At 38.9% G+C, this 72,089-nt stretch overlaps 3 protein-coding genes across 11 annotated transcripts; 1 reads left to right on the plus strand and 2 right to left on the minus strand.

Annotated features, from left to right (window-relative positions):
- Positions 1-3,390: 3,390 nt before the first annotated feature.
- On the minus strand, positions 3,391-12,049 carry LOC114271913 (pyruvate kinase 2, cytosolic-like). Of its 8 annotated transcripts, none has more exons than XM_082879867.1 (14): positions 11,761-12,046; positions 11,519-11,572; positions 11,344-11,427; positions 11,122-11,218; positions 10,883-10,980; positions 9,933-10,088; positions 8,244-9,178; positions 7,052-7,618; positions 6,798-6,951; positions 6,628-6,674; positions 5,376-6,257; positions 4,420-4,660; positions 3,535-3,656; positions 3,391-3,406 (listed from the first exon to the last, which is right to left on the minus strand). In XM_082879867.1, exons 3-7 carry the CDS (start codon positions 11,410-11,412, stop codon positions 9,137-9,139), a joined length of 462 nt encoding a protein of 153 aa, XP_082735993.1. In that variant the 5' UTR covers positions 11,413-11,427; positions 11,519-11,572; positions 11,761-12,046; the 3' UTR covers positions 3,391-3,406; positions 3,535-3,656; positions 4,420-4,660; positions 5,376-6,257; positions 6,628-6,674; positions 6,798-6,951; positions 7,052-7,618; positions 8,244-9,136. The 8 variants fall into 8 exon arrangements, with proteins under 8 accessions (XP_082735993.1, XP_082735975.1, XP_082735967.1 ...); XM_082879849.1 differs by having other exon boundaries at positions 5,376-5,510; positions 6,101-6,257; positions 11,519-12,044; XM_082879841.1 differs by having other exon boundaries at positions 5,376-5,510; positions 5,892-6,257; positions 11,519-12,044.
- A 7,892-nt stretch (positions 12,050-19,941) lies between these two features.
- Positions 19,942-26,344, plus strand: LOC114317739 (putative trehalose-phosphate phosphatase F). Of its 2 annotated transcripts, XM_028264494.2 has the most exons (13): positions 19,942-20,070; positions 20,183-20,269; positions 22,627-23,106; positions 23,200-23,340; positions 23,887-23,958; positions 24,071-24,193; positions 24,334-24,390; positions 24,503-24,604; positions 24,710-24,787; positions 24,905-24,974; positions 25,080-25,150; positions 25,261-25,353; positions 25,933-26,344. In XM_028264494.2, the coding sequence occupies exons 3-13, from the start codon at positions 22,648-22,650 to the stop codon at positions 25,984-25,986; spliced, it is 1,320 nt and encodes a 439-aa protein (XP_028120295.2). In that variant the 5' UTR covers positions 19,942-20,070; positions 20,183-20,269; positions 22,627-22,647; the 3' UTR covers positions 25,987-26,344. The 2 variants fall into 2 exon arrangements, with proteins under 2 accessions (XP_028120295.2, XP_028120294.2); XM_028264493.2 differs by having other exon boundaries at positions 19,944-20,269.
- Positions 26,345-47,962: 21,618 nt separating this feature from the next.
- LOC145802331 (uncharacterized) lies at positions 47,963-48,526 on the minus strand. Its single transcript, XM_082895046.1, has one exon. The coding sequence runs from the start codon at positions 48,524-48,526 to the stop codon at positions 47,963-47,965; it is 564 nt and encodes a 187-aa protein (XP_082751172.1).
- Between the last annotated feature and the right edge of the window lie 23,563 nt (positions 48,527-72,089).

Raw genomic sequence — 72,089 nt, forward strand, 5'->3', positions numbered from 1 at the left:
GTGCCTGGCCAACCTAGTCAAAGTCTGCAAAGTGGAAATAAGAAGTGTTATGCCCAGTTGACTGGACCGGACTAAGTAGAAAGTCAATTTGTAGAAGAAATTGCGAAAGCTTAGCTCGGTTCGTTTGAGTGACTGTTCAATTTGGTGGTGCAGAAGGCTTAACGCAAGGCCTCTAGTTCAGTTAGAAGTTGGTTTGCAGGGTTATGTCTACTTTCTCAGTTCAGTCATAAATAAGGACTAGTTTAAGGCCCCTAGCCCGGTTGACAATGGGTTAACGTCTTGGTTACTACTTTCAGTTCGGTTGGGTTTAAGCCTAAAATTGCCCAAATAGATATATAGCCCGGTTGTAACACGATTCTGGATTTAGCCTCATGTTTTCTGAATCCAGATGGTGTGCTCTTAAGCTCAAGCCTAAGGTTTGGGGTTTGTTTCATTTTGCTCAGAACTATGGTGCATGTCTAGTATATGTAGATATATATGTGAAGATTGAATATCAAAAATGAAGAAATAGTTAAAAAGAACAAGCATAAAGAGGTATTAGTAAACTTACGAATGCAAAGTCGTGAAGAAACAATGGCCAACGAAGATGAAGGAGTAAGTATGGAGCTTCGAATGCACAGGTTCTCAGAGGACGAAGGAAGGAAGATCAACAGTGGTAGTGTTTTGGTTCGAAATATGGGGTCTTTTGTATAAAGCACATAAAAATGGGCGGGACTGTTCAAAATACGCAAAGTACGAAGACGGCTGTGACAGTTGTGCTTGACCAATGAGAGTCAGCCACGTGTCTAATAGAATATAAAACGGTTCAGACGTACAGAGCAATTGAAAAGATGTTTATGGATCAAACTCATCGGTAGTTCGGTGGAAAGTGAGCTCTGTTGGCTTGAATATTTTTAGCTCGGCTAAAGAAAAGTAATCCCAATCATGCGTTGCAGATGGTATTAAGGGGCAATTGAGAGGGTAAAAAACGTAAATCTGGGCCGAGCTAGGACCGGGTGAAGATGAGCCGAGTTGTGGGCTAAGTGGAGTTGGCTTCGCCGTTGGGCCTAGTTAGCTCGGTCTTAAATAACTCAGATAGCCCAGTTGGAGTATGCCGAACCGAGGTACTGGAAGCTAAAGGGACGAATCGAGGTACGAGAAGCAAAATGGAGGAACTGAGGTACAGGAAGCTAAAGGGAGGAACCGAGGTACAGGAAGCTGAAGGGAAGATCCGAGCTAGGTGAAGCTCGGTAGAATCTACCGCTTAAGCATGGCAATATTAGCTTGGTCGTTTTGTTATACTACCGAGGTAAAACCATTTCACTTGGTTAAAGCAGTGATAAGGGTGTTAAGGGATAAGTATTATGTTTTACAAATGTGATTCCTTGGAGGACTCTACATTGAGGAGTAAGAGTCCTACTAGGATTGTGCCACGTGGAATCTATAAAAGCTCATAACAGAACCTATATACAGGTATCACAACTTTGATTCTCGAATACACAGAGTTTTTGTCTACTTGTCTATTTTGCTGACTTAGACATCGAAGAGGTATCCGGCAGTGCACACACCCACCGGCTAGCTCACGTTTGTGTTTTCAGGGAGTAAAGCGACGTCGTTTGGAGGAAGCGCAAACTTGATCAACAGAATTATACGAGAAGATTATTTTGTACTCGTACAATATATATATCTATATATATATATATATGAGATTATTATTATGGTTTGTATGTTAGTTGTTATGAACTTTACTAATATGGTTATTAAATTTATCTATGATTGGTATTGTATCAATATGGTTATTTTGGATGCTTGTTATAAAGTGTATGTTCCCATTGTCATAAATAATAAAAAATAAATATAAATATTTTAGGTATAAACAAACATGTTTTTTAGTTTATATTTTTAAAAAAATTTAAACATTTTGTCCAAATCAAACACGTTTATAGTTTACGTTTTTCTAAAAATGAACAAAAACCAATTTATAAAATTTTTGTAAATATAAACAAAAAACGTAAATATTATCAAATGCTAGCTTCATATTTGTTGTTAATTTGTTTAGTAACATGTCACGTATGACCCAAATTCCTCACGGGTCCATATAAATAAATTTAGGAGCTATATTTTTGAATTGTCTAACATATTACTCTTTGGTCATATTTACTTGCACTATAAGAATTAACACTTTTGCCGACCAAAAAATTGGTCTCTAAAAGCCCATTTTTGGTCGGCAAAACTTATCCGCGACCAATTTTTTTGGTCGCTACTTTGGTCGCCAATTGAGTGTCGGCAAAAGTAATTCGCGACCAAAATTTTGGTTGGTCGGCAAAAGTTGGATTTGCCGACTAAATTTTTGGTCGCTAAATATTTAATTACCGCGACTAATTCATTTTGTCGCTAAAACACTTTGGTCGCGAAAAGAGATATTTTCCCGACCAAATATCTTAGTCGCCAATTGACACATTTCGCGACCAAAAAGTTTGGTCACCAATTATCACATTCAATGACCAAAAAGTTTGGTCGCCAATTGTGACATTCCACGACCAAAAAATTTGGTCGCCATTTGTTACTTTTCGCGACCAAAACTTTTGGTCGGCAAAAGTGAGATTCCACGACCAAGAGCTATTTTGATCGGCAATTGATGTATTTTTGCGACCAAAACTCTTGGTCGGCAATTGTCATTTTTTGCAAAAAAAAAAAATTATTTTTTTGTCCCGACTAATAAATTGGTCGCCAAAAGCAGGAAAACAATACACCTGTAATTCCTAATAATTCATTCAATCCATAATAAATCTATAATTTTAAAGCATCATCCATGATGTGAATGACACAATGATTCGTCACATCCCTGTAATCTTTGAAATATTTGATAGAAAACAATGCACAATTATCTATTAATAACATTTCTATTCACATTCATCACAGATCAGCTGCATGCCTGCATCACCATCTTCTTTGCCATCTTTAAAACACAAACTAGAAGTACTTAAGTGCTAAATATTGATACAATATAAAATAAACTTTCTATATATACATATGAGAAGGTACCATAGAAACATTGCAAATTCCAAATTCAAGATGTTATGCAAACACCTTGACTAAAATACAAATAGCCCAAAAAATTATTAGGCTGTGAATAAGCTAGATATGTTTCTAAGCAACCGCAACTTCCTCCTGATAAGAGTCCGTTTGTGCTTTACTACAAGATTCCAGAGTATCCCATGCTGATTCGATGACAACCTGCCCATTGACATAGTGCTGGCGGCAGACAGGCATATAGACATCAGAACCACCAATCAGCTCAGTCTTTGTCTCATTAGTCTTCCTTAAGGTAAAAAAAACCCGCTTGCCACAGAGCTCGCACCGAGCTGTTAGTTTGGTTATGGAATCAGCAAGGGGTATTATGTCAAGCACTGAGCCAAAGGTCCTTCTGCAATAAACATTTTGATTTCACATTAAAAAAAAATATATATATTAACATGGCAAAAAAAAACAAAAATTAATGCAGCATCAAAATTGAGTAGCAGGCAATGAACTCTGCAATAGATGTAAGGTTACCTCAAGTAATCCCCATCCAGGCCAGCAACCATAACAATTTTCCCATCACAATCAGCAGCCTTGCAGCAGAAATCATAAAGGTCATCAAAGAATTGAGCTTCATCAATGCCAATCACATCCACCTGTCAGCACATACCACAAATTAGAAGATGAAAAAATCACTGCAAATACCGAACTTAGAACATAATTCATTCAATCCATAATAAACCTATAATTTTAAAGCATCATTCAAATCAACTGAATCATTAACATCAAAGTTCTAATGGCAACAAATCGACCAGACACTCTAAACCCTTCTGTTACTAGTGGATCCGTGGTTGGTGCTATTTGATTATATAGTCCATCAAATTTATCATCATGACAGTTTGAGATTTGCAATAGTTTTGTTGTGCTAAAAAAAAAAAATTTAGCTGGTGTATTTTAAAAGATAATTACCTGGTGTATTTTAAAAGATATCTCAGTTAAAACCACCATATCTGAAGCTAAGAAAGCAACTAATATCATAAATTTAAGTCTTAGGATTGGGGGATTAGCCTCGATACATCTCTGCCAAGACTGAAAGTTTGAATCTTAATCTAACCAACTTAATCACATGCAACTGGAATCAGATAGAGGAACTGAAAGATCAAGCTATTTTAATCATCATCTGATGGAGATGCAAGAATTTTGGTGGAATAACTGTGCCACATCCTTTACTTAGCTTTTACACAAGCATCTGTGTGCAGTTTTTCAAACAGGTAATTTAGCAATTTTTATTTTTAAAAGATTAAACTATCCCAATTATACTCAACAAAGATACAGGTTTGCATTTAACATATTTCTGATAGAACACAATCAAATGCATCATCCAAACATCTAAGCGACCAGTGAACAACTCGATCTTACCTATGTATTATGCATGTTGTTGCACTTGTCGGTGTATTTGCATAATCCAGTCCACATAGCCATTCATACCACCAACTTGGTCCTCAACTAGGTTTGTAAGGAGAAAGAAACCTTCTCTTGGTTGTTCACTGTGTCTTACAAGGTGACACAGCTGATAATATGCAGGATCTTCCTCCCTTAATTTCTTCAGTATCCTCATCAGCTTTCTTGGCAATTCAGTATCACACTCACACAGATTAACCTGATTTTCAAGATTTAACCCAAAAAAAAAAGAGGAAGAATGAATACAGCATCAGGGGAGGTCAGTTACAGCATATAAGAAAAGCAGCAGGAAAAAAAAAAGGCCTTCTAAGTATCGCTAGATGTACTTCACAAATTTAGAAGAGTCCATGTAGCATACAAAGCAACTACAGTCTATGTGGCATAAAATAACCTGAAGAAGAAGGGAATAAAACAAAGGAGAAAAAGGGAACACAATTCGAACCACTATAGTTGTATCCTAATTCATTACACCAAAGCCACATATACAGGCAAACCAAACTAATCCTATAAAGAAACAAAATCCTAAACAAATTCAACTTCATATATAAATTAAACTCCTAAATCAACTAATTTTCTTAATCTTCAATCATCTCTTTTATAATTCCTTTACGTTCCCCATCACCTAGTACATGACAAGGACACCCTATTTTTTCTTTTTTTCTTCATGTTAAAAGCACAAATATGTTGCATGTTTGACAACCAATCTTAACTCAAGTCATAAAGCTTTTAATTTTGGCGTCACCACATCAGAGGCTCTGATAAATGCAAGAAAATGAGATCCAGAATAATATCCTTTTAAATAAATCACAACTAATGAAGACATGCAGATTATAATATAAAAAATGTGCATGAAGTATATAATATTTTGAAATATTAGATATATGATGTAGATTTTGGGAATGAAAAAAAAATACCGTCGAAAAAAAATACAAAACAAAGAAGTGATGGCGCCAGTATCAGCTTGCCGATACATCTCTCCTAGATCTGCAACCACTGGTGCTGCTGCAGTATGCACTCTAATACGCCTCTCTCCAGAAGATGAAGTGTATCTGTTGATGGTTAAGGAAAGTCATTTGTAATCTAGCCCACCCATAAAAGATGCCATACAATTCAACATGGTCAGGCAAATGCACATTCTGAACAAAACAGAACTCATGGAACTCCTTCCACAATCTCGAAAGCAGAGTAACTAAGAAAAGTTACATAATAAGAGATGATATCCAACTGAAAATCAAGTAGACATAAAATTATATATGGACATAACAGTGGTCCAAGATAGGAATTCACTTCACGCTCAGTTAAAATGTTTGGCCTGAAGCATCCTGGAGCACGTCAGAGAGGTCTCTCTAAAAGACATTTGTCATGATTGTCAAAATAACCCAAACGGCAGAAAAAAGATGTCCTGTACAGATATCAAGGTTAAAAAGGACCTTATGCATTGGGTGGTCATGACCATCCTACATGAGCAAATGGCTTAGCAATAAGAAAAATTATAACCAAGTATTTCTTTAGCTTTGTGAAGGCATGAAAAATTGAAAATGAAACCAAGAAGTTTCTATAATAAGCAAATTTCCAAAAGGCATCTGCCACACGCCAAGAGAAGCATGCTTGAATTTCTTATGCATCAGCTAAAGGATACAACAAAGCAACTTGGAAATATACAGTCTGAGTGGTCAATAATGTTTCTTCAAGACCTATTTGCATTGCGTAAGCTTTATCACAGTCTACAGCTAGAAGCGTTAATAAATCAGTGGACCTAAGCATAAAATTCCCATGATAAGATGTGAACCTCACACCTAACAATAACAACAAAATAGAATTTAGCTTCCAATATCCAAATAGTATTCAAGAAAACATAATTAGAAAGTTGAAATGAGAGAGAGAGAGAGAGAGAGAGAAAGAGAGAGAGAGAGAGAGAGAGAGAGAGAGAGAGAGAATAAGAACACCATGACATCAAACATGAAAAAGATGAACCCATTTGAGGTAGATAACACCTGCCTTAACCCCTTATTTTACCACAGATTGAAAGCAAAATTTTTGACATAATTAAATTTCAGATTCCTACCCAAAAAATGCCCCACTAAACAAGCCTCCCACCTTTCTACACTTTCCCTCCTAGGGAGGTCAACCACAATGGTAGAATCAGAAGAAGAAGGGGGGAAATACCTAAGTTTGACAGATGACCTCTGATTCGTGGAAGAATTCTTCAAGAACTACAAATCAAAAGAATTAAATTGTAAATAACCTGAAAATTTGATACATGATTAGAGGTTAATCTGAACTGGTGTATAGTACAATCATACTCTGTTCAGGGGTTTCATATTTCTTAATCACACCTTTTGGGTCGAACAGATGCATGTTGCTTGTGCTGATAGTTGTGGTGAGTTTAAATTTCTTTAGCAAGCCCTCTTGCTTTGCCATGATCAAGTTCTCCTCAGACATAATAATTTCAAAGTGTACGGTGGTGTCATCGTTGTGCTCTCTGTAATCCTGCAACCATTAAAATCTATCGTGAGACTCCGAACACCTCACATACTACAACTTAATAATATACTAAGAAATCAGTTCAAGAAATCAAACTTAATTATACCTTGATAAATGGGTCCTTGATTTTATCATTTCCTGTCATAATTGATTCAAGAAATTCTTTATAATCTTGAGTCCATTGTCGTATAGGCAGCTTATGTGTATCAAAACATAAATCACTAACGAATTAGCATTTTCTGGTATATCAAAAACATTTCATAACCAGACAGACATCCCTACTCTTTCCAAATCCTTTTGTTGCTCATCAAACTTGATATATATGAAGAAATCAGAATGATAATAGGACACATTCTCATGTGTAACACATCACTTCTAAGCAGAGAAAAGAATGAATTACTACCATCATTTTCCTCCTTAAATAACAAAGGCCGAATTCGAGTGACTGCATATTTGTTGAAGGATTATGAAAAGCAATGGCAGGAAACTAACTAGACACTGTTACCTTATGCTCATACTTGAAGAAGGTAAAAAAATTTGAATGGGAACAAACCCAGAAAGATAAACAAAACCTAAAGGCTCCTTTTGGTACCTCTTTAAAATTGATTAGCTCAAAAGTTCCCACATTGGTGGCAGCTTCTGCTTCATCATTTCTTTTCCAATACAGTGTTTTCTGTTTAACAAGGATAGATGTTTGTATCAGACAATCCTAGAATAGACATTTAGATTTTTTAAACTGAAATAATGAAATTTGAGTGTTGAACCAAGAGAATAAAGTTCATATTCTTGTCCCACTTTACTTGAGACCAAATTTCAGAATCCAATATATAATATGGCAATATTTTGGGGACACTCTACATTTCTTTTGAAGAATAATCCAATCCGATATACTGTCACTCCAAAGAGCAACTAAACTAGCAGGCAGAAAAATACTCTACATATACTTTAATGGTCCAAACAGCAAAAGGCTATGCTATAGTTTGTACCCTATTGCAAATAATATTTGGGACAGATGTAAACCAAAAGCACCAGCCAGTAGATTATGCAGCTGAAGTGCATAAACAGCATAATATCTACACCCAGTCATAGTTCAAAAGAAAAAGAAAGATGAGAAAATTTACTCATACTTAAGCATTTATATCTGTGATCTAGCAAATTGTACCATGGTAATCTTAAGTATGGTAACATTTCAAAAAAGAAAATACCAAGAGAAAAAATTTAATGCGAAAATAATTTCCTAATGTAAATCACAATTAATGTATACAAACATATACAAAGTGAATGAAACAAAAGGTTACCTCCAAAGGATCTTTGGTCACAGGAATTTGTTCAGTAACCTTTTCTACATAATGGATGCCACGTTGCTAGGGTAATCGTGAGGAGTCAGGTTATGGGTCCTCCTCTCATTAGTGCCAAAAATATCACTATGACTTTCCCAGAAAATCTAGTCACACGAGAGAATTTCTCCAATACTTGAATTGAAAGATCTCGAGCAGGATCCTGAACCTTTTGCCTCCGTCTCCTATTGTTTTGTATATGATTGGCACTTCCATCAAAGGCACCTCCATCAGTCCTCTCTAAATTATCAATTGAGGGGCACTCATCAACTGAGACTGATGAGGATAGCCAGTTAGCAACAACAGCCCTAGGCAACTTCAAAGAGGACAGAGTTCTCTGTCCAAGAAAATAAAACAAAAACAAAAGGGAAAGAAGAAGAAGAAGAAAAAAACACATATTTCAAATAGAAATGGGGCAGACATGAAATATCAGGGTAAATGTATTTATTGTGAAGTGTTGCAGCAGTTAAATAAAAAAGATTAGATAATTGTTGGTGTAAACTTCACCTGGCCTCCTATTTCCATCAACCAAAAATCAATGTAGAATACATGCCAAAAAGAAAAGAAATACTCTATTTTTTGTAACTTTTAACAGAAGCAAGAAATGTTGGAAGGAACATAAAAGCTCTGACCATGTGACAGGAATGACCATATGGTAATTACAAATCTGATTTAGTGTTTGGTTAGTCAAACCATTTATAAACATGCTACAGCAAGCCAAAATTTTATAACAGAAAGTAAGGCCAGTCTCTTACAGAAAATCAAATGTAAGAACTAAAATTTAAGGCGTGCTCCCATTAGAGACAGGGATGGTTCTAGAAAGGTTATTGCCAGTCAGATCCAACCAATAAAGATTAAAGAGATTTCCCATTGAAAGTGGAATTGGTCCACTGAATCTGTTGAAAGACAGATAGAAGATTTCTATATTAGCACCATATCAGAACATTTTAGCATGGAGATTGAACTGAGACGATCATAAGAATTCTACAAGAATGTACTACATTATTATTTTGTAATCAAGCATGCTTCCAACGAAGTTGACATAATATTAAAAAGAGACCTACATGCATGGTATCAAATATTCTGAAAAGAATAAAAGTTGACTTCCATACTTGCATTTTTTGAAATCAAAGTAACTACCATTCAACAGAAAGTATTAATTACAAGTCATATTTTTTATAACTAGACAAAAAAATTAATGTTAGTATTAAAAAAAAAAAAGCTATTGATTATAAACCCAAATTGCACTCCCAAACTTCAACAAAATGCACGTGTAAGAATCTTAACAGATATGAGGCAACAATAGAATATTTATATTTGAATGAGAAAGTTTCAAGAAGCATCCTAATGCATTGCAAACTTCAAACACATACATGCATATGCACAAGATGAAACTATTTGTTAAACAGCCAAGAAATACAAATTCTTAGTGGGTTTTTTTGTAAGACATAATTGAGTGGAAAATAACTACCAAAAGTTGAAACCAAAAAAAAAAAAAAGAAGTCAAAATAAACCTTTTTCAAACATTTTGACAACCCAACAACATGCATTTTCTGATTTATTCATGTAATTTCATCAATCTATTACGCTTCAAAATCTAGGCAAGAAAATTTATTAGCATTAATGACAGGGAGATGCAAATGTTGATACCTTTGCCAGTCTAGAAAAGTTGATAGGCAACACTTCAGGAGAGGCTTCCTGACCATTATGAGGTGTTAGAACAACTTTACCATCCTCCTCAAGTGAAATAGTTTTCTCAATGGTGTTGACAACCTGCAACTCATGACCCACTATATCTAGCATAACCTGAAAAACAAAAAATATCCTCAAACTCAAATCTTATTTTGCATACTGCTGTTCCATTTGCTTCTTTTGAAAATAAATGAAACTACACAAACTTTATTCGAAACAATTATCATTTAGAACAATCCAACTAAAAACTGAAGCCAAGAACCATCAGTTAAGTTGTGTTGCCCAATGCCTAAAGGCCAAAAACAGCATTGTACAACATATTCCAATTCAATTTTCTTTTCAGCAATCAACAAGATTAGTTTCCTCTCTTCTTTTTTCCCCCTCGGTTTTCTCTGCAACCAAATGGGAATCTACACAAAACTAACCATCATAAAAATTGACAAAAAAATATGATGCAAGTGAAATCAGTAAGCAAACAAAAATACAAAAAACAAAATAGAAGCAAAACACAAAGCCACCAGCAAGATGAATCTGAACGCTCATTAAAGCTCCGTTTATTTGGGCAAAAAACTGTTTCCAAAACTATTTTCTGATGTTTGGTATAATAAATACGAAAGTCAACAAAAAAATATTCATGGTCAATAAAAAACAAACATGAAAATATTTTTCTATTTTAAAATGCGATAAAAGTTTCTCCGCACTACCACCGCCGCCGCCACACCAACATCACTACGGTCACCGCCAACCATCACCGCAGCCGCCACCTTCATCCCACCACCACCAACAAACATAGGAAAAAGTTTTTCGTACAAAACATTTTCCATGCAAACAAACTGAGCATAAATGATTGTAGATCAAGAATGTAACAAACTTCAATTAATAAAAACCCCATATATATAAACACATACAGCACAAAGCTTATTAGTGGTCTTCACAGCAGCCCTCAAGTTTTCCAAAGTCTCTTGGTGATACTCAGGATCCCCCAACGAAAAGTCGAATCGAGCCACTGCAAACCACACATTCACAAATCATTACTCAAATCCCCCAAACTTCAAAGTAAAATCAAAACCCTGTTCCACACAAGATCAAAGATATGCAACAATTGTAACACATAAATACAAATATTTACAGAGAAAATTTATAATACCAAACATTCCAGCTTTAAGGCAACCAGAGATGACCTCAACAGATCGAGACCTGGGGCCCAAAGTCCCAACGATCTTTGTCATTGCGGGGAAGAAATTCTGTGAAATCAATAAACATCGTACAAGTTCCAAATCAAAGTCACAATCATATATATATATATATACATACACAAAGATGTATAGATCGACATTGAAATTGAGAAGAAGAAAAAAATTGAACTTACGGCTCTAGATGGCTCGAGAATGGAGGCCATCCTGATAGGCTCTTCGAGAAGCAAGTGATTGGCATGCATGTTTGCAGATTGAAACTGTGAAACAACAAAGAAAAATCAAATTATCCCATTTCAATTAGCCATCATCCACATCACTTAAAAAACACAGAACTGAACTCAAACTTACTGAGATTCGAACCGAACAGGGGATTGAACCACGACCCAGATCGCGAAAAACCCTCTTCAAAATCAAAATCATACCGCAAAATCATGACAAACTTCTTCAAAATCATCAATCAGGGCTCAAATCCCTCTCTCCGTACGGATGATCACCGCATTATATATATATATATACAGAGACAGAGAGAGACCGAGGCCAAAGGCTAGAGAGGGAGAGAGCGAGAAACAGAGAGAGAGAGATAGACAGACCGAGAGGATGCGGCGACAGCGGTGGCGCTAGCAGTGGCGTGCGACGTTGGTCTGAGATGAGGTGAGATTGGGTGAGGATCTTCTAGAAATGAGGAGTCCATTAGACAGAGGGCGATGGCGATTTCCGGCGGTGGCAATGTGCGACGGACGTGAGCAATGGTGGTGAGGGACTTCGATGAGCTACATAGAGTGGGCACCGATTGAGAGAGAGAACACAGAGAGAGTGAGAGGGCAGGCCAACATAGACACAGAGAGCGGGCTGGATACAGAAGAGATTAGGGCTTTGTTTTCTTTTTGTTTTTTTTGTTTTTTTTGTTTTTCTATTTTCCTGGGTACAAAACGACGTCGTTTTAAAAATGGCGACCAAATTTTTTTGTCGCCAAAAAAATTCAATTCCCGTCTGGACAGACTTTCAAATTTTCCTCCCAAACTTTTGGCGACCAAAAGACCAGATTAGTCGCAAAAAAGGTACCTTCGCCGACAAACTTCTTTAGTTGCCAAATCTTAATCAACGGCAACTAAAATACTTGTTGCTAAAAATACTCATTTCGCGACTAATTTATTTTTGGTCAGCAAAATGTGACATTCCGCGACCAAATTTGTAGTTGGTCGCCAAAAGCATACCAATTTCTGCAACTAACTCAAGTTTGGTCGCCAAAATGTGACCTTTTGCGACCAACTCATATTTGGTCGCCAAAAATATTGATCATTCGCGACTAATTAATATTTGGTCGCCAAATGTCATTTTTTTGTGACCAAAATTTTTTTGGTCGGCAAAAGTGGTCGGCAAATGTGTGAATTCTTGTAGTGTTGGTTGAATTGGATTACATTGAGATTAGTATTTGTAAGACTGTTAGTTCTTGAATTATCAACCATTATAAATTATGTATCATATTTCATGTTTGAATTGATGTATGATTATAAAGAGAGATTGACAAAATTTTATAAATTTACAATTTAACTAATTACTTTGAATCTCTCTTTTATCCTATTTTGTATCTGACATCTTCTCTTAAGATTCAAAAGTCCCTCGTGCATTCGAATTGATTGTAACACTCCGTTTCTTTGGATAAAAAATATTTTTAATGAAAAATATTTTTTTATGTTTAGTAATGGTGGTAGTAGAACGAAAGTATAGGGGTAGATGTAGGTGGTGGCATAGTGGTAGGGCGGTGGTGGCGGTGATAGTGGGGATGGTAGCAATAGTGGCAATGGTCGTAGCCGTGGTGATGGTGATGTAATGATAGTGTGATAATATTAGTAAGATTTTAATATGAAAAACATTTTTTGTCTTTTAAAAGTAGAAAATATTTTCCACCCATATATATTTATCTTTTGTTAACTATAAAAAAATATTTTACATTGATTTTTATTTTTTATTATACCAAATATGAGAAAATATGAAAATAAATAAACGGAGCGTCCGGATTCCATATTTCTTAGATAAACAACATATTATATATTTTATTAACTTATTAATTTAATTTTAATGTTTACATCTTTCCCACGTGTTCTCACAAGTCAACAACGGTGCACACTTAGGACCACAAGAGTGTCGCAGCCCATAAAAACTACGGACCACTCAACCCCCCTCACTGGACCACTCCTACCTCCTGCAAATCCCGTGGCTGCCATTGACGTTGACCCCATCTTCGCCCCCACATTAAAAGCCCAATGTGGGTAGGGCATGGTATGTGGTGCAAATCCAGCTGCTATTAACGTGGACCCCATGTGCGCCCCCAGATAAAAAAGCCCAAATTGGGTAGGGTGCGGTATGTGGTCGAGTGTTTGGGGTGGGTAGGGTGCGGTATGTGGTCGAGTGTTTTGGGGGGGGGGGGGGGGGATGATTATAATTTATAACTTATTAATTTATAATTTATAATTGTGAATATAAGTTGATTTTTAACTTATAAATTAAGTTTTTTCTCCTCACTCAAAAAATAAGTTAATTTTTGACTTATAAAAAGTTATAGACTGTATTATTAAGCTGAACCAAACACATCAAAATAACTTAAATTAAGTTAAAAACTGAAATAAGTTGGAAATAAACCTTACTAAACAGAGCCGATGTTTGGTAAAGTGATTTTTTTAACCGTTAACTATTTAAAAGTTTTATTGATAAATATTATGGTAGTTTAGGTTATTTTTAAAAAATTTTAAACTAAAACATTCTATTTAGTTTATGTTTGGGAAGTGAGTTTTGTGATTTTTTTGTTTAAAATAGTCACAAAAAATAAAATAAGTTTTTTAACTCAATAAAATAAAACATCACATCTAACCTATGATAATTATATTTTTTCTCCCATAAAAAAATCAAAAAAGCCAAAAGCTCTTCCCAAATCAGGCTTTCTAGTCACAGGCTAAAATAGTCAAAAAAGCTAAAAAGTCAAAAAATCAACCCACTTCCCAAACGAAGCCTTAACTGATTAAAAAAAAAAAAAAAACAAAGTATGAAATTAAACATTTTTGTCCTTTTACTTATTAGTTTGATTTAGCTATTGAATAAAACTAATAATATTATCAGTTTTTTTCAGTTTTAAAATTGAGAAAATTATCAGTTTTTCCTTCTTTTTTTTTCTTCTAATTTTGCATATCAATGTTCCATCATCATACTCCTTTATAGATACAAAATTTAATTCAATTTTTTCAAAAAATAAAAAATAAAAAAACGTTGTTTGATTTCAGTTTTCTGAAAACTAAGTTTTTTGTTTTTCGTATTTTTTTATTTTTAGTGAATATTTTTAAAATTATAAGCATTTTTTCGTATTTTTAGTGATTATAATTTATAACTTATTAATTTATAATTTATAATTGTGAATATAAGTTGATTTTTAACTTATAAATTAAGTTTTTTCTCCTCACTCAAAAAATAAGTTAATTTTTGACTTATAAAAAGTTATAGACTGTATTATTAAGCTGAACCAAACACATCAAAATAACTTAAATTAAGTTAAAAACTGAAATAAGTTGGAAATAAACCTTACTAAACAGAGCCGATGTTTGGTAAAGTGATTTTTTTAACCGTTAACTATTTAAAAGTTTTATTGATAAATATTATGGTAGTTTAGGTTATTTTTAAAAAATTTTAAACTAAAACATTCTATTTAGTTTATGTTTGGGAAGTGGGTTTTGTGATTTTTTTGTTTAAAATAGTCACAAAAAATAAAATAAGTTTTTTAACTCAATAAAATAAAACATCACATCTAACCTATGATAATTATATTTTTTCTCCCATAAAAAAATCAAAAAAGCCAAAAGCTCTTCCCAAATCAGGCTTTCTAGTCCCAGGCTAAAATAGTCAAAAAAGCTAAAAAGTCAAAAAATCAACCCACTTCCCAAACGAAGCCTTAACTGATTAAAAAAAAAAAAAACAAAGTATGAAATTAAACATTTTTGTCCTTTTACTTATTAGTTTGATTTAGCTATTGAATAAAACTAATAATATTATCAGTTTTTTTCAGTTTTAAAATTGAGAAAATTATCAGTTTTTCCTTCTTTTTTTTTTCTTCTAATTTTGCATATCAATGTTCCATCATCATACTCCTTTATAGATACAAAATTTAATTCAATTTTTTCAAAAAATAAAAAATAAAAAAACGTTGTTTGATTTCAGTTTTCTGAAAACTAAGTTTTTTGTTTTTCGTATTTTTTTATTTTTAGTGAATATTTTTAAAATTATAAGCATTTTTTTTTACTTTTTTAGATACATCTTACTTAAATGTATCTAAAAAGTAAAATATTTGTGAAAAAATATTTAAAAAATTAATAAATACACAAAAATATGAAAAATATATTGAATTTTCATATATTTTTTTATTTTTGGTATTTAGTCAATTTTTTAAAGATTTTTTTCACGAAAATTATATTTTTTAAGTATATTTATGTTAGGTGTGTCTAAAAATTACTTAAAATATTAAAAAAAATTCAGTAAAAACAAAACAAAAAATTGGAAAATAAAAAAGTAGAATTTTCTGAAAAGTGTTTTCAAAAAACTAGAAACAAAGATAGTAATTATTTATTTTTATTTGTTTTGCTTATAATTTTTTTTTAGTTTTTTTAATTTGAAAATTGATATTTTAAAGTTTTGAAAATCAAAATAAATGTCAAATTATCATATTCATTTATAAATAATCATAAATGATGAATAATCATTGTTTGAAGGGTATTTCCAATTATTAAAAACTAAATGAGACTTGAAAGTCTAAAAAACTCAGGGGTTATTTGGGATGAACTCTATAAGTGCATTTTTGACTTTTGGATAAAAAAGTAGAGAAAAAATATAGTTATTTAAGATAATTTTTTAAATTTTTATGAAAACATATATATTAAAATATTGTATAAAATAACAAAATTACTTTTTTATCCAGCTGTTAAGCTTTGTGTGCAAGCTCTGTGTAAGCCTTTTTACTTCTTTTTTTTTTTGGGGGAAGGGGGCAGAGGAACGGACAGACAGAAGGGCAAATTTGTCTTTTTCCCTCTGACTAGTGAATCTTTTTTTTCCGCCCAAACTTTTGTGAATAGTGTTAATTTTTTTTTTTTAGTAATTTTTTGAATTTTTGTCTTTTGTAGCGGATTCCAAACAAGTACTTAGGTAGGACTTAATGAAATATAAGTTTATAAATTAGGACTTGAATGTAAATGACTCCCTTTTTTTTTTTATTAAGGAAATTATATTTTAGTGGGGTAATTTTAAGGGCAAATTATACAAATAATCCATATAGTTTACACGATGTGTCAATTTGACCTTTATTGTTTCAATTTGCTCAATTTTGCCCCTTAATTTAACGTATTGTGTCATTTTAATCCAATAAATAACGGTTGTCAAGTTTGGTGGACGAAAAGTACACAATGTGTCAATTTATTCCCTATAGTTTAGTCCAATAAATTGACACATAATGTAAATTACATAGACTAAATTGACACATAGTTTAACTTTTCGTCCACCAAACTTAACAATCGTTATTTATTAGACTAAATGACATAATTTGTTAAATAAAAGACAAAATCGAGCAAATTAAAATAATAAGGACCCAATTGACACATTGTATAAACTGTAAAAATCATTTACATAATTTACCCTAATTTTAATGGAATAGATTTTTTTTTAATTTTTTTTTTACATAAATCACAAAATTACTTGCACTTTATATGTTTTTGTAATTTTTTTTTCTATCCCATTGTACTGTAATTCTTTCTTTTTTATACGGTTGAAATTTTTTTAAGTGATTATCAGGCCTCGTTTGGCAAGAGGCTATTTTAGCCAATTAGCCAAAAAGTTACTAAATTAGCCAAAAAGCTAACAACCCATACAAAAAAGTCAAAGATTCTCTTTTCTCTCTACTTTTTGCACATCTTTTCGTAATTAGCCAAAAAGTCATCCCAAACATACAAGTTTTTTTTACCTACCTTTTTAGTCAAATAGCCAAAAAGTTACTAAATTAGCCTGTTCCCAAACGAGGCCTCAATATCCTCAATTTAAAATTATTGTACCCTCAACTTTTATAAAATTGTATAAACTATTCAAAAAAGAGTAAAAGTAGATATTTTAAAAAACAACAATGTTAGGTGGCCTGAAAAAATGTGGCTCGAATGGCTCGAAACACTCCAAACGATATCATTTTTGATGTAAAACGACGTCGTTTTGACATATTTGAGTCATTCGAGCTGCAGAAATTCGGGTCATCAAACATTTTCCTTTAAAAAATTTAATAAAATTTATATCAAATATTTCATATGAGTGAGACTCACATAAAATTTACATATAGCCATGGGAGACCTTTGTAAGAAATTTTGACAAATGTTTTAGGGTTCGTTTGGGAAGGTTTAATTTGGCTATTTTAGCCACAAAAGACAAAATAAGTTATTTTAGTCATAAAAAATAAAATATCACATCCAACCCATAATCATTATACTATTCTCTCACAAAAAAAATCAAAAAATTAAAAAGTCCTTTCCATACCAAACTTTTTAACTCAAACAAAAATAACTAAAAAAATTAAAAAATAAAAAATTCAAGCCACGTTTCAAACCAACTCTTAAAGTTTTTAACGTTTTTCTTGAGTAGAGCACACTAAGAAAACTTAAAAAATAAATAAACAAATAAAAAAAAATAATAAAAAAATCACTGTATGTCATCACTACTAGAGTGGATCCACGTGGCATGATCACAGAGGTCTGTTACTATCCAACCACCGATGGGGGTGCGTCAGTAGCACCGTCACCGACGACAATCCAGCTTTGAACGAAAGCGACTTTGACCTTACAGGTAGCTCCGAACCTGCGTGGAGGGCCCCACAAGGAGACGTGGCCATGTCAGACGTGACTCAATCATACGTGTCCATTACGCGCATTTTGTGCCATAAATGTCAATTTTAACACGTGTACTGCGTCTGCTTCTTGGATCTCCTACGCGGGACCTAGTCAGTTTGGACCGTTTTTATTATTAAAATATTAAGGTTGCCAAAAATTAATAATTAAATAATAGGTAACTGAAATCTTGGGCGCTTTACTTACGCGCTTCGTTGTCACTGGGATACACTTTCTTTATAAAGGGCGTGGAAAGCTGTACTTTTATTTATTTATTTATTTTATAGCCGGGTTATATACATAATAAAATAATATATTATTATTAAAAATATAATAATCATATTTAATTTTTTTTATATTTATCTCATGTAAATAAAATTTTATATATAAATTTAAGATTTTTTTTTTCAAATATCCCTTTACTATCATATATAGTATAGATAGATTAAAATTATTGTATTGACAATTAATAATTAAAATTATACTTTGTTATAAAAAAAAGGACATAATTCTAATATTTCACTATTTTAGAATAAAAATATATGAATTAAAAAAAAATATCATATTAGTTTTTGAAAGAGAAATAATTAAAGAAATTTTAAAAACTTAATGAGTAAGAAAAAATTATTATAACATGCAAAACCGCTAAAATCACGGTTGAACCAGCAAATCATTTAAACTAAAAATGATTTAGGTTAATCAGTTAAGTCAAAAGACCAACTAACTTACACAAAAATTAATTTAATTAAAATTTTTAAATTTTATTTTATTAAAATTTAAACTCTCACTAAATATGAAAAGTAATCTATTAATTTAAATTTAAAATCGACACAATATAAATTTAAAATTATAATAATTTATCTCATAATTTATACTTTTTAAATACAAATTTCAAATTATCATAATTATCTCATAATTTTTGTATTAAGGAGCAGTAAGAGTGACTTTGAGATCATCGATATATCTATATGTTTTATAAAAGAATTCTTTTAAAGAAAGATATTATGAGAGTTTCAAAATCTCATACAAAAATATTTTTAAAATCAAAACCTCTGTGTGAGATTATAAAATAAAATTTAAATGGAAGCTAGCCAATTGGGATTTTCTTAATTGTTTAAAATTAAGAAAATAAAAAAAATAGTATGAGATATTGATCATAAAGCTTTTGACTAAAAATCTCATTTTGTTTATATAAATAGGAGCATAAGATTCATTTTATGTAAATGAAACAATTCACTTTTTTCTTCTTTTCTCGATATGGAATTAAAAAATAAAAGTTAAACAAAAGTTAGCTAATGGGGATTTTTCTAATTGTTTAAAAGTTAACAATTATATTTGTTTAAAAGTTAAACCCCTTGGATTCCTATTGTACCAAAAAAAAAAAGAGAGAATGTTTTGTTCATACTTATCACTGAAATTGACTATATTTATTACATAATATGATTATATTTATGAATTTTTTTTATAAAATATATAACCATTTCTCAATATAATTTTAACTTCTGTCTAACAAATTAAAACGAAGCTTTCAAAAAGAGTGTGGGCCCACATTGAACATACCTATATAGGCATATAAATAAGAATAATATAAAATTTAAATTATTATTGTTCTTATAGCCTAAAAACATTAGACTTTGGGATTAATAGCCCCAAAAATTTCCAAAATTTTCTTGTCTCCAATTTTTAATTGTTATTGACTTTTAAAATTTTTTTTTCTTCCATGAAGGAAACCAGCGGACCAAACAGTTGGAGGGTTTGTTGTAGACGCGCGAGGACTGGACTGGGGGTTGAGAAACCATTTTTTGAAAATTTATGAGATGACTGTTTCAGGATTCAACACCCGTGTTTTACCGTCTTGAGCACGTCTCGTTCTAACCGCAACTCCTATATATATACTGCCTCATTTTCTTTCTCTTCTCTTCCTCTTCTTCTTCTTCTTCTTCTTCTCTCTCTCTCTCTCTCATTTTCTGCAATTTATAAGTTTTTTGCTTCGGTTCTCCGCACGTAAAATCTTCATATCTCTGTTTCTTGTTCATTGAGTTTTGGCTTTTACAAGGCTTTTGTTGGGGGGTATTGTTGCGCTTTTATTGATGTTTGTGTTTCTGTTATTGAAAAGGTTTTGGATCCGATAAACATACATTTTGAAGATTTTGCTGGCGTTTGGTTGTTTTGAAAAAGGTTTCGCATTTGAGCTCAATAACAGGTACGCACCGTCATTGATATCTTCTTATTAGGAGGAGCTTTTTGCAAAACAATGTTATTGAAATTCATGTTGAAATGTCGTATTCTCTTTATTGGTTCTGGGTTCAATCGCATTTTGAATGACTTTAATGGTTTTGGTTCTCTGGATTTGATTTTGCAACTAATCGTATATCCTGATTTTATTATTTTTTAATGAAATTTGGGGCTTAATACACATTCATAATTGAAATTGAAGCTTTTTATGGGATGGATTGGGATATCCCAACTGTTGATGGTGCTCTTAGCCGAAAGATTTGTATTATGCTGTGTTTGGATCATGGATTTGGACAGGTATTTAGAAAGGAAAATGGAAAGGCCAAGTGAAATGTGAATGAAATATAATTATATTTCAGATTTATTCACCCATCTTTTTCCTTTCCTAAATTTCTATCCAAATCCGTGATCCAAACACAGCCCTAGAGAGTTTTTTTTGTCCCCTTCCCAATTAGTGAACTTCATTTGGGATATTAGATTTCTGGTCTCAGTTCTTACCCTTTTTCCCCAACAGCAAGGCAGATACTGTTGACTTGATTCTGATTTGTCTGCCATTAGAGCTGTGTTTTAAGGAGGTGATGGTGATATGATATGTCATTGTTTTCATCTTTAATTTATCTTGGTCTTATTTTTAAGTGTTTATGATTTGTCATCTACCATTTTTTTGGGTATAATTTTACGAGTAAGGGTCAGTTGTCTATAAAAGTCCTTATCACTCTCAGTGTTATAATCAGAGACATAAATGAAGAGGGAAAGTTAAAAGATGTAATAATCTAGATATTTGTGATAATGGAAAAGGTGTTTCCTTCATCTAGGTATGTCGCTCATAATCTTTTGGTTTTAATCTCGATGCATCTGCACCAATTATTCAAGTGATTATAAATTCTTTTTTAATTTTATTTTTCTTGTTTTTTTGTTTTAATTTTATACTATTTTGGGGGAAGATTTATGATCATTTTTGTGATTGATATGGTTGTGTGATTGCAATAGAAGTATGGCAACATATATGAAATTTACAGCTTTCTATTATTATTGTTACCTTTTTTGTAAATAACATTGTGTTGGCCCATATTTTGTGGTTGCATATGCTGATGTTTGTTCTCCACTGCATGGGCTATGAAAACTTTTAATTAAATACGACTTCCAGTCGCAGAAAATTTCACTACCAAATTTCAGTTGTGCGGGCCGCTTCTTAATGACAACCACTGTTCCTCCCCGTATCCCCTGACCCACCCAACCACACACACACGCGTACACGCACACGTAAAAAGTTTGTATGATAGGAAGCCAAAGTGATCCTCTGTTACTGCAAGTATTCTTTAACCTATCTAGCCTATAATCTACAAGTCTCTGTTAATTTTTTTTCATTAAATCACAATTATGTTGGGCAATCAATTTGGGTATTTCTTTCTGAAAGACACACTAAGTACAATGAATAAGTAGTAGATTTTGAAACCCATGATGCATGTCATAGTGATGTTTGTATATGGCTCATCATAGACCTTATTAGATGAAAATGCAAATGCATAATACAACTATAAGTTATTTGGGTCCTTGATTGAATTTGTTTCTCTCTGCATGCTTGGCTATTGGTTACTATTCATGATTAGCTTCCCATAAGAACTTCGGCAAAATCGTATTTTTGTAGCTCAAGCACATATGTTCTCTATATTCTTTACCCTTGGATTCAAATTTTGGAAATTGTGAGGAGTAACTGGGGAAAAATCTCTTTGTCGACTTCCAGTCAAATATAAGACCACTAGATGAAGCTGTAGATGGTATTTTGATTCAATATTCAGGATTAACTGTTTTTATAATTATTGCTAATAGATGGAAAACCCTCCCTTTTCCATAAATTTAATTGATGCAAAGAGAACTACACGACAAAATGTAAGGAATGTGAGTGATCATGAAATGTGGAAACATTATTGTTTTTTTTTGTTTTGTTTGTTTGTGTGTTTTTGTTTTTGTTTTTGTTTTGTTTTTTATTTTTAAATTTCTCCATATCAGGGAAAAAAAATTTAAATAATTTGGGCCTGTGTAGTCATTAGGAATGGTCCTAATATTACCCACTAGTTGTGACAGTAGGGAAGGTTGATGTTTCCAAGTTTTTGTAGTTGTTTTATTGTGTTAATCTGTACATATTTTTGGTTCCTTCCACTGTCTTGGGTTATTTATCATCTGCTTGGGGTTCTGTTAAATGATTTGCATGTGATAATACCAGTTTATGCTGTAGTTTTTTCTTAGACTGTGGCTCTGTTTGATAGCTATCCTGCTCTTTGAATCTTCATTGACTCTTCGCGTTACACATTCCTATATCATTAGTTTTCAGGAGTTTTCCACTTGATGAACCGCTGTCCACCCAATACTGACAAGAAAGCTTTGAAGCGGTGGTTTTTCATTGACAAGAGGGTCAGACAAATTTTTTTTCTGAAATCAACTTCTTTGCATTTGCTTGGACCAAGTGTCAACCATCATATATTTGAGGTGATATCTTTCTCAACAAGCACGAAATTGATGGACATCAAATCAAATCACAACGCTCCTGTTCTCACTGATACCGCACCAATGAACAAGTCAAGATTAGGCATTCATTCTAGTCTTTACTCACCTCCGGGTGTAGTTTTTTCTCCTGGACGCATCTTAACAATCCCAAGGAGGAAACCTGTTAAACTTGATGATGTGTGGTCCAGCTCTTGGCTGGATGCGATGAAATCTTCATCTCCTACCCACAGGAAGAAAGCTAAAAATTCTGGCAATGAGATGGCATCAACTGATACTGATGTTGCTTATCACAATTGGATGGTAAATTTTTCTCCCTTTATTTGGTTAAAATTCAGGTGTTTGTTTAGATGGAATATTAGATTATTTATTTGAGCTTCTTTAATTTTCCTGCAGCTTAAGTATCCCTCAGCACTTGCGTCTTTTGAGCAAATAATAAATAATGCAAAGGGCAAGAGAATAGCATTGTTTCTGGATTATGATGGGACGCTTTCCCCTATTGTAGACAACCCAGACTGTGCCGTCATGTCTAATGCTGTGAGAATCTACTCTTTTAACTTTGTTTAAATTGTCGAAAAGCATATATATATACATATATAATTGGGGTAATTATATTTTACCTCCTTGTGGTTTAGCTCGGAAACACATTTACCCCCATATGGTTTAGAAATATGCACTTAAAACTTCCATCTGGTTTGGAGTAAGGTGCAAAAAAGTCTTGCATTACCTTCAATTTTTTTCAATTTTCTTCTATATGCCATTGCAACCTAAGAACTGCACTTTTATTTTCCTTTCACTTTCTTTTTCTCTCTCATTTTCTCCTTTCTTCTTCCCTTACCTCATGTCCAGCACCTATTCTATAGCTAATAAAATCAGCCCCCAAAAAAGTGTCGATGTCTGACACACCCATCCACCCACTGCCTCCATGTCGCAGAACCATATATGTATAGACATTCTATAAGGATGTAATGCGTTTTCAGGCTAAATCACAGGGGTAACTTTGTAATTAACCATATATATTTTAGTAAAAGCTCCCTTCTGTTCCTCCGTCAAATCATTATCGTTGCTTTGTAACTTGCTCAGATGCGTGCTGCTGTGAAGAATGTGGCACAATATATCCCAACAGCAATCGTCAGTGGAAGAAGCCGTGACAAGGTACGGTCCTTTGTTTTAATACTATTGTCTTGGTATCATTATGACCACTATCTTCAGATATACTTCTTGATTATCTTGATTTGGATTGAGACTCACTTCCTACTGCATTCAGGTGTATGAGTTTGTAGGACTGAAAGAACTCTACTATGCCGGTAGTCATGGGATGGACATTATGGGCCCTGTCCGGCAAGGGTCTAATGATCATCCAAACTGTATTAGGTCCACTGACAAGCAGGTAATTAACCTAGACACTATCTTTCTTGCCCACATACATCCACCTCCAATTCCCTCTGCATTTTGGAGCAATTAGATTAGAACTTTTTCATGAATTGCTTCTTTGATGTAGTTTCATAATTTTGTTTCTTGTGAATGTAGGGTAAGGAAGTGAACTTGTTCCAACCTGCTAGTGAATTCTTACCTATGATCGATAAGGTGGGCCAATATGTTTTTTTTAGTACTAGTCTATGATACTTTGTGCTGGCTTTGTAAGTTTTAATTTCTTTTTATAATAGAAAAACATGCTGATTTGTTCATGCTTGATCAGATTTATAGGTCCCTTGTTGAGTCTACTAAGTCAATTGAAGGAGCAAAAGTGGAGAACAATAAGTTTTGTGTCTCTGTACATTACCGTAATGTGGATGAGAAGGTAGGGGTTGTTCTAAGCACCATAAGCTGAATTAGCTATTTCAGTAGCACTTTTGTTTCACCAGCTGTAGATCTTTTATTTATGTGGTTTCTTGAATTTTTTCAGCATTGGAAAACAATTGCACAATATGTCCAGGAAACACTAAAGGACTATCCTCGTCTACGATTGACACATGGGCGGAAGGTTCGCGGATCAATCCAATTTAAAAGTTTATTGCTTGTTTCATTTTGTTTCCCCAATCCCTTGTCTCATTTTGTTTCCCCAATCCCGCTAATTTTTACCCTTTTTTCTGTGTTTCAGGTTTTAGAGGTCCGGCCTGTGCTTGATTGGGATAAGGGTAAAGCTGTCGAGTTCTTACTTGAATCCCTGGGTGAGTAAATTTCTGGCCTTTGCTATTAAACAGTTTGTCTTTGTTGGTTGTGAAAATTAATTTTGTTTTCTTGTAACAATTGAATGACGAATTAAATTGATGTAGGCTTAAGTAATTCTGATGATGTGCTCCCAATTTATGTTGGAGATGACCGGACTGATGAAGATGCTTTTAAGGTAATACTTGATTAACCGTAAATAATATAATCAGTTTGGTTGTCTGAAAATATAATTTTTCATTTTCTTTTAGAGCATGTAACAAACCAAGATAATCGACCATTTAACAGGTTTTGAGAGACGGAAATTGTGGTTTTGGCATCTTGGTGTCTTCTGTGCCTAAAGAAAGCAAAGCATTTTACTCTCTCAGGGACCCATCAGAGGTACAAGTTATTTTCTGTTACTAATGGCCACCGCGTTCGGACTTAAAAACACAGGATTGATAATCTTTTGAAAGGAACTAATCAACTCCCAAATCTGAGGAAACTATCTTCTTTAATTTAAAGAATAATTTCCTAATAAAAAAAAAAAAAAAAACACACATGTATGTTTCTTTCATAAAAAGAAAAATATTTCAATTATTATAGGATGTTGACATGGTACTAATATTGGTTCATATTTCATGAAGCAGCATAGTAACTCCATTGTAGTCAATATAATTAATCGATTTGGTTTTTTTGTTTTTGTGGCAAAATTGATGTCGTTTCATGCGTGCAAACATAACTGAATCACAGTAAATCACAATGAATAGTAACAAGTCGCAATTGAATAATATGATTCACCCAATTTAAGATTCAACAGCATGAATCGAATCGTTTTGGTTACTGCCTTTTTTGGCAATGTTTTTTTCTCATTTGCGAATTGAGACCCAAAAGTGGGCCTTTATGCTTGTCTGTTCTTTTTTCCTTGGTTCTGATTCGAGTCTATGGAGAATTTATTTTATTGTTTTGATATTTATGCAGGTCATGGTGTTCCTCAAATCACTGGTAGTATCAAAGAAATCAAGTTCACTATAAATATGATATACAGAGAAGAGCATACTCTAATTTAACAAACACCAACATTTTTTAAAAAGATACATATACATATATATATATTTATATTCTGAGATTTACAAAATCACAGTGGTTTCACAATGAAGAGCTTCATTTTTTTATTTCTTTTAATTCTCTGTAAATTCTTTTTCCTAATATTTCCTAATATCTCTCAGTATTGGCTCCAAAGTATATTAGTCATTTATTTTTCTTTTTCTTGTCCCTAGTTTTGGCTGCTGAATCTCCATATGGGTTATACGTGGAAATGTATTCTTCATTTGTTAATTTTTTTATTATGTAAATGCAAATTTCTATATATATTTATACAGAATTTTATACAGTTCCTTTGTTGTGTGTTGTGGCCCTTTGTTTATGCTATGTGAAGTTCCTCCTAGCTAAGCTCCATGGCAGCATTGGATTTATAGTGTAATATTTTAGAAACGTGTAATTTTTTACAAGTTAAAAAATAATAATGGAAAAAAATGATGCTTAGACTGACTGAATTGTAAAAAATGATAAATGTAGCACTTAAACACGTATTTTGGTTTTGACTATTCGCTCCTGACGAATTTTAATAAAAAGATTATGAAGTTGAAAACAATCATCTTTTATTACTTAAATTATTTTTACCTTATAGGTAGTAAACAAAAATTGTACAAATCATTTTAATATATATTTTTTAATTAAAAAACTATAAACAAATCTAATAAATTGTACAAAATAGGACTGTGTATGCTCGACCTCTTTTGAAATACAAGAAACATTACAGTATATATCTATCTTCGAGCTGTGATACTAAGGTCTCGCTTAGCAACATGAATTTGGTTGAAAAAGCTACAAAATTTTTAAAAAATAGAAAAATTATTAAAAAATAAAAATAAAACAAATCATACAAAATAGTCATTTATTTATTTATTTATTATTATTATTATTATTATTATTATTTTATACAATCTTAAAGAGAGATTTTCATGTTCTATTGGTAAAATGGATAGTGGGCTATATAATTCTACAATCTATTATTCATGGATCTGATTAAAGATATTCACATCAATAGTGAATTAATTATTGCTGATTTGTATTCAATCACAAGTCCAAAATCTAGAAAGAAAAAGAAAAGAAAATCAAAGAAAAGAATGATTGAAACAATGCCATTTCTTAGTATTATCCTATTAGCCAAAATGGTTTGCTCCTCCATGATTGTCTCAAAAGTATCTTCAATATTCATCAAATGCGACATAATCATTTGCTCCTCCAATATTGTCTTCGTACACACAAATTTCAGGTTATGTAATAAACAATAGATAAAAGATGTACAAAATTCAATTTTAATAAATGGAGACAATTCTTCATTCAATCTCCTCTTGGAGTCCGGATCAAAGGATTTTTTACGTTTGGTTTTAAACTTGATGGACATCACCCACATGATTTAGGAAAGTCCAATCCATAACTGTCTTGGGTGGCTCAAATGGTCATTTAGTTACAGCCTAGTAAGAGAAGCTCAACGGCAGGCCCACTGAAGAGCTCGCACTGGTCGAGGCTCTATGGCATTTAGACACTTGTTAGACAGGAAGTTAGTCACATGGCAGACAAAGATCTTACAGAGTTATTAAGCCCAAGCATCAAGCATTAAATAAGGCTATCATGGCATTAAATGCAATAAGACCTCTTGTTCCCTGGTATGGTGAAACTACTATGACCGATAGTGGGTAGACCATAGACTTTCGGCTAATCAGACAGTTTGAATGGACAAGGAAATTATTAATAAAAGATATAAGGAAGCTTGTGAAGAACGTTAAAAACAACAAGTAATACTCTCTTCTATTCTTCTTCTTTTTCTCTCTCTTGACTCTCAATTTTCTCTACTCATTCTTCTTCTGATCACTTCCTGTCTAACTTAACCGTCGGAGAGTCCACGGGAAGGAACCACTCCAGTGTCGGTACCTTCTCATTGGACCTTTTTGCAGGGAAGCTCCGAGAAGACGAAAGCCAACAGACCCGTAGAGCGCGTGGATTAGTCTGATCCATACCCAATTGACTATATTGCATCATCAGTTGGCACCGTCTGTGGGAAGCCTCTGGTTGACAGTTGTGTTCATTGTCATTGGAAGAAATTCCACTATCACCCATCTTCTACGTCAGAGTGGATGGATGGTCACGATGAGATCCATGGCATCCCAACACAATGCTGGTAACCCTCAGGCTGAGTCCTCCAACCCAAACAACCCACCTCCGTATTTTGCAGAACTCACAGACAGTATCAACTGACTAGCCGAGCAAAACCAAGCCCCGATTAATGCTTTGCTCTAGCGTAACTTACCTATCCCTCCTCTACCACTATAAGAAATTCCCCCAAACCCGGAACAAGCCCATGATTAATGCTTTTCTCTAGCGTGACTTACCTATCCCTCCTCCTCCACCACCACAAGAAATTCCCCAAATCGGGAACAAGCCTACAATCATCACCCTTTCCACCCAAATGTGCCCTAAGGGTCGTTCCCGCCCTTTGCCCCATAAGCTCAATCGTCGAATTTTGAAGGTCTGCACGCCCCTCCTCTGGGCTAACAGTTTCACCAAGAGGAACCTCCATTCTTTCACAATCACCCTCCACAACACTATGCTGCTATCCATGAGGGAGAAGCTAGTAGCGTTCAACCTTCGCCTTACGCTAGAGGAGACAATACTCCCCGTTTGGGACGAAGAACTACGAGCCATGAAGCTTCAGCTCCAAGGGGTCATGAAAAACATGCAGAGCAAACCTTATTCCATTGTCAACTCCTTCTTTACCGTTTCTATCAGGGACAAACCTTTGCCCTCTAAGTTCAAAATGCCGTCGATTGACACATTTGACGGTACAACCAATCCGATCGACCACGTGGAGGGGTATAGGACACTCATGATCCTCTATACCTTTCCAGACGAAATCATGTATCGCGCTTTCCCCGTCACATTGAAGGGGTCGGCGCGACTTTGGTTTAGTCAGCTTTAACCAGACTCTGTCACTTCCTTTCACCAGCTCAGCGAATCCTTTTTAAGCCATTTCATTGGTGCTCAACGGCATCGATATTCGGCGACTCAGTTGATAAATATTCGACAGACGAAAGGGGAATCGCTGTGCAGCTTTGTCACCCGTTTCAATACAGAGGCCCTACAGGTTGAAGAGAATGACGACAAGGTCATTTTGACATCCTTCATGGTCGGTTTGCGTCCATCGGATTTCCTCTTTTCCCTTTTTAAAAATCGTCCGACCACCATGGCCGTCCTCCCCGCCAAAGTCCAAAAATACATGAACGCCAAAGACTCTTTAGCAGCTCGCCAAGATTCCACATCTAAGCCCCCAAAATCCAAAAAAAAAAAAGAAAAAAAGAGAAAGAAATTCGAGCCCAAGCATACACAATACACTCACTGACCTCCTTAATATATTGACCGACCTCCACGTTCCAATCGATCGGCTCCTACCCGTCCACCTGGTTGGTTCGAACAATACACCCCTCTCAACTCACTCATGGAACAAGTGCTAAACCAAATTCAACATGACTACAACCTCAAATGGACCCAACCATTAAGATCTCCTTCTGTCCGACGAGACCAATCCAAGTACTGTAGTTTCCATCGTGACCACAACCATAACATCTAAGAGTGAGTCAATCTTAAGGACCAGGTTGAGGAACTGATTTGTCAGGGGTGCCTAAACTAATTCACCATAGCCCGTTCCCACCAACGAGCCAGGGCTGACCCCCCAAGGCTGAATGATAAGCACACTCCCCCTAGGTAACCCGAACAACCTAGGTGGAATGATGACAGGACCCAACAACAACCCCGAGCCCAAGGAGGACCCGTACCCCTATTGGGAGAAATCAGGGTCATTATGGGTAGACTCACATGTGGCGGACTATCTCGGTCAGCACAACGAGCTAAGCTTAGAAAGATCAGGCAAGATTCGGATAAAGAAGTGGCGATGGTTGACCAACCCCACAAGCAGCCTAAACAATGATTGGAGCCGATCACCTTCACAGATGCGGACTGCACAGGAATCCGTTACCCTCATGACCACCCTCTGGTCATTTCTACTTTCTTATCAAACTACAAAGTCAGGCATGTACTTGTCGATAATGGTAGTTCATCATATTATCTTCCTTAATACCCTTAGACAACTTAAGGTCGGGGAAGAAAAGTTGTTGCCCCTACAAACCCCTTTGGTCGGCTTCACTAGGGATCGGGTGCCTTCCACAGGCTCCATTGACTTTCCAATCATCACTGGAGAGCATCTACGGCAGGCCACCAAACTTCTCACTTTCCTCATTGTTGACTGTTATTCCGCCTACAATATTATACTTGGGCGCATAGCTCTCAACGCCCTCCAAGCCGTGACGTCCACATATCATTTTGGCCATGAAGTTCCTAACTGACCAAGGGGTCGGCACTGTGAGAGGTGAGTAGATGGTAGCTAGAGAATGTTACGTAGTCTCATTAAAAGAAGTTAAAATAAGGGAGGCTATGATCATTGAGGGCCTTGATGTTAGAGACCAAGAAGAGCTAATTCGGGGAGAGCTAGTGGAGGAGTTAGTTGAAGTACCCATTTCCCCCTCGAACCCAACGAAGACAGCTAAAATTGGTAGCTAGCTAAGCCTGCAAGCCAAAGTTAACCTTATAGCTCTCCTCACTGAACACAAAGATGTCTTCGCCTAGACCCATGTAGACATGTCAAACATCAACCCCTCTACCATCACTCACCCTCTTAGTGTTGAGCCCCAATTCTGACCGATCCGCCAAAAGCAGTGTATTTTTCATCCAAAGCGTAACAACCTCATCGCTGATGAAGTGGATAAATTGTTGAAAGCCAAGTTTATTAAAAATGTGGACTATCTGAAGTGGTTATCCAACGTGGTTTTGGTTCATAAAAACAATGGAAAATGGCGACTCTGCGTGGATTACTCCGACCTCAACTGTGCTTGCCCCAAGGATAGCTACCCTTACCCAGGATAGATCTTCTAGTCGATGCGATGGTGGGCCATCAGATGCTTAGTTTCATCGACGCGTTTTTAGGCTATAATCAGATCCTACTGCATGCAGCCAACCAAGAACACACATCTTTCATCATAGATAGGGAGACTTACCACTACCACGTGATGCCATTCGGTCTAAAGAATGCGGGGGTCACCTACTAAAGATTGGTCAACGCTATGTTCAAAGACCTGATCGGCCTGAATGTTGAGGTCTACGTTGATGATATGCTCATTAAAAGAAAGCTAGCTTCAAATCACCTGTTAGATCTACACGAAATCTTCCAGACCTTGCGAAGGTACCAAATAAAGCTGAACTTGGAGAAATGTGCCTTTGGTGTTGAATCTGGCAAATTCTTAGGTTTCATGGTGAGCCACAAGGGAATCGAAGCCAATATAGAGAAAATCAAAGCCTCCCACAACAGTAAAGGAGGTACAACAGCTCACTGGTAGAGTAGCCCCTCTCAACCATTTCATCTCAAGAGTAACCAACAAGTGCCTTCCATTCTTCAAGGTGCTTAGGAAGGCTTTTGTTTGGAACGCCGAATGTGAAGAGGCATTCTAACAACTGAAACAATGCATGGGTAACCCACCTCTCCTTTCTCAAGCACTTCCAAAGGAAACCCTCTTCCTCTACTTGGCCGTTTCCCACACAGTGGTCAGTGCAGCCCTAATCAGAGAAGAACGCTCAGTCCAACACCCAGTTTACTACATCAGTCGCGCGCTCAAGGGGGAAAAATAGAAATATCCCCTATTGGAGAAATTAGCCCTCGCTCTAGTCATTGCCTTAAGGCACCTTCGACCGTACTTTCAAGGCTACTCGATAGCTGTTCTCATAGAACAACCTTTGAACAAAGTTATGCAGCAATCGGAATCCTTTGGGCCAATCCTCACCACCCCAGAAGGGGTAGATCTCTGGTGTGCCCTCCGCTTCTAATTCACAGCTAGTAATAATGAGGCAAAGTACGAAGCTTCGATAGTAGATCTCAGGTTGGTGAAACACGTTTGGGTGGTTCGCATTCAAGTATTTAGTGATTCGCAACTGGTCGTTGGATAGATAAATGGGGATTTCGACGCAAAAGAAAAAAAAATGAAATTGTACAAGGATATCGCCGTACCCCTCACATGTCTCTTCAATAGTTTCATATCAAACACATCCCATGGTCAAAGAATTCTCAGGCAGACGACGAAATAACCCAATTAGCCTTGGTAGACCAATAAGATCTCAGTTGTGGAGTTAGAATAGACTACTTAACATACCCAGCAATCTCACCAGATCCGTAAAAGATCCACCTACTTCAGAATGAACATATCCCATGGGCACAAGACATTAACCAATTTCTCGAGCAAAATATATTACCAGGAGATAAGAAGGAGGCAGACAATGTCAAAGCTTGATCGGCCAACTACATTATCATTGAAGGCATCTTGTATAAGCAAGGGTTCTCACGGCCATACCTCAGGTGTTTAAATACTACCTAGGCCACCTATGTTATAAGAGAAATAAATGAAGGGGTTTGTGGCAACCACTCTAGGGGACGGCCATTGGCTCACAAGATCCTTCGCATGGGCTACTTTTGGCCCACGCTCAACCAAGATGCCATCAAATTTGTACTTAAATTTGACAGATGCCAACACTTCGCCAACATACCTTACGCTTCTCCAACAGAGCTAATCACACTTAGTAGTCCTTATCCCTTCGCCAAATGGGAAATCGACCTGGTAGGCCCCTTGCCGACCGGCAGAGGCCAAGTCAAGTTTTTAGTGGTCGCCATCGACTACTTTACTAAGTGGGTGGAAGCAAAACCTCTTGCCACCAAGTGGAATACCACTAGATTCATCTGGAAATCCATCATATGCAGGTTCGAAATTCCTTAAGCCATTGTGTTAGATAACAGCAAACAGTTTGACAATGCCAAGTTCAGGAAATTATGTGAGGAGCTCAACATCAGGGCATGTTTTTCTTCCCTAAGCCACCCCCAAGCTAACGGACAAGTCTAAGTCACCATCCGGTCTCTGTTAAAGATTATCAAGATCAAGCTAGAAACAACCAAAGGTCTCTGGGCTGAAGAGTTACCAAATGTACTTTGGGCATATTGGACGACAGCGTGAACCTCGACAAGGGAGACCTCTTTTTGCTTAACATATGGTACTGAAGCTGTCATCCAGGAGGAGATTGGCTTGCCAACCTGTCGAGTCATGCACCTAAACCCAGAGCTAAATTAAGAGCTACGGAGGGCCGACCTTAACCTCATTGAAGAAATCCGAAAAGCAGCCGCGGTAAAACTCACCTCCTATTAGCAAAGAATGAGACAGCACTATAACCGCAGAGTCAGGTCTAGAGACTTCACTATAGGAGACCTAGTCCTACGAGAAACAATTGTCGCCACCAAAAACCTAACCAAGGGAAAGCTAGCAGCTAAGTGTGAAGGGCCTTACATTGTCAAATCTAGGCCGCGTCCAGGCACATACTGTCTGTAAGATATGGAGGGCAGAGACCTCCCTCATCCATGGAATGTTGAGCACTTGAAGTGGTATTTTCAGTAAAATGGAGTCCTCTCTTGTCGTGTTGTTTATTTTGATGTTCGGACCACTTGTTCGTTTTTGTCATTTCAATACAATATATAGCTTACAATGGTAGGACTGCGTATCCGTTATTTATGTTGTATATTTTGTAAGTGTTACATTGCGTTAAACATTGTAAGCCTCAGCCAAACTAAGCATGAAAAGCCTCAGCCAAACTGAGTATGAAGAGCCCAGCTAGACTGAGCCCTCTAAAGCCTTAGCTAGACTGAGCATGAAGAGCCCAGCCAGACTGAGCCACTCCAAGCCTCAACCAGACTGAGCATAAAGAGCCCAGCCAGACTGAGCCCTCTAAGCCTCAGCCAGACTGAGCATGACGAGCTCAGCCAGACTGGTCGTCACTCTTTCAACTTAACTTAGGACCTCTATGATACTAGTTCAGTCTTTGGTTCCATTTTATCTCCGCTATCTGTAGGTTCTTCAGTTGTTATTTCAGTTATTATTTCAGCCAACTTTTCTATACCGGTTTAGTCTTAATACTTCCTTATTTTCTATAGGGGCCAGTCACAAATTTGACTTAAGGGAGAATCAAATGATAAAATTTTTACATTGCTTTAGCCAACTCTAACACATATTTAAAAGAACACTTCTTAAAATTTTCTTACAAATTGCAATTTTTAGTACATTTTTACAAGGGCAAATCAAAACAAAACAAACAAGAGAAAGAAATAAAATAAATAATTCTATGCTCCCAACAATTCAACTCCCCCCCATCTCTGTCCTCCTCACTGGACACTATATCTTCTTTTTCAATACCCTCGTCCAGTAGGGTATGGGCAATGTCTCCCTCTCTTGGCTTTATAAGGGTGAAGTCGATGTCGGGAAAGGTCTCTCTTACTCTTTGCTGGAAGTTTACCCACCCACTATCCTAGTAGATGCTCAGCAAATGCTTGACATAATTAGATTGTTAGAAGTTTTCTATTATTTCCGCCTTGGTTTGCCCCTCCACTAGTTCGGTCGTCGCTGCATTTGAGGGCCCAACCTCACCTCCTTCCCCTCTGGCCAGATTTGTGGCTACAACAACATTTATGGCTATTTGGAATTCTGTTGACTGTTTATGTTGTTTCACAGCTTGCCATACAGGTTAGGATAGGCCGCTCTCTTTGACGTCAAGGTCTTGGCCAGTTCTGTGGATCTACCATTCTTCTTCTCCATGGCCTTCTTCTCAGCAGCAAGCGCCCTCTTCAATTCTACAACCCGTGCGTCTTCCTCCTCCTTCTCCTTCTCCTTCAAGGCCAGATCATGTAACTCTTCATTATTGGTGAGGGCCTCATCTAGCCTTTCACTGGCAGTGGTGCAGGCTTGCTAGGCCTCGCCAGTCTTCTTCTGCTTGTTCGCCACTCCAAATTCCAACGAAATCACCCTTTGGTGTGTAACTTCGAGCTCAGTCATGACGTCTTCCAGTTCGGTAACAACCTCAGCCTAATTCATTCTGGAACGCTCAACCATACAACTCTGCACCACTACCAATACTTCCATCTTTTTTCCCTTCTAGGCGTATACGAGACCCTTCGCACAGGCGCTTCGTGCTGCCTTCCTCCAGCCTGCGGTCTCCACCCTAACATTTCGCAGTTGTGCCTAGACCTCCTAGGCACCTCTTCCAACTTAGCCTTGAGCGGCTCCACCTCTATCTTTGCCCCCACTCCCTTGCCTAGCAGGGCAGTCGCCAGGGTTAGCGCCTTCATCTGCACTGAGCAGAATCGTCTCATGAGGTCGGCCTCTGCAAATCGTGAGACATCTCGTATTGTTGCATCCTCGATGACCCCCAACAAGCGGTTCGTACCAATCCTGGCCTCACGCAGCACCATAGAGGGCTCACCTCCATCTGCCATTGAGCGGCCGACCACTGCGTTTAGGTGGCGAGTGGCGGTTCCCATTGTCCCCCAGGTGGCGTTTGTCTCTAGTTCACTCGCTCGCTCTTCCCCTGCCTCCAATTCTCTTGCTCTGGCCTCCTTAGTTAGGAGGATGTTACCCACTTGCTCACCAATCACCCCACCCATCTCCTACCTTGGGGGTAGATTTGCTGATCGCTCAATAGTTTGTTCTCCTTATTGTTCCTCTATCAAGTCCACCATCTCAGCGATTTGGGGGTCAGCCATGTCTCCCTCTGCGCCCCTTCCACGCCTGTCTTCCCCTATCAACTTCTTATGCCAACTCCACTACCACCTCCTTAGCTTTCTTCAATATGGGCCCTTATTCACCGTCCTCGGAAGCATCTTTCCTCTTTTTCTTCAACACAAACTCCACATCCCTCATACTCTTCTCCTTTAATGGATCAACTGGCGCTTGCAAAGGCACAAAACTTCTGAAGTCCTTTTCTTCCAGGGGTTTGGGCTGCGGGCAGATAGACCTCACCTCTTCGTGACTGGCTTAGGTGCTAGGCCCAACTCTTTCTCTTTATACTTCTCTGTCATCGCCAGGATGCGCCTGTCCTCTACCTCTTGGGCCTTTCTCCTTGCCTCCACCTCTTCAGGAGCGAGATTTGCCTTGGTAGGCTTAGATCCTAGGTTCAGGTTAAACAAGGCTGAGGGCTTAGTGAGGTTATCCCATCTTAGTCCCTCTTTCTCTCGCCACTCCTTTACTTTCCTCACTCTTCTCTCTGTTGCTACATCCAACTTTGGCTCCAATGACTTGGTGGAGATCTTCCAAATCGTACATGCTCCCCTCGCACCATTCGCTGATATATAAAACCATTTTGTTTGCCAACCCTTCACAAATGAGGGCAGCCTTGCCACCAGTCCTTTCCCCACTACTGCTTGTAGGGTCACCTATGTCTCCTGTTGGCCTGAGGCTTTGTAGCATGAAAAAAATTCGTCCACTGACATCATCTCCCCCTTGGTTGCCCGTGGCCACGAGATCGCACAGGTGAACATAATCTTCTACACATTCGGTATTAGTTGACTTGGAGCCACCACTAAATTGTTCAGCATGCCGACCACCAGCTGTGGGAGTGGCAATCTTAGGCCCCTACTGATCGCCCCCACTGAGCACCTCTTCATATAGCATAAACTCCATCGGCCTTGCATCAGACGCCCTCTCTAGATCCTCAGCTGTTAAAGTAGATTTGTATGCCTTGGTGTGCTAGTGGTCCAGTGCCACTTGGCTAATTGGCTGTGTGGCCGAAATCATCGTCGATGGAATGGGTCAGGATGGTTGTTCTACTATTTTTTCCACCATCCTCTCTACTTTGTACTTTTCTGCTAGAGCCACTCTGTCATCCTCTCCCAACACATCAAATGCCATGGCCGGAGCTTTGTCTTGCTCCATTTCCCATATGTTCTTGTAAATGGATTCGGTTGCGGGGGCGAGGAAGTTCGCAAAGTAAAAGAGAGGAGAATTGAGCAAGATGAATGAAGTGAAGTCTGGAATGAATTGATTTTTTGCAATCAAGTACAAAAATCGCATAAGCCCAAATGCCCAGGGTTTGCCTATATTCCAAGGATTGCGGTTAAAATTTGCCAGTTTGAAAACCAAAAAACAGGTTAAAGCCCCTACCTTTTCGATATCCCCCACTATAAAACCCCTTTACTTTTCGCCAACGGTACAAAATCTCTATCAGCGGGCTAGACCACCCCACGTGTATGGACGAGATTACTCTTCATTACCACTAACACTCTTTCTTCTCCCCCCGTTTGTTTTACTTCACATCATCAAGTGCATTTCTGCACTTTAAGCCCCATGCACCACCAAAGCCATCAAGTCCTCCTTCTCGGTCGGCCACCTCAACGGTCAGTCACCTTGACGGTTGGATACCTCGATGGTTGCCCACCTTCACAGATGGTTGGCTACCTCGACACTCGATCGCCTCAACGGTTGCCCACTTTCACTAATAGTCGGCCACCTTGACAGGTGACCGCCTCAACGGTTGCCCACCTTCACTGACAGTCGACCACCTCAACTTTTGGTCACCTTGACAGTCGACAACCTCAACGGTTGGTCACCTTTGACGATCGGCCACCTCAACGATCGATCACCTTGACTGTCGGCCACTTCGACGGTTGTAGTTGGTTTTTCATGCTGCTCGGAGGGGTTTAGTCTCTTCGGATACGATAGCCCTACTGTTCAGACTCCCGTAGTTTTGAATCTGATTTCACAAGTGCAATGTGAAACAGAAAAAACAAAAAACAGTCCAAATTCGACAAATCTTTTGAAAAATCAATTTTTAATCGAAAATGCCAAAAATAGACCATTTTGCCAAATTTCAGAGTCGCCACCTAAATATTTTTTTGAAAAATTTAGGAAACCCGTGACTCGTGCCGGAATGCCATTTGTCCGTCATCACCAAAATGTCTTGGCTCGAGAACTTAGGTATGAGAGGGGAAGGTTATGAATTGAGCACCCTACTCACCGGATCGAAGATCAGCCTCTACTAATCATGATGTGATTTTTATTTACATTATATGCTCTTGTTCTGATTATTATGCTATTTTTACTAAGTGACGTACACAAGTATAGACTAATTCGCCCACTTTGGAATACTTTGATTTCATGTTTGTTTGAAAAGTGTTTTGAATGTATACCACTTGAAAAAGTGATCTCATATGTACATTTTATCAAATCATCCTAACTTAAGCGAAAAGCCTCCATCCACAGGCATTCAAGAGATATAGCAAATAAGTACTTATCCTCATGGTGAACATGCTTGATATGGCAACAATCGCACGTATGCAATATGCTAAAGCAAAATCGCTCACCTAGTACTCTAAAGTAAGCCAAAGAAAACAAAAATGAGTAGAAAAATGCATGATCCTAAGCAATGCAACATGACTAATGCAACGCATACAACATGCGCTTAATAGGCTCGGCTACTAGTATGGCACGTGAATCAATTCAAGGCATGCGATAAAAGCACGAATTCGATTAAGGAAGTTGAAATTGACATTTGATTAGTATGATGAGCCGAACCTTATGCGTGCAAACATGGATATAAGTCATGGCAATGACATGAAAGTGTAAAACATGATGCTACCATTATAAGCAAGTAAATAAAAATGGAGAAAGAAATGGAGGTTGGAAGACATACACACATGATTACATATTTGCCCTTATGCAGGAGGCTCCGAATAAATGTCCTAATTAAGCAAACTATTATAAAACAAATAGATGAATTAACTACACTATCTAATTGGTACAAATTAGAATTGAGCTAACCAATTAATGAACTAGCTATTACAAATTTTCGATGAACTACTAATTTAAGTACAACATACTACTCTTAGCATTAATTGCATGAGCCACGGATAACGAAGAATTGCACATGCATGAAACATGAATTTTCGCCCCAAAACTTCTCTGTTTTGCTGTCAAAACTGTTATATTTTGTAGTAAAAAAATCAAACTGTTTTCTCCCCAGCCTCTGCTCTGTTCTGCCATGAAATTGGCACTGCTGGTCTAAAATGAGGTGGCTGGCCGGCCAAGGAAAGTGGTTGGACGGATAGGAAAGGTGGCCGGTCGGCCACTATTTTTTGGTACTGCCCTGCTGCAATAGAATGGAAATAGAGCAAAAACAGAGTATTTTCAGGGGATGTTTGTCCTTTCTGCCTCTCCCTATTATGAGATTGATTAAGGAAGGGATAGGCCTGATTCGCAAATCATCAATTGAGGCAAACTCATTACAGATGATCAAAGAATCGATAGGACAAAGTCTCAATAAATGACAATGAAAGATCAATAAAACCTCATCCTTATCATGGAATTACCTCAAGGGAGGTGGTAGACATTGATTCTTGAGCCATTGCCATCACTAGAGAATATGAAATGACTCAAGACTCAATAGGTTCAATTAACGTCCGATTGAACCCGACTTAATTTTATTCTCTTGCTTCTTTTAGTCCAACTTTATTAGTCCTTTTAATTACCTTTCCATTCTTTAATCATTTTAGTCCAAAAATGAGAGTTATGTCCACTAAATGAAGATAAGTGTCAAACAAGAAGTTGTTCTTGGCATGAGAGAGATGTAATGCCTTGGTAATGAACCTCCGAAGAGATTAAACCATTAAGCATGGAACGATCTCTTTCGCATGCCTTAAACAACACTCGTTTGAAACAACTCTCAAACAAACAAAATCAAGAAAGGAGGGAGAGTGCAGAGATGGTTATTGCAAGTGTGAACACATGTATGAAAAACATAAAATAAAAGTTATCGACTCAAATAGGTTCGTGTCTAAGGCCTAAATCACCAAACCTATGAGAACTACAATACTACAAGCTTACTATACAAAACATGAATGAAGTAAATACACTAAAACAGTCCTAAAACTCACAAAAATAGTGCTGGAGTTAGTATGAAAAAGCTAGAAAAAGTGAATTAAAATAATAGAGAAATGAAGCTAGTAAGCAAGCCTAAGGAAGGGTGGCTAACCCCTACACTTTTGGGACTTCAAAACCACATTTTTAGCCTCTGAAAAACTCTGGAAAACAATGGTAAAAAGTTGGAAAATAGGTGGGAAACACAAGGACAAAAGCTTGGAGAACAAGGTTCAAAGAAGGGTGGTTAACCCCTCCACCTTTAATAGCTTCAAGTCACAAGTTTCAGCTCATAAAAATAGTGTAAAAATAGTACGAAATTAGCAAGAAAAGAGTAGGAAGAAGTACTGTAAGGATGGCTAAAGTTATACCTCTTGAAGAGGAGTAACTCTTTGATTCACAAACCTACAAGTAATCACCCTCAAGAGCTGAAATTTTAGCTCAAGAATCTTAACAAGGAGCCTCAAATATTTGGTTTAGGAAGTGTTTGGGTAGAGTATGTGTGTTATAAGATAGAGAGAGAGAGAGAGAGAGAGAGAGAGAGAGAGAGAGAGAGAGAGACTTTCAAGAATTTGAGCTTTGGTAATTTTTTTTAACCTAAAATTACGAGGGATGGGCTTGTATATAGAAAAATAGCTTCTCTTGTCGGAAATATCTGTATAGAGATAGTTGGTGTAAGGCATGCATATGAGGGGGACAACTCACTGTAAATATCTGCCTACCGGGACACTTGGCAGGCCGGCCAAGGACTTGTACGGCAGGCCACAAAAAGTGGCAGGGTAGTCCGAAACAACTGCTTTCAAGCCCCAACTTCAAATGGGCATATCTCCCTCATTTGGACTTGTTTTTAGGTGTTTCTTATGTCTGAATTGAAGCCCAGAAGTCTACTTTTCAATGGTGGTGGCCTCACATCTAAATTCTAAGCGTACAAAGAGATATGCCTAATTTAGTGAAGGTTGCTCATTTCTTTCTTAAAGGTTGGATACTCAACATTTTTCTAAACTAGTTTTCTTCCATCCCCTCCTATTTCCTTCAACTCCAAACCTATAAATAAGATGTTTTTAAATATTTCTCGAAGAGTTCACCTCCCTTCTATTTATTTTCACTTTGTCCTTGCTCGATTTACCGAAAAGTGCAATATTTTAAACGAAATGCGAGCCTTAGAACATCGTAGAAGCATTTGGAAAAATATTTTGAAAAAGTGGGTTTTAAGGTCTAAAATAGTTTTGGTCAAAATGGGGTGTAAGGTTGGGATTATAAGCTCAAAAATGGAAGCCTTTTGCTGAAAATTCGAACAATTGCACAGCGTAACATTTCATCATTGAGTGTTCAACCTGAGGCACCCAAGTCTTAAGGGTAGTCAAAAATGAGGTGTCTATAGTTGCCCCTCTTTGACTGAGCTCGAAGTCATGGAATAACGTGAGTGAATGTCAAAGCCCGAAGATGACCCATTTTGACTAGGCCGTAAGACTTGGGCAAACAAACAAAATGCAGATGCAATTGGTTGAACTTGAAGGTTGCCTACATATCCCTTTACAAGGAATCAAACCAGCGTAGTTGAAGGGCAGAATGCAAAATGATGTATAATGTGATGCAACAGTTGAGAACACAAACGAGCATACTGCTTGAAAATTATGAAGATGAGATTCAACGCAATGCAACAATCTAAACCACGAGCAGTGTTTTTTACACAAATATCACAAAGGAATGGAGATGCAAATCAAACTACGCTTAACATAGAAAAGGTGTCAAAACCCTTAGACCACAATTCTTGCAGAATAGGCGCGAACACATGCAGAACTATGCATTTCACCGAAAGGGTACACGTAATTGGGTGGTATGATATAAGTGAGGAATGATCTGTTGGGAAAAGATAATGATCTTAAATGCTGAATGCAACAAGATAAAGCACGATGCAATAGATGCAATAGATACAGTGAATAAGGGGCGCAAGCCGAACTACATCTTACCTAGAAAAGGCATGGACACAAACCAAATCACATCTAACACAGAAAAGGTGCTGGAACCCTTAGACCATAATTCTTGCTGAATAGGTGCGTACACATATAGAGCTATGCTTTAACGCGGGAAAGATATAATCACGTGCCAAACTAAGCTCAACATGGAAATGATGCAGACTATAAAATGGTATGATGTAATAGATGTAATGGATAATGCAGTAGATGCGTGCGACAGATGTTGTATGCACTGTAATAGATAATAATGGATATGATGTAACAGCTAGGAAGTAGTGCCTTAGAGAGTACCTTACAGGGGTAATTGGCGAGGTCTCACCTTATGCTGCTGGGGATCTTCCTCTTCTTCTTGGTTCATCTTCACGTGCTTCCAAACCATGGGTACTACTCCATGGCTATGTTTCTAACTTTTTCTATTCTCCAACAGGGTGACAAACTAGGTTGGTTCAATATCCAGACTTGAGGCGCATACAAGCTACCTTAACCTATGGGGCTGCTATACATATTTGAAGCTGAGGATACACCCCTGGGTATTCAAACCAGACTTTAATCTCAGAAATTCCAAACCTTTGCGTTCTAGGCATCACCATTCGAACTCTAGTTTCCACTATCTCAGTTGATCTCCTGGGAACTCACTACAAACACAGTTGGGTGGCTATACCAGATCGCTTGAAGTTGTTTGGGCACAACAAGCACCAAAATAATTGCACCTTTAGAGGATTTAAGGTCTCCTAGACTTGGTGAGTGCACAAGACAGTGTGACATAAATGAATGCACAAAACAGTGCTATGTAAATGCACAAGACAGTGCGAGTAAGAGTGCACAAAACAGTGTGATGCGATGAATGCACAAAACAGTGCGATGCAGGTGCATAAAATAGTGCGATGTGATGAATGCACAAAACAGTGCAATGCAAGTTGTACAAGACAGTGCGATATATGTGCACAAGATAATGCGATGCAAGGTGCACAAGATCGTACAATGCAATTTGAATGCACAAAACAGTACAATGCAGGGTGAATGTACAAAATAGTGCGATGCAAGGTGCACAAAACAGTACGATACACGATGAATGCGTAAAACAGTGCGATACGAGTGCACAAGACAGTGCTATGTGGGTGCATAGAATAGTGCGATGCAAGTGAAATGCGTAGAACGGTGAGATGCAAGTTGCACAACACAATGCGATCCAGGGTGCACAAAACAGTGCGAGGTAAGTAAATGCACAAGACAGTGCTGTGAAAGGTGCACAAAATAGTTCTATGGAAAACGAATGCACAAAACAGTGTGATGCAAGTGCATAAGACAGTGCATCATGTACCTTATAAAATGAGTGTAAGGAAACTTGCCACAACTTACTGAAAATGTAACTGAAAAACATTGTGGAAGGTAACTTGATGAAACTCTGTTAAGTACAAAACAAAATCAAGAGTAAGAACAACCCAATAGGCAATTCAAATAAACCAGAGTGTATGAGCATGAACGCATAATCCAAAACACATGTATTAATTAGAGGGAAGATGGCAATCCCAAGAGTTTTGAAATGGTCAAAGACAACTTTCGAAAGCTGAATCATATCAGAATCATCATGGGGGTGAGCTACCCTAATCCAGGGAAAAGTGCCCAACAAGTGGCTTTGAGCAGACTGAGGAAAATGTTGAGAAGGTTGGGCTCATGCCCCTTGTTCAATTGATGGCTCGATCAAATGTATTGAAAATTGTCCCTAATGTCCAGTCATTGGCCACCTTTTTTAACACTATGCTGGCATGTGTGATGGGGATCATCAGATCCTGGAACAGTTACCAACCAATCAAACTCATGCTTCTCTTATGTTCCAACATGTTATTTCAGTTTCCTCCAAAGTAGTGACGGATACGTGATGCCCCTTGTATGGGCACTCTCAGTTTGTTTATGAATTCCATACATGGACTTTTTTTTGAGTTTGGAGTGAACACTCGTGTATGGAATTTTGACCATGCCACTCTGTTGAACTTTGAGCGATAGACACACTATGGTGACTCGATGAAGAGTGTTTTTGAGTGACAAACATATTGTGATGACTCGATGAAGAGTGCTTTTGAACGACAAACACGTTATGGTGACTCGATAAAGAGCGCATACTGAGAAAAACACCAGGCACGACACAACAGAACTCACAACTGACCCAAAAGCAGAAAAAGACTCAAGGTAACTGATCATTCATAGTGCCCCTAGTATTACTTATGTTCCCTTTAAAACTTATTTTCAAATCCTTTTTTGCTCAAGTTAGAGATTCTATTGATAAGTTCAAGTATTGGAAATTTCTTCACTTGTTGATTCAATCTAGTTCTTTCTAACCCAACGCAAGTATATGATATGCATAGCAGCCAGTGTAGCTCATGGATTGATGCGAAGCTGACGACGTGAATTGGGCAAGGTTATTGGGTTGAGATGAAAAAGATGGATATGGTTGAGATCGAACTTCAGGATGAAGTTGCCTACGTATCCCAAGAATGGAAATTAGGTCAACATAGTTTATGGCTGAGGTTCACTCGTGTCAGGACCCAAACCCACCCCTGTATACAAATAATCCATTTAATATAAAGTATAGGGCTTAGCGGACGTATAATATAACATAACATTTATCCATTGAGTAGTGCTTATATGAAAAGAGCTTCGTATAATAAGCAAAGATTTGCTCCAATAGTACATTCATCACATTTGTACAATCATTCATGTCTTATAGTTATACAAAACCCCAATTATACATAAATACAAAACCATTGAACAAACAAAAAGGGGTTTAACTAGCATGGCTCCACTGATCTTGGTTTACTTCGCCTGGAAGTTCCTTAAAAGGCTGACTCAGGTAGACTCGAGGCTTTCTTAACTCTGATGTTTAGCTTGCCCACCTACACACACACACACATATATATATAAATAATTAGTGAGCCAAGGCCTAGTGAGCAATAACAAAATAAAGAGGTCATATGAATGAAGTTCGATAACATTGCCAAACCAGATCCCAATAATCAATTCTCATTAACCAATAAATTCATTATCGATATCTTTCAATATTAAATTAAGTGGCACATCTATGAGGCGATAATATTCCAATAACAATGGACTATGAAGGGTCAAACCAATGGACCACGAAGGGTCAATCCAATGGACTACAAAAGGTCAAACCAATGGGCCACGAAGGGTCAAACAAGAGATCTATGTGTTTCGATTAATCCAATAGCCATGGTATTGTTACCCCCAGGCGAGGGCCCATAGTCAATGGACGCCATAATACAGGTTCAAAAGTGAACTTCATTCATCGATAGAAAATAACATTCTATTAAATTATTCAATTGATCGTATATTGAATTCAAGAACAATAGCAATTTTAAAATAAGTGTTACTTGAACATATCTTTATAAAGTTACTACTCACAGTGGTGTGTGTTGTCACTAAACCTCGGACGTCCACCTAAACAAAACACATAACAAAAGCACAATTGAAGCACCATTTCATTTTAATTCAATTCCTCTCATGTGTCTCTAACTCATTCTATGGTTCTATGAGTCCATTAGGTGCTTAAGTATGCTAGAAATGACATAAGAATGCAATTATGCACATAGAAGAGTTAGTTGAAATTTGCTGAAAGTAGGGTCCTCGCTTGAGTGCAACTTACTTTGCTTGAGTAAGGGTTCAAAAATAAGGGTGGTCGCTTGAGCACAACTTCGGTCGCTCTAGTGGTCTGTAAACTCTGCAAAAGTACTGGTCGTGTGATTTATATGCTTGGGCATGGGTTTTGTCGCTCTAGCGAAGAGTAACATAAAACAAGGTCCGCTCGAGTATAGGTTTTCTCGCTCGAGCATGATGCAAGTCTTTGTAAAAATACTATGAGCGTGAATTTTCTGCTCGAGCGAGCATTTCTTCACTCGAGAGTGATAGTCATAATCTGGGTTTTGTAGTTTGACGTTTGAAGTTCAAAAATGATATTCAAAGCTCCAAAACTTGTATTTCTAGCACAAAAACATGGAAAATCATTATATAACTTGAAAACACTCCCAATTTGAAATCATTTACTCAAAATCATGATCCATTTGACAACCCAAAGCTTGAAATCCTATATTAAGAACCATGCATGTATCACATTGAATTTGTATATTCTTATATCTTTCCAAAACTTGATTAACCCACACGATAAGTATGAAAACATGGAAAAACCCTCAAGTTAAGTTGCAAAAATGCCATGCATGTAAGAATTTCATGGATTCTAACTCAAAATGCATATGCATGTATACAATTCAACTCTTTTCCACCCAATTCTTGGAAATCTAACACATATCTCTTAATTACATGCAAATGAGTGCTAGAACTAGTTGAATGAAACTTCTCCATGCAATATTTCCAAGAATTAAAGATAGATTTCATACCTAGTGATGAATACAAGTGTTGGCCTAGCTTAATTCATCAAATCTCTAGTAATTCTCTACAAATCTCTTCTTTCTCTCTCTAAAGTGTTGAGCTCTCCTTCTTTCTCTCTCAATTCTCAGCCAAGAGTTGTATATCATATGAGGTCATGACTTACTTAGGTTATATATAGGTATAGATTAGTTTAGAACAATCAAGGTTGATTAATACCAACTAATTGGGTTCAATTCTAATTAATTCAACCAGTTTATTCTAAATATTTTAATCCAAATCAATTTTTAATTAAAGTTGCCATAAAATTCTAAATATTCTAATTAGTCTATTAAGCTATTCAATTTCAGTTTGTGAAGCTGTCTAGGCTCTCAATTTCTATCTCTAAGTTACCAATTCGAACAGATATTCCATGTAATAACAAATAACTACAAAATTAAGCACGTAATCACACAATTAAACACAAAATCATGCAATTAAGCTTATTGAAACAATATAATATAATAGTTCGGAGACCGGGGTTGTCACAGTCTCTCCTCCTTAGAAAGTTTTGTCCTTCAAACTTAAGTTACCTTCTGATGGAAACAAATGCGGATATCGTTGCTGCATCTCTTCCTGTTTCTCCCAAGTGGCCTCGTTCCCATAATGTTCTTTCCACTTGACTTTCACCATAGGGATAGTTTTGTTTCTCAATTGCTTCACTTGCCGATCAATGGTTTGCACAGGCCATTCTTTATATATCATATTCTCGTTTAAAGTAATCTAGTGGTGATCAATCACATGGAATGGATCTCTAAGATACCCACGAAGCATGGATACATGGAAAACATTATGCACTTGTTCCATTCCCAGTGGCAAAACAACACGGTAATCAACAGGACCCAATCTCTCGGGAATTTGAAACGACCCAATGTATCGAGGAGTCTATTTTCCCTTTTTGCCAAATCTTGACTGCCCTTTCATTGGTGTTACTTTGATAAATATGCGATCCCCCATTTCATACTCCAAGTCTTGTCTTCGTTGATCCATATAGCTTTTCTGTCGGCTTTGTGCAGTTTTGAGTCTTTCCTGAATGATTTTAATCTTCTCGGTCGTTTCTTGCACAAGTTCGATTCCATAAATAGCCCTATCACCAACCTCTGTTCAACAAATTGGCAATCTACACTTTTTGCCATATAGTGCCTCATATGGTGCGATATCGATGCTAGCGTAAAAACTGTTGTTATAAGCAAACTCAGCCAATGGCAAATACGTTTCCCAACAGCCCTGAAAATCCAAAACACATATACGAAACATGTCTTCTAAGGTCTGAATAGTCCTCTCAGTTTGCCTATCAGTTTGTGGATAAAATGCTATACTAAATCTCAATTCTATTCCCATTGCATCCTGTAGACTATGCCAAAATCTAGAAACAAATTTAGAATCTCTATCTGATATAATAGACACTAGAACCCCATGCAGTCAAATAATTTCATCAATGTAGATAGTAGCAAGTCTATATGCAGTAAATGAAGTCTTTACAACAAGAAAATGAGCAGACTTAGTTAGTCTATCAACTCTAACGCAAATAGAGTCCATATATCTAGGTGTTCGAGGTAGGCCAACAATGAAGTCCATGGTGATATGTTTCCATTTCCATTCCAGGATAGGAAGAGACTGAAGCAAACCGGCCAGTTTCTGATGCTCCAGTTTTACTTGTTGGCATTGTAAGCATTTAGAGTTGAAGTCAGTAATCTCTCTTTTCATGTTGGGCCATCAATACACTAACTTCAATTCTTGGTACATTTTGGTGTTTCTTGGGTGCATAGCAAACACTGACTTGTGGGCTTCCTCCAAAATTTTTCTTTTTAAATCTACATCATTTGGAATACACAATCTCCTTTGAAATTTCAACACAAAATCTTCAATCATGAATCCCAGTTTGGGCTTGGTATCAAGTTCATCACAAATCTTCTTCAAAAGATCATTGTTCATTTGCTTTTGCTTGATTTCTTCGATAATGGCAGGCTGTGCAGACATTGTTGCTATCAAGCTATCTTGTTCAAAAGGCACCACCTCAATTTCGAGTTTTTCAAACTCCAGTAGCAACTCTCTCTGATTAGTGAGTAAATAGGCAAGATTCTCCACATTCTTTCTGCTAAGTGCATCTACCACAATATTGGCTTTGCCCAAATGATAGTGGATTTGCAAATCATAGTCTTTGATTAATTCAAGCCATCGCCTTTGATGCAAGTTCAACTCCTTTTGTGTGAAAAAGTATTTCAAGCTCTTATGATCTATATACACTTCACATTTGGCCCATACAAATAGTGACGCCATATTTTTAATGTAAACACAACTGCAACAAGCTCTAGGTCGTGTGTAGGGTAGTTCTTCTCGTGTAGCCTCAACTGTTGAGAGGCATATGCAATCACCTTGCCATTCTACATTAAGACACAACCCAAACCCTTATAAGATGCATCACTAAATATTACAAAACCTTTGGTACCTAAGGGAATAGTAAGAATTGGAGTGTAGATACCCCATTTTGACAACCCATAAGACTTAGGTGTTTGGTTTGATACACTTGATGATGAAAGTTGAATCATGTGCTTTGAATTCGCAGCGATTCGGATTCAGTCAGGCTCTCGAAATAACCTAAAATCTTTAACAGTAACCTTGTTTGAACCCTCTAAGTCCCATTTTTAGGCCCTTTTCCACCCTGAGCTGAGTTTGAACTAAAAAACAGGGGAGGGCATCAAAGCCCGGCCCAGCATCAGTGATCGCTAGCCGTGGCTATGAATGGTCGGTCTGCCTTTGGTGGCGAAAAACACTGTTTTAGGTGGGAGGCCACCAACTATCTACGGTTGAAGATATTTATCATGTTTTGAGCTCAAATTCTATAAAAATGAAGTTGTGTTATTGTTTTGAGGGTTGAACAAAATTTAGAAAGCCTATATACACCTTGAGAGCTCTTCCCTACTCTTTCTTCTTTATCAAGCAACCTTTGAGCTAACCTAGCTTCCTTGTGTCATCTCCATACACTATACACAACCTTGTCTCACCATCTTAGAGCCTTGGTTGATCTTTGAGAAACATAATTCAAGCTTGAGAGTGTATTGGAGCTTAGTTTGATCACAAACAACAAGCTTACTCCCTTGAGAGGTATAAGCTTGCTATCTTCCTTTTTGCCTTCACTTCTTTTATTTACTACTTAGTTCTTATTATTTTATGTTGCTTTGATCCTATTTGAAGTGTTTAAGATTGGGTTTGAAGAGCTACCAAAATAATCGAGAGAGTTTAACACTCTTTCTATATCTTTACCTATAGCTCAAACCTTTCTTTTACACTCATTTTCTTTGCTCTTTACACTGATTTTTAGAGTTTAAAAAAGGCTAAAAATCATGTTTCGAGGTTTCAAAAGTGGAGGGGTTAGCCACCCCTCCTTGTTCTTGCTTCCTAGCATTGTTTCATCTCTTTGTTGTTAGGCTTTTTAGGCTCTTTTCATGCATTTTTGAGCCTCTATTTTTCATGTATAAGGGCTTTTTTAGGCTGTCCAAGCCTTTTAAATTAGTTCATGCTTTGTTTAGTTCATTTATTGTCTCATAAGTTTGCATACATAACTTGTTACATGTTGTTCGAAGCTTTTCTTTACTCATTTCCAAGTCTAAAAGTCTAATTTTAACAATCAATCCACCATTCATCTCTTTCATTCTTGAGAATGATTTCAACCGATTGAGGTTGCTCAAAACATGTAAGAAAGACTCCTACTTAATGGCTTAATCTTTTCGAAGATTCATTGCCAATGGTATAGTCTCTCTCTCTCTCTCTCTCTCTCTCTCTCTCTCTCATGTTTTTGAAGAAACTCTCGTTTGACATTACTTCTTGTTTAGAGGACTTTAACATCACCATGGACAAATGGACTAAAGAGTGGCAAGGCTTCATAAAATTGGTTTAAAACTTGAAACAACCCATATAAAGAAAACGGTTAGAATTGCTTGAACTTGGCCGGGCGTTATGCCAAGTTCCTTGTGTCAAGAGTTGTCACATGCTAATTCATGGCATTTTGATGATTTTTGAAGCGTTGCAACCTCCCTCTGTGAGCTTACTCCATGACGAGAGGGAGGGGTGGTCTTATTCATTGCATTCATTGACTTTTCGTCCAAAATTGTATCCGAGATCATCAAGCAATCAATTTGTCCATTGATGGCTTTGGAATCAATTTCAACCTTCTCTTAAGGCTTTCCCATGACAGAGAAGAAAGAAAGGGACAAACAGAGCTTGAGAACACTTTGTCTGCACTGGTTCACCTTAGACACACAAAAACAAAGTTTTGCACCAAATTGATGCATGGCCAGTCATCTGTAGACCTGGCCGGCCATCATTGATGCATGGTCGACCCTCAGTGCATGGCCAGTAGTGCAGTTTTATAGGAAAACAGACAGTGGCTGAAGGTGAAATAGAGTTGGCTTGGACAGATAGAGTAGCTCTCAGGTGCTGTGTATACAACCTTCATCCATCTTCACTTACATCTTTGTCGAATGCGATTAATTGTTTCATTAGTGTTATGATTATTATAGTTGTAAATTAATCTTCTTGTAATTAGTATTGTTATAGCCATTGCTTATTGATAATTGGTATAGCTAGTTAAATTGTTTTAATAAAGTAGTTAATTAGCTTAGTTAAGTTAATTATTATTCATTCGCCCAGTTTTGTAATAGTTAGTTTAATTCGGACTTTCGGACATTGATTCAAACCCTCCTGCGTGAGGGATCAAATGTTGTAATAATGTGTATGTCTTCCAACCCCACGTCTTTCTCCCTTTTATTTAATTGCTTACGATGGTTAGTTTAGAACATCACGTTTCATTAGCATTCTCATGTTTTGCATCCACGTGTCTTGCATGCATCCAAGGTTCGGCTCATCAACTAACCAAATGTTTAAATTCATTTCTTAAATACGTGATTTATCACAGGTCTTGAATCAGATCACATGCCATATTCATAGCCGAGCCTATATAATACATAATGCATGCGTTGCATTAGTCATATTGCATTTAATTAGAAACATGCACATTTTTTCTAATTATTTTGCTTTGTTTTGCTTTGGCTCGGAGTACTAGGTGAGCATTTACTTGCTTTAGCATATTCCATTGAATGTTTGTATTGCATGTCAAAGCATATCTTCCATGAGACTAATTGCTTAAATGATATAACTGTTTGATTGCCTGTGGATAAAGGCTAGGTGCTTGAATTGGGATTGTTTGATTAAATTTTTGCCCACTTTTTCAAGTGGCAAAATTCCCAAAACATTTTCAAAATAAAACATGAAATCAAGTGTTCCAATTCGTACAAACTAGTCTATACCTTACATGCGCATCACATAGCAAAAAAATACCTAATAAATCGGAACAACAGCATATAATGTAAATAAGAAACACATCATGATTAGTAGAGCCCGATCTTTGATCGAGCGAGTGGGGTGCTCAATTCATGACCTTCCCCTCTCGTACCTAAGTTCCCAAGCCAAGACACTTTGGTGATGATGGACTAATGGCCTTTGGCATGAGTCTCGAGTTTCCTAAATTTTTCAAAAATATTTAGGTGGCGACTCTGAAATTAGGCAAGACAGTCCATTTTTGACATTTGATTCAAACAATCAATTTTTCAAAAAGTATTGCCGGATTTGGACTTTTTTTGTGTTTTCACTGTTTCACATTGCACTTGTGAAATCAGATTCAGAACCACAAGTGGAGTCAAAACTGTAGGGCTATTCGCCTTCCGAAAGGAGCGCGAAAAGTGGAGCTACAGTTTTTGGCGACTCTGCTAAGGAATTTAGAGAACTTGACTTGAAACTTATGATGTGACTTTTTATTTACACTTTTATGTTTCTTTGCATTTGCATTTGCATTTGCATTGGTGCACTTAAAATCATTGTGTTTTCTGATTGCTATTCCTGGATGGTTTGGTGGAGGCTTGCCCAAAAAGGCTTGCCAATAGGCTGACCGGTCATGGGCTTTGCCATGTTGGGAACACGACCCTTGGATCTGGATCACCGTTGTACCGCTTGATCCACCTTTCACTTCTCGGTGTTAGGTGTGAGAGGTATATTAGATAATCTTGCCAAGGTATCCTTTTAACCATTTGACCTAGTTGTATATCGTGAAGCTATAGTGACCATTCCAATTTAGGACAGGATGCCACCCATTTGTAGGATGTCGTGAAACTTGTTGTTTGAAAATAGTGCAGCTTAGATCATGCCAAAAATCTAGGACAGGGTAACCCTACCCCCTCATAGGAGTGTTTTGGTTCTTTTACTTGACATATGCTTTTACAGTGAGACTATATAGGATGGTTCATATTAGTGAGGTTCGAAAATAGAGTTCAATGGGGATTTCAGTTCAACTATATGTCTTGATTGTTGTGAATTGGGGCCAAGGTGCTGTCCAATTTTTGATTTTGTTTTGTTTTTTTTTGCTAGGTAGTTTACCATCATAGCTTCAGAAAGACCTGATATTCCCCAAGTTGTGTGGACTCGTTTCGGCAGGCTGTGCAAAGCTCGAGACCTTGTTGGTGGTCAGCCCGTGCTAGTCTCGCTTCCTCTAGTCACTCGACGAAGAAGGAACAGTCGACCAGTAGATTCAGCACAAAGCATTTCATAAACACCTACCCGTTCCTAGTTAATCAATTCACCAACATCAAGTTCACCCAGATTAGTAATGGCACAGAACACAACACCAAACGCAGAGGAATTTGCTGCCATGATGATTGACATCCAAAGAACTATGGACACTATAAACCAGAGGATGGCTGCACAAGATGAGGTCATTGCCGATTTGCGGTGTACATCTGGGGCATCAATATCAACCGTGCATTCGGTCCTAACTGCTCAGCTAAACCCAGATCCACCTCCACTAGCAGAAAATCTATCAGTCCCAGATCCTCAGGACATATTTCCCCCACCTCCATCTTATTATCCTCCAGTCCAACCTCCTGTAGGGATTTTTTCTTTCGATATTAATGATATTGATCTAGCCTTGGTCAAAATCGCCAAATTGGAGAAAGCATTGGAGAAATCTCAGGGCTTCAACTCTATTCTGGATATCAAAGATGAGTACACTGAGGCTTCGGTTAGACTACCGGAGAAATTTAAGATGCCCTACATTGACAGATTCGATGGGAGTGGGGATCCAATTGTGCATGTCCGACTGTTTTCGGATGTATTAAGGCCCATGGGTTTGTCTCAAGCGTAGAAGCTTTCGTTGTTTGGAAGGACCCTGTTTGATGTGGCAGCCATATGGTATGCTAAATTGGAGGATTCTACAAAACGAAATTGGGAGGAGCTATTTGAGGCATTTGTCAATCAGTACTCATATAACGCTCAGATAGAAGTAACCATCAGTGAGCTGGAAGCTACAACCCAGAATCCCAAAGAATCGTTTATCGATTTTGTCGCCCGGTGGAGAGCCAAGGTAGCCTGAATGACAAATAGGCCTATTGAGAGGGAACAAGTTTGCCTAGTGGTCCAGAACCTAGAGCCAGACATGTTATAGAGAATAATAGTAGCGCCATTGTCCATGTTTGCTTCCTTACATGAGCTGGGGGTCCAGATCAAGAGTGCATTTAAAAAGGGTATTATCCATAGAACAAATGAACTCGCAAGAAGGTTGTTCTCCCGAAATACCAATGCTAGTAGTAGCACTATTCCACGGCCTGCGGATGTTAGTAATGTTGTCACAATGGCTAAGATGGCTGATTCCTTCGCTACTGCCACAACCTCATAGCCTTCACAAAATACTGGTCCACCTCGAAACCGTAGTCTTTACCCCTCTCCATATAAGCCCAACTCAAGCCTTCAAGTTATTGATGCGAAAGGGGTATCTCAAGCCTCTCTATCCTCGACTACTTCTAGACCCATTGCCACCCAAACACAACCCTACCCAATACTATATCTTCCATCAACAACATGGCCATCCCATAGACATGTGCTACCGCCTATGTCATGAGATTCAGGATCTCATCAACAACAAAGTCATCACCCCACCCGCAAAACCAAATGTAACGACCAACCCACTTCCTGCACATAACCAAGTCCTCCCGTCCAGAAATATTAACTACATCCATACACTATCACCCACCTTTAACCCCAGTATATACATTACCTCATCCCACCTACCAAACCAGAGGTGGTCATTCCAGAAGGCATAGACATGTGCATGATGGATTTAACACCACAAACCCCATCCAGGCCTATGGCAGTGGAAATGGAGAAAGAGAAGAATGCCCTAAAGGCAGGGTCGCTTGATACCCGCGTTATAGAGAAGGGGGTCTTGCTTGTGGAGGAGTATGATCCCAACTTATACATTGTGGCAGTCGATTAGCCAAAGCCATTAGTCATATTGCTAGATTTTCTCAGCATTAATGCTATCAGGGAAGGCCAAATGGTACAGGATCAGAATGAGTGGCCCGAGCAAGGCCTGCATGACTTAGCAAACCTAGAGGAGGATCTGGAAAAATTAGAAGAGGATTTGGAGGATCTTTACTTCTTTGAGAAAGAAGACACAAGTTGTGTACAGATGGGATAGTGGGACCCAAGCCAGCCAGAAACTACCAATGGTTGGTTAAGTGAGGAAGAGTCTGATGTGGAGGAACAGGCATGAGAGATCAGGGGAGAAGAGGAAACTGCTATTAAGGGTAAGGTTGAGGCTGCACTTCTTACTGAGAAGGAACAAGCACTGGAGCAGTTTCAAAAGGAAAGGATAGAGGAAATCCAAGCAAAGATAGCTCTTAAACAAGGCAAAGGAAAAGAAAAAGAAGAACCTGAAACAACGGTGGGCGATGCCCAGATAACCAGAAAAGTTGAATGGGATCCCAATGACTGAAAGAGGATGTTGAGGAAACTCGAAAAGTATCGGGATGTTGAAACCTAAGTTGCGGTAGAGGAAGAATGGTACGATAATGGGGCACGTAATGTTAATATGCTCCGGATAGAACCCGATGCCAGTCTGGTCTTGACTTCGGGAGAGTGGTGAGAGGACAACAACCCTAGTCACGCATACACTGATGAAGGTTGGAAAGTTAATACCCCAGATGACACCTGGTATACCAATGAGATTAATCATATGACCTGGAGCGGTTGGTACTTCAAAGCCACAGCGTTAGACCAGCAGAAAACCTCTGGAAAGGAAGTCAAGAAAGCAAAAGAGAGGGATGTAGAGGAGAACATGGTCTTAAAACAGCTTAAGAAGATTCAGGCCGACATATCCATTTGGGGACTGATAATGGCGTCTCAGGAACATAGGCAAGCCTTGCTTGAAGCAATGAACTAGACCAAACTGCCCATTGATACCACCGCTGACCAATTCGTGTCACTGGTCACCCCCAGAGACGTTATGCTAGTAATATGCTTCATAGATAAAGAATTGCCTACCGAGGGTGCCAACCACTACAGGTCTTTGTATGTAACCTTGGAGAGCCAAAAAGAATGGATTTCGGTGGTATTAGTAGATACGAGGTCAGCAATCAATGTGTGCCCTGTTAGGACTGCCTATGCCATTGGTTTGAGGCTGATTGATTTTACACCTACGACCCAAGCTGTCCGGGCTTATGATAATACAAGCTGGGATGTCATGGGAACATTCAAGAGCAATATCGTGATTGGCCCGTCTGAACATGAGGTAGAATTCCACGTCATGGATGTTCCGGCCGCATTCAACCTGTTATTGGGAAGGCCCTGGCTCCATCAGATGAAGGTTGTGTTATCAACAGTCCATCAGTTAGTGAAGTACCCCTTCAAAGGCGGGATCACCACTATGTACTCTGCCATCCATCCTCCCCAAGGAACTACCGCACCACTACTTGAGGTTACACATGGGGAAGATGATGTGTTCCTTTCCGGCTTCTCTCTAGCAGAAGCCCGATTGGTCCAAACCATCATGGCAGAAGGTAATGGGAATTATGTGAGTACGCAATCCATATACATGATGAACAAGCAGGAGCATATGCCTGGGTCAGGACTAGGTCAAAGTGGCAGGCAGAGATGTATCGTTGCTAAGAAGCTGAGTCATAACCCTCATGCCTTCGGGCTGGGATACAAACCTATCACCGTAGATTGGCAGAGGAAAGGGAAGGATCTAAGAGAGAGGCTGAAGGCAAAAAGGACCGGGAAACAATATGAGTTAGTTCACAAACCTATACGGGGAACCCTGAATGGACGCTTTGTTCACCAAGGGGAAGATTTCCCATTTTGTGGATTCCCAGAGCCTTGGTATGACTGGGAAACAAAGACTAGGTATCCAAGGTTTGAGATCTTTTTCGGGCACCAGTTACCAGAAGAGGAAGATGAACAGGCAAGCCTAAGCACTGATACAGATCAAAGAAAGACTGCAAACTTGGATATCGAAGAAGAGGAGTTGGTGGGAAAAGCATTGGCTGACTTACTGCTAAGTCCACTGTTGGAGCTGAGACCACCAACTTGGGGGATAGTTTTACTATCTCAATGATCGGGGATAACCCAGCAGTGGATTTCTCCAATCTTATCGTGAGGCTCCACGTCTGGTATGGAAGTTCGAGCAAGGCGTGATCAATAGTTCTGAATTAGATAGTGAGTTTGGATTTGATTCCATTGAGTCTGTGGAGTTGGAGTCAGATTCGAGTTCCTCTAAGTCTGGTACTTCTGGGAGTGGTAACCCGATGCCAAAGTCCTGTCCAGGTCATCTTTTACTTTTCCTTTGAGTCCATTGTAATCAAAGATCCAGACTTTTTGAATGGGAATGTTGTGAATGTTACCTACTTCTCAGTGCCTTTAGTTTGTTGTACTGATCTTAATTTTCAAAATTTTGACATAAACGAAGAGGAAGAAATTCCTTGGGTTTTGAAAATTTTGGTTGATCATGAGGAGGAGCGGCGTGTTAAGCCTTGTACAGATGAAATCATATCAATTAACGCGGGTACTGAGGAAGATCCTTGCTTGGTCTAGTTCGGGTCCACGCTGTCTTCGGAGGAACATGAGCATTTAATTGCTTTATTAAAAAATTTCAAAGATGTTTTCGCGTGGTCCTATGAAGATATGCCTGGAATTGATGCTAAGAATGTATAGCATTGGATCCCTTTTAACCCTGAGGCCTGGCCAGTTAAGCAAAAGCTGCGTAGAGTTTGCCCAGATTGGGCTTTGAAGATTAAGGAAGAAGTTAGCAAACAAATTAAGGCAGGGTTCTTGCTTGTATTTGAATATTCGACGTGGTTGGCCAATATTATTCCAGTTCCGAGGAAGGATGGCAGAATCAGAGTCTGTGTCAACTTCAGAGATCTGAATAAGGCTAGTCCGAAGGATGATTTTCCACTTATAGACACCCCATTTTTGACCGACCTTAAGACTCAGACGTCATCGATTGAGCGCTTGGTGATGGTGCATATTGTGCTCGTTCTGAGGTTACAGAGTCTCAGCTGAGAGCCTTGCCTCCGGACTTCGGGACTCTTTTGTGCTTCGCCTCGGTTTGCGAACCAAGTTCTGTTCTCTCTTCCCGAAGGGATGGAGAGGTCTCGTAGACCATCTCTCAGTGGCCGTTTTTTGTGGTCGTAGACCACTGTTCCCGTTTGGAGACCAATTTCTGGTTTTCGGAGCCATCGACCGTGTGCCTTAGTTCGGGACCGCTTAACTACCTCCGTTTGCTCCGATTTTTGGCACACACCTTATTTCCTCTCCTTAGAGGGACACTGTGGCCCGGGAGACCACCTTCGTGGTCGCACGCCACTTTCGATGCTTAATAGTCAGTTTTCGGGGCCCCCCGCTGCGCGTTTTGGCCCCCGAACCTTCGTTTCGCATCGGTGTGGGTTCATTTTTGGCATGGACCCTAGTTTCATTGTTAGGAAGGTGGTAGTAGGGTGGGAGACCACCTTTTCTTCTTGGAGACCACCTTTCCCCGGTTGGCCGCTTTTTCTTGACAAGTAAGTGGTCTCCCACACTTTTGAGCCACAATTTCTGGTCTCCCATACCACCATTAAGTTGCATTCACCTGGGAGACCACCAATATGGGTAGGCCGACCACCTTTTCAACTTGAACCATTTGACCCCTGGTCGGCCGACCAGGGCAAGTGGTCGGCCGACTAGTTCTGCTTTTTTGTCTCTTTGAGTGCTATCCAGCTGTGCCAGCTGGGAGGCATTTTCCCCATCCTCCGAGGATTGACCCTCTTGTTTTGGCTTCTTAAAGAAGCTTGGTCCCTTTTTCTTAGCTTCTAAGAGAAGCTTGACCTTTTGTTGAGCTTCTTGAGGAAGCTTGAGAGCTTCTTGAGGAAGCTTGACCCCTTTGGTCTAGCTTCCTCAAGAAGTTGACCCTATTGGTTTAGCTTCCTTTAGAAGCTTGGCCTCTTTGCTCCAAGCTTCTTAGAGAAGCTATGGACCTCCTCTTCTATAAGAGGGAGCCTCTCCCTCATGAGCCAAGGTTGAAATTTTTTGGCTAAGGCATATACATACACCTCTCTCTATCTCTCTACATCCAAGCCCCAAAGCCCCATTGTTCTTGCCCTATTGCACTACACCTCCTATCCTAACACCTCCACCATCACTCTAAGCACCTTGGAGCTGATTTTCAGAGGTTGAAGGCTTACTATTTTGGTCCAGAAGCTGTTGGCTCTTTTGACTACAACGGCAACTCTCATTTTTCCTCTTTTTAACATTGGTTTGCTTCATATCTTAGCCTAGTTTGCAAGCATATTTGGGCTTTGTCATAAATTGAAAAAAGTCTCATTTTAAGCTTCTTAACATGTTTGTTTAAGACCTGTTTTCTGTTGGGGGTCATATACCCCCTTGCATGCTTCATTTCTCTTTGTTTTGAGCCATGCATTAGGGCCTTTGTGTTGAGCTTTGTTGGCCCTTTTGTCCACTGAAATCCAGTGGATTTTCAGTGGTTATTATGTGTTTTTGAGCATCAAAATCAGAGAAGGGTGACCCTCTCACCCCTTGTTTTGTTTTCTAGCATTATTGGCCTTACAAAGGAGCCCATATTTGCACACTTCTTGAGCATGTTTCAGGCTATTATCTGTGAGTTTTATGACCTGCATGAACTCTATCCAGAGTTTTTTTTTCCATGTTAGGTGTCTATCTTGCATGTGTATAGTAATCCTCTTCATGGCCTTTCAAAGGAGCCTTCATTTTCATGCTTCCTAACCTCATTTAAGGCCCTTTTCAGTGAGTTTTAGGGCTCTCATAACCTCTGTCCAGAGGTGGTTTTTCCATTTTGTATGTCCATTATACATGTGTAGAATAACTCTCTTATTGGCCTTTCAAAGGGACATATCATTCTTGCATGCATTGACTGAGTTTCAGTGGGTTTTTGGTCATATTTTGGCATGGAATACTTCTTTTTTTGGTTGGTTTGGTGACCTCTCATGTGCTTCATATAGTTGTAGTGCAAATCATGGTTCACTAGCTTGTTTTGCATGATGTTTTGGCTGCCTTTCCTAGCATATTTTGGCCATGCCTTAAACTGATTTTGCACATGTTTTGGACTGCCTTAGCTCTGTTTTTGGGTCTCATGGTCGAATGATGTTTGTTTTGCATGCTTGTAGTTCAATATCCATGCTTAACTTTGAGTTTTGAGGTCCATCGCATGCATATACTGAGGTATTTTCATGTCTTGAGGCCATTATACATCATATTTCAGAGCTTATATGCATGCCATATTCCCATGATTTCGACTCTTTAAGTGCATTAGAGAGTCGGGCTTGTATGCCTCATTTACCGACCATTGTATGGGCTTCATTTGAATGCATTCTGAGCCATCATTTTAGACCAATTTCCCACTGTCTTGGACCTGCCTAGGGTCTATTTGGGGTTGGTTTTTCCATTTGTGCATTGCTTTGTGTACCCCTAGTGTAACGCACTTCACTAGTTTCGGTATTCGGGCCATTTAGCATGCATTGTGTGAAGTGTTTGCATGATTCGGGACCATTGTGTATCATATTTCAGAGCTGGATCATGTGCCATTCTATGCCATATTTCATCCTTTGCCATGCTTTGTTAAAGTTGCATGTTGTGCCTTAGGATCAGTCCTTTGCATCCGTGCATGTTTGCATGTATTTCAGTTGTCTCATTTTCATCATATGGCCACTGATTTGGGTGTGGCTGAGGTCCACTCATGTTGGTTTAAGTCCATCTTGCATTGTGTATGCCATTTAGTTCACATTGTTGCATGATTTGATCATTGCATTGTGTATGCCTTGTTCGTTTCGTTGTGTTTGTTAGTCTTCATATGCATTGCATATGCCATATAGAATCATCTTGCATTGAGTATGCCATTGATTATTTCATAGCATTGTGTATGCTAGTAGCATGTTTGTATGTCATCCCTTGCATGTTTGCATCATTCAGTGGCATTTGCATCTAGGTTGCATGTTAGAGTTGCATTCATGCATGTCATGCATATTGCATTGTGTTTGGAGTAGGGTTTAGTCCAAACACGGGAAACGAGGGATGTTTCGTACTCCAAGTGACGAATCGTGCCTCAATTCTCGATCGCCGATACTCTTGACTATCCATGATAGAGTCGTTGGCTTTAGTTGCTCATATGTGCATTCATGTCCTATTGAGTCGTACAATTCAACTCCTCGGCCATTATGCATCGAGATGCGTGATTGATGGCACGAGAATCGAGGACTACACTCCCTAGAGCTTGTTCAATGATAGGGAGAGTGGTCATGCACACATTTGTTGAAAATACATTGCCTTTTCTCTCTCTTGCCTTTGTTGCAGAAAAACCAGAAACCAGAGGTGGAAACTGGTCGGCCGACCAGATTTTCTGGCAGGCCAACCACCCTCTTTGGTTTCTACCACAAAGGGTGGTCGACAAGTGGTCTCCCATGCTAATAACTGGTCGGTGGCCTTCCCGAGGTGGAGTTTCAGCCTTCTGGAGCTTTGTGCAAGTTTCTGAGATCAATTGCAAACAAGGGTGAGGCGGCATCGCGATGGAATTTTTCGACGAGGCGGCTTGAGCATGCATGCATCTTTCATCATTCGGAACAGAGCTGAGGCTGTCCATTTAGCTTGCATGCTAATTCATTTTCTTTTCTAGTTAATTTGTTGATTAATTAGGGTTTTTTAATATTCAATTAGCTAGAGTAGTTAATTATTTATTCGGACTGTATTATTTATTCGGACCCTCCGAGAGAGGGCCAATTGTTGTAATAAGTGTACGTGTGTGTGATGTATGTCTTCCAACCCCACGTCTTTCTCCCTTTTATTTACCAGCTTATGATGGTTAGATTAGGGCATGTTTCAATTAGTATCTATATGTTCGCATGTTTGCATCAATTCATCTGTCTTGCATGCACCGGGCTCGGCGCATCATACTAACTGCATTGTATTTCAATTCCAAGTTGAATACATGTTATCTGTTGCATTTCATATGCTATGTTTAGAATAGCCGAGCCTATCTTAGTTGCATTTTGCATGTGTTGCATTAGCCATCTTAACATGAACTAGGATCACGCATTGATTACTAACTCGTTTCTGTTTTGACTTGGAGTACTTGGTAAGTATTTATGCTTTAGCATCCTTGCATGTGTGTGAGTGACTGCCATGATAGCATGCTTACCATGAGGCTATGTGTTTATGTGATATAACTGCCTGAATGCCTGTGGGTGAAGGTTAGGTTGCTTGAGTTGGAATAATTCGTCGAAACCTCTGTTTTAGCCTACTTACGAGTAGCAAACTTCAATCAATTTTCAAAACAAACAGATGTGCGATGCTTTGTTCCAACTTAGGCAATCCAGTCTATACTTGTATGTTGTGCGCATCACATAGTAATTCTAGGCTAATAAACCGGAATAAGAGCACATATTGTTTTCAAAACTCGAAATCATGGTTAGTAGAGGCCGATCTTTGATCGGGCGAGCGGGGGTGCTCACGAAGTGACCTTCCCCAATCGTACCCAAGTTCCCGAGCCGAGGCAACTTTGGTGATGACGGACACGTGGCCTTAGGCACGTGTCAGGGTTTCCTAAATTCTCTCAAAATAAAATATTTTGGTGGCGACTCTGTATCTGGCAAAACAGTCCATGTTTGGCACTTCTTTCTAAAAATTATTTTTTCAAAATGATTTTCCGGATTTGGACTCTTTGATGATTCATCGGTCTTGCATTGCACTCTGCGAGATTAGATACAAGACCGTGACATTGAATCCTGAACTGTAGTGAGCCCCAATGAACAAAACGGGATTTCCTTCCGGGACATTCGGGGACGTCTACAGTTTCTGGCGACTCTGCTGGGGAATTAGAGAACTTGACTCGAACTCATGATATCTTGTTTTGATTACACTTATGCGTTTCTTTGCATTGCATTTGCATTGGTGTGCCTAGGACACCATGTTTGCCATATGCTATTCCTGAACGGTTTGCCGGAGGCTCACTTTGCGAAGCGTGCCATAAGGCTGACCAGTTGCGGGCTCTGCCACGACGGGAACACAAACATCAGTTTTACCGGGGCACCCTTTTTGACCATTCGACCTAGTGCATATTCAGAATCCATAGTGACTATCCTAAACTAGGACAGGTTGCTCACCCGATTATAGGTTGTTTGAAACTGCTGCGTGTGTAGTGAAACCCTAGCCCCTAACAAAATAGGACAGGGAAACCCTACCCCTCCATAGGGCTGTTTTGGCTCTCACTTGTTTTGCTATGTGCTTTTAGAGTGCGTCTCTACAGGAATGCATGTATCAGTTTGCAAATCTGGGTATCAGGCCTGTGGGCATCACCAGTTTAGTATTTTGGGAATCAATTATCTGCGGGTATCAGACTCAGTTTTTCGGGCAGTAATTTGGGGAACAGTGATCAGTGGTTGAGTATAGTTATCCAGCCATACCAGTATCTGTCCTAGTGAAATTGGGCTGAGCTGCTGCCTGTTTTCTCTTTCAGTTCGGAGATTCAGTTTAGAGCAGTCAGTATCTTCCTTCGCTGAGGCAAAGCAGAGAAAGGCCAGTTAGGGCTCACCGGTTCATCTGATCCGTCAGTCACCAGTCACATCACGTCCGATCAGTTCAGCGGACTCGTGATGACACAGAATTCAGAGAAAATATTGGTTATGGAAGCCGCATTAAACCAGGGAATCATTATATAGGGTGATACCGACGTTGAAGTGCCACACCTACCCAAGTCACCTACCGCATATCCGATCTGGGAACCCCAGTTATTTCAAACCCGTGAGCCCACCACTTTCGAGTTGATGGGAATGATTGGCGATCTTCAGAGATCTGTGGCTGATCTAGCCTACGGAATGTTGGCTTCGCCACCAACCACATCATATGTTGGGAACTTCATACCGAAGGAGCCCCCGCTACTGGAGCGAATTATAATCGAACTCAGCGAACCTGAAGCCATCCCAAGTTCTGACTATGGCATGTCGACAACAACGGGGCTCCACTCTGATGTAGCAACTCAAACCTTCTACCAAGCCGAAGCGAGTGGTAAGAACAAGGTGAAGGTGGACACCGATCCCTACGAACAACTCCTGTAGGCTGTTGAGGCTTTGAAAGCCGGAGGACTGAATAAACAGCAGGTGCTCACTGTTGCTATAAAAACTGTGGATGACACTTTCCCCACTCAGAGTGAGAGCAGTTCAAGCCAAGGGGAAAATCGGGAGAAGGGATGTCGTACCAGAAACGATCCTTTGAGCTCTAATCTTGCACTCGGGAGAGATCGGCAAACCAAGCCAGCACCTGCTGACCCTTTCGCTAGTGCGCCCAGCAAAAATCCACAAACCTCGAAGTATCAACCCCGAGGTTGCAGGGTCTTCCATGCCCTCTATATGCCTCTATCCAAGGCCCTTCAAGTCCTTGCTGAAAAGGGGCATCTTAAACCCCTCGAGCCTCGGCCCCTCCCTGCTCATCTTCTACCAGGTCATGATACTACCCAGTACTGTGCGTACCATCAACAGATCGGTCATAGCACCAACAATTGCTTCCGTCTTTGCCATGAAGTATAGGACTTATTTGACAATGGGGTTGTTCTCCCACCAAGCTCAGCAAAGTCTATTGTTACTGGATCAGTGAACCTGGAGGATAATGTGATGTGATCAGGGGATGAACCACCTGCGGGCGGTGCTCGGTTTACTCTGGATGTGGCGTTTGGCACGCACTGTTTTGAGCATTTGCGAATGCTAGTTTTTTAGTTTCTAACTTGGATGTTGAGTCAGTTCTGTAGTTTTGTTTTGAGCCTGTCCCATTGTCTTGAGTCAGTCTTTTTGATTAAAGGTCCATCTTGTTGTATCGAGTCAGTCCTGTTGTACAAAGGTCAGGTGATTCCGGGGGTGTTACCTCGGGCATCACCATTTTGTTTTGTATCTTTTTGCTTTCTCCCGAGTCTATTTCTGCCTTGGAGCCAGTTACACTAGAAGATCTAAATGAAACAGCAGTGATTTTCACACTCTTGTGTTTGCTTCTGCCTTGCGCCAGTTGTGCCAGAAGTTTGAATGAAACGACAGTGCATTTCACCTCCTCTTCTGTGCCTTGAAATTATTGCATTGACCTAAGTTTTTCAAAACTTTTTGAACACTGTGATGAAAACGAAGAAGGAGGAATTCCTCAGGTTTTGCAAAATTTGATCAATTGAGAGAAAGAGAGGCATGCTAAGCCCTTAATGAATGAAATTGTGTTTGTTAATGTGAGTACTGAGAAGGACCCTGGCTTGATCCAGATTGGTTCTACACTGTCTTCAGCATGAGCGATTTGTCGCTTTCTTAAAAATTTCAAAAAATGTTTTGCGCGGTCCTACGAAGACCTGTGTGGAATCGCTCTTAAGATTGTGCAGCTTAGGATCGCTCTCAGCCCCAAGACTCGACCCCTCACTTTCAAATCTTGAACCTTAATTCAAAATGTGCAAAGGTCAACCACAATGTGAGACCTGTGTGGCCAGATTCGAAGCAGCCCTTGAACTAGGGGGCAGGAAAGTCAGATCAAGAAGATCAGATGTCATCAAAAGAAGGTTGCAAAGCTAGATCAGAAACACCCCTCGAACTAGGGGCACCAGATGCCAGATTGTGCTCGAAGAGCCAAAGATGGATCATTCCACAAATCAATGAAGATCAGCAAGAATGCCAAACCCCAGAAGGGAGGAAAGAAGAAGACATTGCTAAAGGACAGCCGAGTTCCTATCCACAACACTAGGGGCAAATTCACCCTCCATTGGATGGACTTCTACATCATTAGTGAACAATAGCCATTCTCCTGGATTCAGATGACTTCAAGATCTCGAAACCATTTGACATGGACAAAGCTACACTTTTACCCTTGAGAGGCTCGCTGGGCCGAAAACCCGGAAGGGCGACCCAGGCAAAAGTTAGAGCAAGAAAAAGAAGAAAAAAGAAAAAAAAAGAAAGATGCAAAAAAAAAAAAAAAAGAAAAGAAGAAAAATTGAAAAGAAAAGATGAAAAAGAAAAGAAATGAAAAGAATTGAAAAGAAGAGAAGAACAAAGCTCGCAAGGTTGAAAACCCAGAAAGAGCAGCCTTGGCAAAAGTTAGAGCGCAAAAGGAGAGGTTAATACCCAACTGTACCTCCCCCTGAACTACGTAAAGCTTGATTCCCATGTTTGGGATACGTAGGCAACTTCGTTCTGAAGTCCAGCCGTAAAACACTTCAAATTCAACTGTGTCCATGTGATGGTTCTGGTCATCTTTGTCTTCTCTGTATCCGAGAGCTCGGTTGTGATCGTCACCTTGAAAACTGGTTACAGTGTTCTGCGGTGCTATTCAAACAAGGGGCAACTTTCTGTTGCCATACGGCGCGCTGCGGTGCTATTCAAACAAGGGGCAACTTTCCGTTGCCATACAGTGCGCTGCGGTGCCATTCAAACAAAGGGGCAATTTTTCGTTGCCATGCAGTGCCGTTCAGACAAGGGGCAATTCTTCTTCGGATCTGAGGTTGTGCATCTTGAGAGTAAGTTCCGTGCTCATTGAGCAGTGGCCGTTTGCAAAAATAGTTTTTGAGAATTTTTACTGAGATTGACTAATTTTCTCGAAAAGTATTTCATTTTTTAAAACTGGACCATTTCTTGGACCCAAAAAAGGAAAATTTTTCAGTGCTCATAGCCTAACTTGCATGATTTCAAATCAGAAAATCGAACAAATGTGTTAATCTAACTCTCATGTTGGTCAAAATTGTTTTAGTAGAAAGCAAAAACAAAAAATGGTCAAAATAATGAACTAGGGGCAAAGTTGAGTCAGGTGTTCTGTCTTTTCCCCGTTGTCAGCATACTTGCCAGAAAAGGCACTCTACTTGCCAAGAAGGGCATTCTATCTGTCAGAAAAGGGCACAACTGAGGATAACAACGAAGGGCTAAAAGCTCTCTCATCCTTCAAACAGTGAGGTACCAAGCCAAGTGTGAAGCACGAATTGGAATGGATCAATGCATTCCACTCCCTCATCCAGGGCACCGACTAGATGTCACTGGAAGAAGTAGCCGCGAGCTGATAATGTTGGGCATAAACCCACAACTATCTTGTTTATCCATTAATCACCCAGGGGGAGGGATAAAAAATGAGAGATTGAAGAATAAAGAGATGTGCGCTGAGAGGAAAAGCGAGGAAAGGGTTTCGAGAGAAAAACCAAGCTTGAGGGCCGAGTGATGTGAGAATCACAAATAAGAAAGGGTGGGAATAATACCTGAAGAAACTGGCTCCTCGTGCACTGAGAGGTCTCTTGCCATTGGAAGACGTCTGTGTGTCGTGTTAGTCGTTTTGACTATCTCGATTCTTGTTTTGAGTCGTTTCGGGTTTCTATAGATGTGTTTAGGTTGTCTTACCTTGTCTTTCTCTTTGTTGTTAAGTCGTGGTGTGTTGTGTTCAGTCGTAGGCTCAATACCCAGTTGAGAATTTATTCTCACTCTCAATTTCAAAAAAAAAAAAAAATCATTTTGTGCTCAGTGTGCCGTGCCGTGCCGTTCTCCACATTTGTGCAAAACGAGATTTTGTTCTTTCGAAAACCACAGGGTTTAACCCGGGTCATATGGGAGTAGTAAAACCAGGACCTATCTGAAACCATATAGGTTCTAGACGTCGAAGCAAAAGAAAACAAGGGAAAATGTCGGGCATCTGAGTTTGTTTCAACTTCTGCAAGTTCCGTCATCGCATCCTGTATGTTCAAAAGGCGCTGTGTGTTCAAAATTAAAAGAATACTGTGTTATGAGCCGTGTGTTCAGATCGAGCAGTGTTGTGTTATGAGCTACATGTTCAAAAATGAAAATGTATGAGCTGCATGTTCAAAGTGAAATTCGTGAGCTGCGTGTTCAAAATGAAGTGAATGAGCTGTATGTTCAGAAATGAAAATTCATGAGCTGCGTGTTTAGAATTAAGAATGAGCCGCGTGCAAATGAAAATGTATGAGCTGCGTGTTCAAAGTGAAATTTGTGAGCTGCGTGTTCAAAATGAAGTATATGAGCTGTGGGTTCAGAATTGAAATGTGTAAGCTGTGTGTTCAACATGAAGTATATGAGCTGTGTGTTCAGAATCAAAAAGTGTGAGCTGCGTGTTCAACATATGAGCTGTGGGTTCAGAGTTGAAATGTGTGAGCTACGTGTTCAACATGAAGTATATGAGTTGTGTGTTCAGAATCGAAAAGTGTGAGCTGCGTGTTCAACATATGAGCTGTGGGTTCAGAATTAAAATGTGTGAGCTGCGTGTTCAACATGAAATATATGAGCTGTGTGTTCAGAATTGAAAAGTGTGAGCTGCGTATTCAAATATATGAGTTGTGGGTTCAGAATTGAAATGTGTGAGCTGCATGTTCAACATGAAGTATTTGAGCTATGTGTTCTGCGTGTTCAACATATGAGCTGTGTGTTCAGAATTGAAAAGTTCAAAATTGAAAAGTGTGAGCTGCGTGTTCAAATATATGAGCTGTGTGTTCAAAATTGAAATGTGTGAGCTGCGTGTTCAACATGAAGTGTATGAGCTGTGGGTTCAGAATCAAAATGAGCTATGTGCCCCCAAAATGAGCTATGTGCCCAAAATGAGCTGTGTGCCCGAAAAATGAGCTGTGTGCCCCCAAGATGAGCCGTGTGCCCGAAAAATGAGCTGTGCACCCCCAAGATGAGTTGTGTGCCCAAAAGAGCCGTGTGCCTAGATAAGCAAAGTGCTGTGTTTCGAGCTGTGTGCCGAATGAACAAAATATTGTGTTGTGAGCTGCGTGCCAAACAAACAAAGTGTTGTGTTGTGAGCTGTGTGCCGAATAAACCGAATACTGTGTTATGAGCTGCGTGTTCAGAATGAGCAGTGTGCTGATCCGAGTTGTGTGTTCAAAGTGAACAGAATACTGTGTTTGACTGTTTCACTGTTTCAGGCCAGAATGGCGATCAGAAGTGCTCTCCTTGAGTACCATTCCCCGTCAAAGTTATCTTGGCTATTGTTTGCAATAAGGGAAAGTTGTGAATATGATCAGGAAGGAAAACGACATTTGTGGTTTCTGCATGCAGAAGCTACCCCTTGTCAGCATTTCAAGACCTTTATATTGTAAGTGGAAGGTAAGTGTTCGAAGAACACAATGGAGGGAAGATCCTCGTCAGAGTAAAGCGGTTTACCGTCACTCACTCCATAAGGTGCTTTCTAAAGTGCCGTTTTGTCTGTTTATTGCATTTCCTAAACATCATGCTCTACATTGCTTGTAGCACGTACTGTATCATCGCACTTATTGCGTTTATTTGCATCTTGTGTTATCTTGTACCATTTATCCTTTTACGCCGAGCTGCGTTTAGGATCGTTGTCCTCCGGGACTTTCTCAGGTTGCGCCGAGTACGCACTTGATACTTTGTTTCGGACCTCCTATCACGATTTCAGCGTGGTTTGAGTGTTTCGTTCCTTACGCGATTTCAGCGTGTTTGGAATTTATCCCAGGTTGCATTGTAGACATGCTGGGCAGATTGTTGGACCTCCTTTCATGTTTTCAGCGTGGTTTGAGTGTCCCGTTCCTTACGCGATTTCAGCGTGTTTGGAATTTATCCCAGGTTGCGTTGTAGGCGCGCTGGGCGGATTGTTGGACCTCCTCTCACGATTTCAGCGTGGTTTGAGTGTCCCGTTCCTTACGCGATTTCAGCATGTTTGAAATTTATCCCAGGTTGCGTTGTAGACACATTGGGCGGATTGTTGGACTTCCTTTCACATTTTCAGCGTGGTTTGAGTGTCCCTTTCCTCACACGATTTCAATGTGTTTGGAATTTGACTTAGGTTGCGTCATATGCGCGCCTAATTGATTGTTTTTCCTTCTCTCATGATTCCAACATGGTTAGAGTATTTTCTCCTCTGCATTCACCATTGCATTTTGCATGCATTACATCGCACTATCTTGCGCACCTTACTTGTATCTCACTATTTTGTGCATTTACCCTACTCGCACTGTTTTGTACACCTTTAGCTCGCACTGTCTTGTGCACTCTTTGGTCTGGGAGACCTTAAATCATCTAGTCTAGGAGACCTTAAATCCTCTAAAGGTGCAATTCCTTTGGTGTTTGTCATGCCCAAACGACTTCTGGTGGTCTGGTATAGCCACCTGTCTGTGTTTGCAGTGAGTTCCTAGGAGACCAATTGAGACGATGGAAACTAGAGTTCAAATGGCTCATACCTAGAACGCAAAGGTTCGGGATTTCCGAGACTAAAGTCTGGTTTAAATACCCAAGGGTCTATCCTCGGCTTGAAATCTGTATGGCAGCCCCATAGATTGAGATAGCATGTGTACGCGCCTCAATTCTGGATACCGAATCAACCTAGTCTGTCACCCTGTTGGAGAATAGGGAAAGCTGCGACTATAGTTAGGGAGAAAAGTAGTACCTACGGTTCAACTGAGAAGAAGGGGAAGATTAGCACATTAGCATAAGGTAGGACATTGCTGAGGTAGGTCATTGCCAAATGCCCCTGTAAGGTACCTTCGTTTCCTAACTACTACATTGTCTAGTATGTCCATTGCATTGCATATAGAATACATTGCATTATAGTTTGCATGCATTTACTGCATTATCCATCTATGGCTTGCGCCTTTCCATGTTGAGCTTGGTCTGGTATGTGCCCATACTTTTCACATCGAAGCATGGTTATGAGATTTTGTGTACGCATCTATTCCACTAATGGGATTGTGGTTTGAGGGTGACGGCACCATTTCTGTGTTAGATGTGGTTTGTTTGTGTCCATGCATTTCCTAGGCAAGATACGGTTTGGCCGCGCGCCTTATCCATTGCATTCATTGCATTGTAGTGTAGTGTGTTGCATCCAGCATTTAGGATCATGATCTTTCCTCAGCCGATCATTCCTCACTTATATCATGCCACCCAATTACTTATATCTTGTGTTCCATCTACACACACATAGTTCTGCATGTGTACGAGCCTATTCCACTGATGGGATTGTGGTTTGAGGGTGTTGGCACCTTTTCTATGGTAGACGGATTTCGCATCTCCATCATCTTTATGATATTTGTGTGGTTTTATACTGCTTGTGGTTTGATCATCTCAAATGCATTGCATATCATTTGCATTGTTTCATTACATTGCATGGCATAAATTCTGAATTTTCAAACTGGCTTCGTGTAGCGTATAAGTCCAATTTTCAAACCGGCTTCGCGAAAGTGTATAAGTCCAATTATCAAACCGGCTTCGCGTAGTGTATAAGTCCAATTTTTAAATCGGCTTCGCGTAGCGTATAAGTCCAATTGTCAAAATCTTCTTGCATATTATTTGGCATTTTGCCCCCTTCCTGCGGGCACATCTTTGTTTATCTCGCCTGTTTGTCTAAGTCTTCGGCCTTGTCAAAAATGGGTCGCCTCTGGGCTTTGACATTCACTCCCGTCACTTATGACTTCCGAGTTCTGTCAAAGAGGGGCAACTGTAGACACCCCATTTTTGACCGACCTTAAGACTCGGATGTCATTGACTGAGCGCTCGGTGATGGTGCATATTATGCTCGTTCTGAGGTTACAGAGTCTCGGCTAAGAGCCTTGCCTCCGGACTTCGGGACTCTTTTGTGCTTCGCCTCGGTTTGCGAACCAGGTTCTGTTCTTTCTTCCCGAAGGGAGGGAAAGGTCTCGTAGACCATCTCTCAGTGGCCGTAGGCTACTTTTCGTGGTCATAGACCACTGTTCCCGTTTGGAGACCAATTTTCGGTTTTTGAAGCCGTCGACCGTGTGCCTCGGTTTGGGACCGCTTAATTACCTCCGTTTGCTCCGGTTTTTGGCACACACCCTGTTTTCTGTCCTTAGAGGGACACTGTGGCTTGGGAGACCACCTTCGTGGTCGCACGCCACTTTCGATGCTTAATAGTCAGTTTTCGGGGCCCCCGGCTGCTTGTTTTGGCCCCCGAACCTTCGTTTCGCATCGGTGTGGGTTCATTTTTGGCATGGACCCCAGTTTCATTGTCAGGAAGGTGGTAGTAGGGTGGGAGACCACCTTTCCTCGGTCGGCCAATTTTTCTTCACAGGTAAGTGGTCTCCCTCACTTTTGAGCCACAATTTCTGGTCTCCCATACCACCATTGAGTTGCATTCACCTGGGAGACCACCAATATGGGTAGGCCGACCACCTTTTCAACTTGAACCTTTTGACCCCTGGTCGGCCGACCAGGGCAAGTGGTCGGCCGACCACTTGAACTGGTCGGCCAGCCTTTTGCTTTTTTGTCTCTTTGAGTGCTATCCAGCTGTGCCAGCTGCGGGGCATTTGCCCCATCCTCCGAGGATTGACCCTCTTGTTTTGGCTTCTTAAAGAAGCTTGGTCCCTTTTGCTTAGCTTCTAAGAGAAGCTTGACCTTTTGTTGAGCTTCTTGAGGAAGCTTGACCCCTTTGGTCTAGCTTCCTCAAGAAGCTTGACCCTTTTGGTTTAGCTTTCTTTAGAAGCTTGGCCTCTTTGCTCCAAGCTTCTTAGAGAAGCTATGGACCTCCTTTTCTA

This window comes from Camellia sinensis, chromosome 1, assembly GCF_055761805.1.
Source record: "Camellia sinensis isolate YWXY chromosome 1, ASM5576180v1, whole genome shotgun sequence".
NCBI lineage: Eukaryota > Viridiplantae > Streptophyta > Magnoliopsida > Ericales > Theaceae > Camellia > Camellia sinensis.

Coding starts and splice junctions, on each gene's coding strand:
- LOC145802331 (XM_082895046.1), bottom strand. CDS start 48,526: ATGGCGTCACTATTTGTATGGGCCAAATGTGAAGTGTATATAGATCAT.
- LOC114271913 (XM_082879830.1), bottom strand. CDS start 11,590: ATGATTTTGATTTTGAAGAGGGTTTTTCGCGATCTGGGTCGTGGTTCA. Junction 11,428..11,518: donor CCTGTTCGGTTCGAATCTCA/GTAAGTTTGAGT, acceptor GTTGTTTCACAG/TTTCAATCTGCAAACATGCA. Junction 9,179..9,932: donor ACTTTTCTAGACTGGCAAAG/GTATCAACATTT, acceptor GTCTTTCAACAG/ATTCAGTGGACCAATTCCAC.
- LOC114317739 (XM_028264494.2), top strand. CDS start 22,648: ATGAACCGCTGTCCACCCAATACTGACAAGAAAGCTTTGAAGCGGTGG. Junction 24,391..24,502: donor TCTTACCTATGATCGATAAG/GTGGGCCAATAT, acceptor ATGCTTGATCAG/ATTTATAGGTCCCTTGTTGA. Junction 24,605..24,709: donor ACCGTAATGTGGATGAGAAG/GTAGGGGTTGTT, acceptor GAATTTTTTCAG/CATTGGAAAACAATTGCACA.